Raw genomic sequence first — 61815 nt, forward strand, 5'->3', positions numbered from 1 at the left:
CTCATAAACATCATATATTTCTGTGAAGATAGACTCAAACATCATGACTCTTGAGACTTAATACAATTTCCACAATTTATTTTCCAATGGGCCAAGAAGTCAGTCAACCCACAAATTATTTAATATAGGAGCATGACGTGGAAGAAAGGTAAGAAAAACCAATCATTACGGCTCAAAGAAATTAATTTCATGAATGCAAATATGTAACACATTAATCACTTTTTGGTTGTTAGTTTAAGAGGAGAATGACAATTTCCCGCCTAAGGTTAGGTTTCAGAAAAACAATTTCCCACCCTTCGTTAAAATTCGTTTGTTAACTTTAACTGAAGAAGAACAAAATGGTAAATTAAAATGAATTAGTTGATATTCTTTTTACGATTTTGATCTTAAGTTAAACTTGTCAAACTCAATCCTCGAAGCTCAAGTGTCTAATGTTATTAAAGGTTCATTTCTTCCACTTAAATATGCAACCAGTTTATATACAATAAGCTTATGATTTCTTTTTTGTTTAATCATAACTACAAAATTGAAATCTCAAACCTACTTATTTTATATAGTCTTCAAATCTTAATGAGCTTTTAATTAATAGCGTGAATTGAACAATATCTGATTTTTTTTGGTGTAATTTATTAATATATATTCACATTTCAACATTTAAAAACCCTTCGATTATGTAGGGTTGAAAACAAATTATTTCTTTTGTCCATACAAGATATATGTTGTTAAAATATGTATTAACATATCGTTCCCTTTCTTTCTTTGTCTCTTAATAAAAACTTAACTATATATAAAAATTTTCATAATTTAAACGACAAATTTGCAAGATCTGATATTTCTTTATTTAATTTGTCAAGACATATTTTCTTGTAATCAAACTCCAATAATATGACCAAAATTATGAAAGCTGATGAGTGAATAATATGACCAAATTTTGGTCAGATAATTACATGAAACGCATAGGGATTAAGGAAAATTTCCCTTTTTATTAAAAAATTAGAGTAAGAAAAATTGTTGGCCATTAAGAAAAATTGTTGACCATTCATTTAATTCCATTATTTGATTGAAATTGTCATGACCAAAATTATGAAATTTGACGACGGAATAATGTGAAAGTCTTTATCTAAGCTTTCAAATTCATGGTCAACTGAAAGAACAAAAATGGTTGGCCCATCAATTGACTGAGATTGTTAAAACCAAAATAGTAATTGACTTGTGATTTTAAATATTAATTAATTATATAAATATAATGGATTAAAAGATTATCAGAATTCTCTTATGATATATAAATTTAATGTTTTAATGTCAAGTAATTAATGTCCCGCATGTGTGTGAGTGATGGGTGTGTATATATATATATATATAATATTATATATTTGCAAATAATTGATTTAAATCAATATGAGTAAAAAATATGAGGCATTGACTCAAGTCAATTTTCTTTTTTTCTTACTCTCCACAAAATTTCCGAGAAATGCCATGAAAAAACGAAGGCATTAAGTCAAGTCAATTTAAAATTTTCCCACTTCACTTTCCCTACACCCACCAACCCAAATAAACATAAATTCCTATATCTACAATAATTTAACATCACTTCGATAATATTATCATAAACTACTCTAAAATTATCGAAACTATCACTCAGTATATGACTAAGAGAAAAATACATATCTTGGCAAAGATATAAGAAACTTGGGATACTCCTTGAAATTGATCCATTTTTAATTCTTATTTTATTTTTTGTACTTTCTTGCAACTATCATTTACAAACATGATTTGTTCACACTGGTCTTCCTCTAAACAAAAGGGATTTAGAGTTTGATGTTTTCTTGTCGAAGTCATGCCTAGAAATAATCAGTTCTTTCTTAAACACACTTCACTCTCTAGGAAATTGTCAAATCGGAGGCTTTTGGACCATCCCACTCACAGAGACTCTTACTATATGTTTATTTATATTTTTTTAAAACAAGTATGCCACTAAATTGTTAATGCAAAGTAAGGAAATCACAAAACTCATACATCACTCATGTAATTAGTCAAACTTCAAAACCACGTGAAGTATGCCAATCATCATCCCTAATCCTTTTTTATATAAAAGATTACCAATAATCAAACTAAAATTGATATATCAGCCCGTCCAATGTAATTAAATTTTCTTGGATCAAAGCAATAAGGTAGACTCAATCAATATAAATTAAGAAATAGAGTGTGTGTTAAGGAAATTTCATCATTAATTAAAAATAGGTTATGAAAACAAAACAAGATCATAAGGATTAACTACTACTGTTCTAATTCCAATCCAATCCACTTAAAGTCAATAATCATGATATAAAAATATAGGGTTTTTCTCATTATCTGTGTGATTTAATCAAACTTAAATTGGATAAAGTTAACAGAATAGACAAATCATACAACCATAATGTACATGTTAATTAATTTTTTTTTTTTAATTATAGACATAATAAGTTTTTAAATATAAATCATAATGTACATGTTAATTAATTTTTTTTTTAATTATAGACATAATAAGTTTTTAAATATAAATGATAAAATAAACGCTAATTGTTTAATAATTTAACAAATATAAAACCATATCATGCATCATATGCATATATATGAGTAATATGTATCTTGAATTACATCGGTTTTAATAGTTAAAATAAGATAAAATGATTATGTTAAAACCTATTCTTATTTTGGATTTGCTATCATGAAATTGATGTCTTTGAGACGTGATAATTGGGTTTTCCAACATTTTTTCCACAACTTGGCCCTACATTAAAGGGTTTTTGTGTTAACTTCTTGCCCCATTGGAAAGCTGAGTGTGAAAATTGTATTAAGTTTCAAGAGTCGTGATGTTTGAGTCAGTGTGTATGAAATAGTGATAATTAGTTTTCCACAACTTCAACATTTTTTCCACAACTTGGTCCTACAAGAATAAAAAGCCATTAAGAAATTGAAAATTGCGAGAGCCAATACCCACAAGAATAAAAAGCAATAAAATTAAGCAAGAGAGGATAAGATAATTTGCGCTTACTTCGTACACAATGGAAACAATGATATGTGTATATATATATGTTTTTTAAATATAAATGATAAAATAAACGTTAATTGTTTAATAATTTAACAAATATAAAACCATATTATGCATTATATGCATATATATGAGTAATATAAATCTTGAATTACATCGGTTTTAATAGTTAAAATAAGATAAAATGATTATGTTAAAGCCTATTCTTGTTTTGGATTTGCTTTCATGAAATTGATGTCTTTAAGACGTGATAATTGGGTTTTCCAACCTTTCTTCCACAACTTGGCCCTACAACAAATAGTTTTTGTGTTCACTTCTCTCCCCACTGGAAAGCTAAGTATGGAACTTGTATTAAATTTCAAGAGTCATGATGTTTGAGTCAGTGTGTATGAAATAGATGTTTATGAGTCCTGACAATTGGTTTTCTACAACTTGGTCTTACAAGAATAAAAAACCATTTAGAAATTGAAAATTGTGAGAGCCAATACCCACAAGAATAAAAAGCAATAAAATTAAGCAAGAGAGGATAAGATAATTTGTGCTTACTTCGTACACAATGGAAACAATGATATGTATATATATATGTTTTTTAAATATAAATGATAAAATACAAGTTAATTGTTTAATAATTTAAAAAATATAAAACCATATTATGCATCATATGCATATATATGAGTACTATGTATCTTGAATTAGATCGGTTTTAATAGTTAAAATAAGATAAAATGATTATGTTAAAGCCTATTCTTGTTTTGGATTTGCTTCCATGAAATTGATGTCTTTGAGACATGATAATTGGGTTTTCCAACCTTTCTTCCACAACTTGGCCCTACAATAAATAGTTTTTGTGTTCACTTCTTGCCCCATTGGAAAGCTAAGTATGGAACTTGTATTAACTTTCAAGAGTCATGATGTTTGAGTCAGTGTATATGAAATAGGTGCTTATGAGTCCTGACAATTGGTTTTCCACAACTTGAACATTTTTTCAACAACTTGGTCCTACAAGAATAAAAAGCCATTTAGAAATTGAAAATTGTGAGAGCCAATACCCACAAGAATAAAAAGCAATAAAATTAAGCAAGAGGGGATAAGATAATTTGTGCTTACTTCGTACACGATGGAAACAATGATATGTATATATATATATATGTGTGTGTGTGTGTGTGTGTGTGTGGTTTCTAAATATAAATGATAAAATAAACATTAACTGTTTAATAATTTAACAAATATAAAACCATATTATGCATCATATGCATATATATGAGTAATATGTATCTTTCATTTAAAATAAGATAAAATGATTATGTTAAAGACTATTCATGTTTTGGATTTGCTTTCATGAAATTGATGTCTTTGAGACATGATAATTGAGTTTTCCAACCTTTCTTCCACAACTTGGCCCTACAATAAATAGTTTTTGTGTTCACTTCTCTCCCCATTGGAAAGCTAAATATGGAACTTGTATTAAGTTTCAAGAGTCATGATGTTTTAGTCAGTGTATATGAAATAGATGTTTATGAGTCGTGACAATTGGTTTTCCACAACTTGAACATTTTTTCCACAACTTGGTCCTACAAGAATAAAAATCCATTTAGAAATTGAAAATTGTGAGAGCCAATACCCACAAGAATAAAAAGTAATACAATTAAGCAAGAGAGAATAAGATAATTTATGCTTACTTCATACACAATGGAAACAATGATATATATATATATATATATANAAAAAAAAAAAAAAAAAAAAAAAAAACCATAAATATAATTATACTTAACTTCCTAGAGCCCACCGCCACTGCCACTTTTCTCTTTCATCTTCCTTTTTAATCATCTTCTGTCTTCTCCTCCACTTTTCTCTTTCATTTTCCCTTTTCATCTTCTTTTTCTCCTCCATTTCTTCTTTTCACTTCTTTTCGTCGTTTTCTCCATCTCTTCTCCTTGGGTTTTCTCTTTCTTTTTCATCTTTTTCTCCATCTCTACTCCTTCAGTTTTATCTTTCTTTTTTGTCTTACCTTCTCTTCCTTTTCTTCTCTTCCATTTTTCTCTTTCTTTTTCGTCTTTTTCTCCAATCTTCAAGTTTATTTGAATTTGTGAAGATGTAAGAAATTTGGATGGCTTAATTTGACTTCTTTGGTGAAGAACAATAGTATGGGTAATGGGTAGTTTATCACTTTCGGCCTTTCAGGTGTATTTAATAGTTTATTATTTATATCAAAACTTTTAGGTGTATATTTAAATTTCTCCAACATTTGGCTAGAATTTGAGAGTAGAAGTTTTGGTGGCCAGTGGCCAAACTTTCTCAGTCAACAATCATTCTGATATTAAAAACCAGTTAACTAGTGAACTGAACCGTATATTTGGTTCGGTTCGTAACCAGTTTAATCATATAACCGGTTTGGTTTTGGTTCAAGTTTTTATTTAAACTAAAAAACCAGTTCGATTTATAAACTACCCTATCTGATTCGGTTAACCAGAATTTTCCACCCCTAATTAAACTCTTTGACCAACACAAAGAAGGTAGAGTAATTGAGTAGAAATGAGATTTGCCAAAAGGGATAAAACTTATTCATTTAGAAAGACAATATTGAAGCCCATGGGTATCTACAAATCATTAATGTTGGCTTAAGGAAAGTTGTTAATTGAATTAAAGTCTTCTTAAATACTTTTTTATTAGTTTTAACTCACTATGTTTTAACTCTTGCCAGAATTGGACTCTTTGAGCAACCTAGAGGAGTTGTACATGGGCGGAAATGAGATTAAAAAAATTGTGATTTCCCAAGGTACTTATTGATGATTAATAATATAGTAAACTTACATTTCTCATTGTTTACCAACATTGCTCTGCTTTATGAGAAGCACAATAGCACACATGTACTATATTTATCTAAAGAGGACATTTCAAATTTTAGAGTTGTATTTTTATTCTAATTTTCAGTTTGAAAAAGCATTGAAAAATATCTGTTTTTGAATATTTTTACAAACACACAGGTGAAACGAGTTTGAGGAATTTGTATGCATGTTATCTAAGCAATGTGAGTATTAGTGATGGAAGTAGTCTCTTACCGACATTGGGCTTATTCCCATACCTAAAGCATGTTGATTTCTACTATAACAACATTAGTGGAGCAGTGACTACTAATGGTAAGTTACAATAATATTAAAAGTAAGCACATTGATGCTGCTTAACAAAAAAGAAAAAAAAAAAAAAAAACATTCCTTTAAATTATTGTCATAATTACTCAATAACTTTGCTAAAATTTGTTCTGCCTTTTCAACAGAGTTGCATAAGTTTACCAAGGTTGAAGATTTCAGCTTCTATGTTTCTACTCTCCATATAAGTTTTCTTCGAAGCATTGGAGCATTTACGTCACTTGACAGTTTGTGGGGGTGTTTGTCTAAGCTTATAAGCTGGTCAAACTTGCTTATAAACTCTAAAATTAAGCTGACCTGTTTGTTTATAATTTTTTTGAGCTTATAAGCTAAAAAAAATAAGTTGGAGGGGAGGTACTTTTTTTTTTTTTTTGGCTTATAAGCACTTTGCTTATAAGCTAGTTTGACCAAGTATATTACTATATTATCCTTATTTAATTTTAAAATTCCATAGTATGCCATTGTTTAATGTAGTACCTTTTTTAATAATTTTATAATAAAATGTACTTATAAGCCACATTTTACCAAACACGTCAATTACTTATCAGTCACTTATAAGTACTTTAACCAAACACGTAATTGCTTAAAATTTCAAATGCTTATAACTTAATTTTAGCTTATAAGCAATTGTTACTTATAAGCTAATTTTCATAAGCTCAGACAAACACCCCCTGTATATGGTTGATTGTGAAGTCAATGACGTATTAACTGATCAAGGTAAATTATATAGAGGTTTTTCAAATCTTGCACTTCATTTCAATAGACCATGTTTAATTTATTATTGCTTAAAAAACGATCAAGAAAACTGAAAAAGTGGAATTAGAAGTCTAGTCTAATATGCATCATTTCAATAGACAAACTTTAGGATTCATTGATATTATTTAAAAATTCCACACAAAAAATGAAAAAAAAAATTTGAATATTGTTTTTTATTAAAGGATTTGGTGAGAAGTGACTCGTAGTATGAATTGAAAATTGATTTATAGATTTTTAAATCATTTATTCTTTGAAACACTAACCGTGTATTAATTAAAGTTATTTTTTAGTCTAACATTTTTTCTCTTTAAATGTACATTTTATTGTTTCTCATGTTTTCACACTTATTAAACTAAAAACAACTTTATTTATCTTTTTTCTTTATTAATGTAATTTTATTTTGTCAACATCAATATTTGTTATCTTTTAATTTAAGATTTCGTTTAACCTTGCTGAATATATTTTTTTCCAGTTTAGCCCTTATACCATATTGAATGTTCTTTTCAATGTTTTTCAATTTAGAATATTAAACTATTTGGTGTAGACTTTGCTAATAGGAAAGGAGATTATTAATTTAGGATCACTTATTTTAAAAACAACAAGAAAAAGATCACAAGGTATAAAACTCTATTTACAGGCTCCCTTAACAACTAAATTCAGTTAAAATAAACTTGCTTCAAGGGCATTTTGAAATTTCAACATTTTGACTATAAGTAACTGTTAAAAAAAAAAAAAAAAAAAAAAACAGTTAATTTTAATAGAATCTAAGTGTTAAGTGCCATTTTTAATCAAGTTTTATAACTTACGGTTTTTTCCTTATTGTTTTTTAAATAAGTGGTCCTAAATTGATAATCTTCCTAGTAACTTTTGTGCTTTTGTAGAGTTGCCGTCGGTCAAGAATTTGATAAGTTTAGATATCCATGGCACTATTTTTCACAACAACTTTCTTCAAATGATTGGGGCTATGACTTCCCTTAAGCATATTTACATTACAAGTAGTGACATCAACGAGACTCTACTTAACCAAGGTTAGTAACTTTTCCCTCTCCCTACAAGTTAAATTAATTTTATGTATTTTTAAGTAGTTTTAAAATAATTTTGGAATCCTTTTATCAAATAAATGCTAAATTAAAAAATTATAAATATATCTTTTAAGAGTAGATAGTATATTGTATACACACTATATAAGAAATTTTAAAAGTGAAACTAAATATTTGTTTTTCAATTATAAACTTGAAGGTCAATATTAAGAAAACCAACTCTAAATCAAAAGACTAAAACTTGTTTATGATATTAATTCAGACTAATTAATTGTTAAATATTTTTTCGTTGTAGTGTTGAGTAACTATTATTTAGTATAAATAATTTGAATCAAGAGTTTAAGGTTATTATAGCCTATCCTATATTCATAATAATATAAATTTATTATATTTAGAATACTAGACCTTTAGTTGGAGGCATTCAATAAAGTTTCTCATGGGCAACTATCTGATTAATTTTGGGACAATAAATTAAATTAAATGTTAGTAATTAACAATGAGCTTTTCAATATTGAATGTTTTTTTTCAATGTTTTTCAATTTAGAATATTAAAATAATTAGTGTAGATTATTGAACAATATTTTTAAGGTGATGTGATCTATGTTAGTAGGAAAGGAGATTATCCTTTCTCCTATACCAAATGTTCTTTTCAATATTTTAAATATTAAAATAATTTTTTTTAAAGGAAAAGAAAAATATTATTTGATAGTTATTATTAATTTATGGCAAAATAAGGGTATCTTTTTTTTGTCAGGGTTATGTTAGTCTTTTTATGTTTTTGATAGTCATTAAATTTTAATGAGGGTATTATAGTAAATGTCATTAAAACGGTTAATTTTAACAAACTTTAGGTGTTAAATGGCCTTTCTAATCAAGTTTTCCTTATTGATTTTTAAATAAGCGGTCCTAAATTCATAATCTTCCTAGTTACTTTTTTATATTTAAGATTTTATTTTAACCCTGCTGAATTTTTTTTCCAATTTAGGCCCTATACCATATTGAATGTTCTTTTCAATGTTTTTCAATTTAGAATATTAAAATATTTGGTGTAGATTATTGAACAATATTTTCAAGATGATGTGATCTATGCTCTCAATTAATTACGACTTTAGTCATGGCTAGGGACATTAAAGTAGGTAGGTGTAGCGACATCCATGCAAAAGACTATAAAAAATTAATTCTTTTCTTTTTTGAATTTTCTACCTCTTTTAAAATATTTTAGTTTGTTTTCTTATAATAAAACTATTATAATTTTTTTAGAGGAAAAGAAAAATATTATTTTTCAGTTATTATTAATTTACGACAAAATAAGAGTATCCATTCTTGTCAGAGTATGTTAAGTCTTTTAATGTTTTTATATGTCACTAAGTTTTAATAAGGGTATTACAATAAATGTCAATAAAACAGTTAATTTTAGCAAAATTTAGGTGTTAAGTGCCCTTTTTAATCAAGTTTTATAACTTACCGTCTTTTCCTTATTGTTTTTAAAATAAGCGGTCATAAATTGATCATCTTCCTAATTAACGAGAAAAAGTAACAACCTTCTCATAAGAAGTAGCCATCTAATTAACGAGGGCCAAAGTCCAAAACTTTTCTTACTAACTTAAAAGTATAATCTGAGCACATATTATAAACAGAAAAAAATGAATATGCAATGTCGGATTAACTCTAGTCTTTTAGATCATTAATTATCTGGGTTATCCCATCTATATTATTAATAAGAAATTAAAAATATTTAATTGGAACATGTATTATTAATTAAAGACAATCAAATTTCCATATGAGATAATTATTATAAATATAAGAAAATACCAAATTAAAAATCTACTAGTCTTATAGATTAGTGATATACAACATTTTAGTTGTCTAAAAAAATATAAACCTGCACCTAATTTGATAACTTCTACAACTACTTTGCTTCTAGAAAATAACTTTCCCATCTAATATGACATAAAAATAATCATAGAAAAAGATAGTCTATATTAAATTAGCTAGAAGCACGAAATCCTAAAGATTAGTATCCTAGTTGGCAGTTGAGATAAGAACATTGAGTTTACATCCTATTTAGAGTATGTGAAATTTAATATTGTTCGTAGATTTGCCTAGTTTCAAGCATTTAAAACTTTTGGAGATTGATGAAACTGCCCTCAACAATAATTTGTGAACTATTGTGATGAAATCATAAGCATTAATCTAAAAAATTAATGGATGAAACATTAAAAGGGTCCGTTTGTTTTGTTATTTTGGATAGGATTTTGGGAATAATATTTGATAGTTGAATAGGGTGAGATTACGAGATAAAATTTAAAAACTCACCAAAAAACCCCTTAGGTTTGCTAATTTAACTAAACACCCCAATATATAAAAATTTTGTAAAATGACAAAAACACCCACACCCACCCACAGTGCCAGATTCCGGCCACCACCACCGAAATTTGACCGAAAAATGGCGTTACAATGTAGACCGATCGGATCTAACCGGTCGTGCGTCGATATGGCCTTTTCCGACCAGATCCACCACTGATCTAGTCGGAAAAGGTCAGATCTACGACCAGATCTGGCCTTCGACAGCCACAAAAGGCCAGATTTGGCATGGCCGTCGCTAACGGCCAGATCCAATGTGGATATGATCCGAAAAGGCCAGATCGGAAAAGGCCAAATCGGTGAATTACCAGCCATTTTCGGTTATTTCTACGTCGTTGTGACAGGTTCCGGCAACCACTAACAGTGGTTGCCGGAATCTGGTAACTATGGGTGGGTGGGGGTATTTTTGTTAATTTTTAAACTTTTTTTTCTAGAGGGTGTTTAATTAAATTAATAAACTTAAAGGGTTTAAAAGTAATTAAAAAATAGAATGGTATTTCTCAAATAATTAAACAAACAAGAGCTCCGTTTGGTTCACAATTTTGTATTTTTGGGAAAAGTTTTTTGAAAAAAGTTGAATTGGGCGGGTATTACGATGTAGAATTTACAAATTAATAAAATACCCCCTATGTTTGTTTATTTACAAAACACCCTCTATAATAAAACATTAAAAGTTAACAAAAACACCCCCAACCTACCCTCAAATACGAACACCCGACCACCACCGTCGTCAACAGCCAGATCTAGCCGTATTTGCTCGTCAACAACGGCCAACAAACGGTCGTCGTTGATGGTCAACGACAACCGTTTGTTGGCCATCGTTACCGACTGTTATGGCTAGATCTTTGGCTTTAGATTTGGCCTTTTCCGGCCAGATCCACCGTGGATCTAGCCAAAAAAGGCTAGATCGACGCACTACCGATCAGATTCAGCCGGTAGTACGTCATCCTACCAAATTCTGGCCATTTTCCGGTAGTGGTGGCCGGAATCTGGTAAATGTGAATTACTGGGGTGTTTTTGTAATTTTAAAATATATATTTAGGGGTATTTAATTAAATTAATAAATTTAAGGGGTTTAAAAAAAGTTGAATAATATTGAGAGTAGTATTCCAAAAAATCAGAGTTTTTGAGTATTTTACTGTTTAACTTTTTTGGGAATACTAAAAATAGTATTCCCAAAATGCAACCAAACAAAGCCAAGTATTTTGGGAATATGATTGAGAATATGGATAGGAATAACAAAACAAACGGAGCCTATTTGTGGATTTTTGACTCTTATCTTTTTCAATATTAAAAAGCAAACTGAAAAATTAAAGTCTCAAATAAACAATTATTCTATATCAAAAAGTTTACATGATTTAATAATATTTTCAATTTCATTATCTTCTTAAATTTATTTAATTCCACAATAGTTATGCAGAGATTTCTTGAATCAATAGCCCATAGGGATATAAAATCTTTACAGTAAAACTCATATGTACTTACGAGTAAAATGCTAGGCAAAACTTTTTAAATTTTTTAAATATATATATATATAACTCTATTAAAAAGGAAAACAACATAAAAATAAATACTGCACATGGCTAGTATATTTATTAAATTTGTTCACATTCTAATGGAAACTGGAGCATATCTATCAGTGTTACATTCTTTCAACATTTCTAGAAATGCTTTTGAAAGTAGTATTTCATCTTCATTTGGTCATGACATGAAGTCATTGGAGGTTTTGGATTTGTCTAACAATTTGTTGACTGGTAGTATTCCCTCTTCATTTGGTGACATGAAGTCGTTATGGTATTTGGATATGTCTAACAATTTGTTGACCGGAGGAATACCTAAGGAATTGGCCACGGGTTGCGTCTTATTAAATCACCTAGCATTGTCAAATAATAGTTTGCAAGGTCAGATATTCATGTAATGTTAAATTCATTCACATTTTTTTTTTTGTTTGGAATCAATAGATTTAGCTGTATTTTATGTTATTGCTCTCCTTGTGTACAAATGTTAAGGATAATAATGAAAGTGAGCCATTGGTCCGGTTTCTTATTCTTTCATTTAGTTGACTATGTGCAACACGAGCAATCAATTAAAACATTCCTTTCTTAACTAGTTAAGCAATAAAATATAATATAATTAAACTCTTATAAGTAATTTTGTATTAGGATTCTAAACTATATATATATAAACACATATTAAGGATGGGCTACTTTTGTGGACTTTTGTAACATTTACTTTTCGATTGTTACCAAACTATTGCTGTAATTTCCTAATTTTTGACAATGCTTAAAAGATTACTAACAACACATAAATAGTGGAATGCATACAAAACTTCATAATCATATTACACCAAAATGCAAATAAAGTACATTAAAATTATATTATTTCACTAAAAATTATAATAAAGAAAATAAATTTCAAATTAAATAAATAGCATTACAAATTATTATAATATCTAATAAAAAATAAAAGAAAAGCTTTCATCCATGCTTTCATCACCATGTTATCCCTGCCTAAAAACAGTAACAAGATAATGTTAGGATGAGGATTGCTATGGACCATTGTTTGTGAAGTCGCAAGATCAATCGGATCACTCTCCTTCTAACACGTATACCTCTCCCCATTTAGACTGAATTAGAGTAAGCAAAAGCCTATTGTGTTAACTTTAATTACAAATATGTCAATTACCTTTTATCTTGAGGTTGGGTCGAATCCAAAAAACCCTATGTGATACTTGTAATTACTCTTAACCTCCCTGTGGTACTGATAATGACTCAGACTCCTGTTGTTGGTATCTTTTTGTTACTTTTAACCACAGAAAAGGTAAATGTCCTTAATGCCCTCACCTGCTTTGCCTATTAATTGCAACCCATCCCCTTTACTATCACTTTATCTCTCTTACCTCCAAAACCCATGAATATTACAACTTTTAGTAAGAAAATAGAAAAGAATCTTGTTGGAGTCTCACACCAACTAAGCACGCTCAAGCCTACTAGTTTATAAGAGGAGATAATCCTCCCATTCAACAAGGCCTTATTGGGTGAGGAGTCAGACTCACCTCAAATTCTATCATGGTATCAGAATCCAGGTTTAGTTGAGCTGAGTGCTTGACCGGCGGGTGAGAAGTTAGAGTCGACAACTACCTCCAATAATAGGCATGACCCAACATATGGGCTTGACCGTGAGGGGGGAGTATTGGAGTCCCATACCGACTAGGCACACTCATGCCTACTGGTTTATAAAATGGGGTAATCCTCCCATTAAACAAATAAAAAAAATCTAAAAAAACAAAAAATGAGATTTTTTTTTGAATAAATGAAAAGAATAAGAAATATATGATAATAATTAGAAATAAAATTATCTAAAAATTGAAAAACCTACTTTGTAAAAAGTTAAAAAAAAATAATAATAATCTGAAAAAAAAAAAATTGAACTTGGCAAATATTTTTAGATTTTAGCTTTTTTTTTTTTTTTNATTAAAAGAATTATTTTTGAATAAAATAATATATTTGATTAAATAATAATATAATATAATATTTAGTTATTTACTTCAATTATCAAGTTCTAAGTATATCTATAATTAATTAATTATATATGATAAATTGATAAATATTAATACGTTACTAATTAAATGACTACTTAATGAATTATAAGTTTATAACATTACATTAGTAATTTAATACATTACTTAATTAAATAATTAGGGGAGAACGATAATTTCCCACCCAAGATTTGGCGAAATGACACTTTCCCACCATTCGTTAGGTTCTGTTATGTTTTCCATTAATATTTTATTAAAAAGATGAAAATACCCTTAAATATTTGACTTTATAAATTTTTTATTATTTTTAAATGATCTTGATATTTATTTATAATGTCATTAATATCTCATCACTGTTATTCAATAATCTACTAAATTTATAGGCTCCGTTTGGTTCACAATTTTGTGTTTTTGGGAAAAGTTTTTTGAAAAAAGTTAAAAAAAAAGTTGAATTGGGCGGGTATTACGATGTAGGATTTACAAATTCATAAAATACCCCTATGTTTGTTTTTTTACAAAACACCCCTTACAATAAAATATTAAAAGTTAACAAAAACACCCCCAATCCACCCTCAAACACGGACAGCCGGCCACCACCGCTGGAGGGTGGCCGGAGTTGCCGTAACAAAAATATTAAAAATATTTAGGGGTATTTAATTGAATTAACAAATTTAGAGGGTTTAAAAAATGTTGAATAAAGTTGAATAATATTGTGAGTTTTTGGGTATTTTACTGTTTAACTTTTTTGGGAATACTAAAAGTAGTATTCCCAAAATTCAACCAAACGAAGCCAGAGAAATCTTTCCTGCCAGGATTTAATAACTATCATGAAACTCTCAGCCACTTCCCCTTGGGTTTATAGTATCCTCAACCACCTCCCCTCATCACCGTTATCTAACGCCTAGACATTAAAATGATTGGTTATATTGGTCTTTTGACATTATACAATAAAACTCAAAAATTAGAAAATATATGAAGGAAAAACAATCCCTCCCCAAGAAGAAACCCAACATCAATCCCCTACAGAAACCCACACCTGTTGTTGGAAAATTCACGACCTTGTTCAATTTTAACAGAGGTATTGGATTCCCCCGAAATAACCCTATTTTATCTTCAGTTTTGTATCTAATTTTACCTGGGCCATAACATTTAAACAACTCTAATGAAAATATGGCTTCGTTTGGCATATTATTTCTACTCATATTCTCAATCCTATTCCCAAAATATTGTTTGTTTTATTATTTGAGAAATATGAGTATTTTTTCAATTACTTTTAGACCCTTTAAGTTTATTAATTTCATAAATACCCCCAGAAAAAAAATTTTAAAATTAACAAAAACACTCCCCACCCACCTATACTTGCCAAATGCCGACAACCATCGTCGGTGGTAGCTGGAATCTTTCACAACGACCTACAAACGACCAGAGCTGACCCGTAATTCACCGAGCTGACGGTCAAATCTTGGCCATCGTTGATCGACAACGACGGCCATATCTTTGGCTATCGCTAACGGCCAGATCTGGACTTTTCTAACAGTAAATCTGGTCTTTTCCGACCAGATTCGTGGTGGATCTAGCCAGAAAAGGCCATATCGACACCCTACCCGCCAGATCTGACCAGTCTGAGTCGTAACGTCATTTTTCGACTAGATTTCGGCGGCGGTGGCCGAAATCTGGCACTGTGGGTGGGTGGAGGTGTTTTTGTCATTTTACAAAAAATTTATATATTGGGGTATTTAGTTAAATTAGCAAACCTATGAGGTTTTTTTTATAAATTTTTAAATTTTACCTCGTAATACTCCCCTATTCAACTATCCAATATTATTCCCAAAATTCCATCCAAAATAATAAAACAAATGGACCCATAGATATTCGAGGATTCTAATTCATGTATAAGACCAAGAGCTTGCCTGCACCCATATGTGATAGCGTCCAATCCAAGAGGACATAGATTTCAACAGCGATTCACAAGTAGTTTCACCAAATTATTGTAGTTTAATCCAATAGATTCTCATCCTGCTAGATATGATTCATGTATGAGACCAAGAGTTGTCTGCATTCGTCTCTAATAGCGTCAAGTCTACAAGGACATAGATTTCGACAACGATTCACAAGCAATTTCATCAAATTATTGTAGTTTAATCCAATAGATTCCCATTCTGGAAAATATGATTCATGTATAAGACTAAGAGTCGTCTGCACCCGTCTCTAATAGCGTCCAGTCCACGAGGACATATATTTCGACAGCGATTCACATGCAGTTTCACCAAATTATTGCACTTTAATCCAATAGATTCCTATCCTGAAATACTTTCATTAAAATTTGGTTATTAAATTTTGGAGGTTATTAAGTCTCTAAACACTTTTCGACAACGGTGAAAGTCTCTAGGAAGTTTGGTCCATTCTATCTGTAAAAGCCCTTGGAAACCTTTGAAATGCTTTAACTGCAAAGAACTGGGGCATGTCAAGTGCCCGAAGAATACCCAAACCCTTACTCAACCTCTGAAGAAGAAGAAGATGGGCAAAGTTGTAATATAATACAGAAAATATGGTTTTAAAATAAGATCAAGAGTAAAGATGGATCCGTGTCAACTCAATTACATTGAAGAGACAATGAGAGAGGGAGTGAAAGGCTGAAGGCTCAATAATTTTGCTTCGTTTAACATGCCCTCGGTGTCTGGATAATTACGTGTGAACCCTACAGGTTTCAGATAAATACATTTTATCCCACTCTCATTTTCCGGTGAGATTGTATTATTTAAATGTAAAACCCACAAAAGACTAAGCCAGTTGGAAGTTGAACCTAGATAATCCACAAACAGCGCTACTCAAATGGCCTCCAAAACCTTGCTTCGTCGTTGTTCTTCTTCTTCTGAAACGGTTACGAAAACCAAAATCTCATCTTTGTTCACAAAACCAGGTAAAGTGACTACAACTAAACCACCAGATTCAGTACATAACGTTGAAGAGTTAGCGAGGCTTGATAAATTTCTTCAAAAGGATTGTAAAGAAGGTAATATAACTCTTGACGAAGCACGCTATTTCTTTTGTTTAATGATTCATATGCAACCCAAACCACCAATTTCATCATTCAACCGGTTGTTTGGAGCTCTTGCTAAGAAGAAGTTTTATAAAGACGTCATTTTGCGCAAAAATTACAAGCGAGTGGGTTCAATGGGGTTGTTGCCGGATCTTTACTTTGAAATTTTGATTAATTGCTTTTGTAATGTGGGTCGAGTTTGTGATGGTGTTGTGTTTTGGGAGGATTTGAGGTGGTTTTTACCAGATGCTGGGACTTTTAATCTTTTGATTAAAGGTTGTGTTTGGAGAATAGGAGTTTGGACGCTACGAGGTTGTTCAAAAAATGGGTGTGTTGGGGTTAGGCCTAATATTGTTTCTATGGTAGTATATCGATGGTGTTGCAAAGATGGGTTGGTTGATAGGGCCAAAGAAGTTTTTTTGGAAATGAGAGTAGAGGAATTAAGCCAAATGTGGTTTGTGTACCTCTCTAATTTACGGTTTCTGTTTTGTGGGAAATTTGGAGGAGGCTGTGAGTTTGTTTATTGAGATGGCGGATCAAGGTTTGCAGCCTAATGTGCTAACATATAATACAATTATAAGTGGGTTTGCAAGGAGGGAAAGATAGAGGAAGCTAATGGATTGTTAGAATTGATGATCCAAAGAGGTTGCAACCAGACTATTTATTTATAGTACTTTGATGGATGGTTATTGCTTGCTGCATAGATTGAGTGATGCAAGGGAGCTGCTAATCTCTATGGAGAGTAAGGGCTGTAAGCCTAATGTTGTCAGTTATAATATTTGATCAATGCCTATGGCAAGAATAGGAAATTAGAGTGAATGAGTCTTTTCAGGGAAATGATTTCAAAGGGAATAGACCAACAGTATTTACATACAACGCTTGTTGACTAGTCTTTTTCTATCAAATAAGGTTGGAGCTGCACAGAAACTATTTTCTGGATGAAACTTATAATGTCGCACCTGATCACTTTACATATGGTATTTTGATTGATGGGCTATGCAAGAATTGCCCTGTTCTGGAGGCAGCAAAATGGTTTCGTACTTTGGAGTACTATGAGTTTAAACTTAGTATTGAAATCTATAGCAGCCTCATTGATGGGTTGTGTAAAAATGGAATGATCGAAATTGCTTGGGAGATATTTCACAAGTTGCCTCAAAAAGGCCTAATGCCAGACGTTATGCATATACCATCTTAATCCGTGGGTTTGTAAAGAGGGAAAACTACGAAGGCATATGATTTGTTATTTGATATGGAAAAAAAAGGGTTGTGCTCCAAAGTTTTTTTCTTTCAATACTCTTATGCAAGGTTTTTACAAAATAATGAGGCAGCTAAAGTGGTTGAACTTCTCACAAAATGAAGGACAGAATGTGATACCGGATGATAACACATTTTCCATAGTTGTGGATTTACTGTCAAAGGATAAAGAACTTGAAGTTGCTTCCTCAATTTCCTCCGCAAAAGTCAACAAGAGGCTTACATAAAAATATTGCTGTATTGACTATAAAAACCATCTTCTATGCTGTGAATGTCTGTAAATTTATGCTACAGTGATAGTGATTTTCTCTTTCTATTTTCTATAAGATCCTTTGATCATAAATCTTACGTATTTAATCCTTTTTATTTGTAATTTTTGCTTATTTCAATTGTTGTTTCTCACCTGAATTCTGCTTCCTCTAGTTATTTTAAACTCTTTGCAGTTAGTTCTGGATATATGAGAGTATACTGTCATGAGGCAAAGATGACACTTGATAGTTAGGATTATTTATGATTAGATGAACTTTTATATTTTGTACCCAATTTTGTACTAGGAACTTAATAAGAATATTTTGTGGAAACTAATTAAAGTTGAAAATTGAATTTCATCTAATCTTAATTAGGTTGGATTAATAAAAATTTATCTAACAATGTTGTTCTTGGATTCAATCTATTGAACCATATGTGGTAAAATTTCTATCTTTTCTCAACCCCATTGATATTTTGATCTTGTTTATTATTGGACGAAAAATTCTGATTTGGGTACATGTTAGATTGTTTATGGATTGTAAACCCTCTGACAATTTTTTTCATTAGCGATTTTTCATCCAAGGGTGCGGTTTTAACTATGCCAAAGTTTTGGGGATGTCATGAAATTTGGAGATACGTTATGTTGGTAATTGTAAGGATAAAGTTATAAATATGCACTTTGTTTTTGTGAGATGATAAGCAACTTTGGTTCTTGAGATTTTATAGATTTTTTTTTCATTTTTTTTTTTTGGGAGTTCAGGTTCTTTTTCATCTGCATTCTGCCTATGATGAATATGGTGTTATCAGAATGGTGCAGCACCTTTTTTGGGTGCATTGTGGTCGGGTCGCAAATCGAATCAAAGTGGGTAATATTACTGTAGATGGGAACGAGTGCACTTGCCAATCAACAAGCAGCCGAACAGTCTCCATGGTATGATTTTGCTTGAGTCGCAGGGTTAGATTTTCATTTTCTAATTGATTGTGCGAGAATCTGTGTTTTAGGTCAGTCCCTATCAAAACGTTTGTAGTCCAGTAAAGCTTGTTGTTGATCTTGAGTGGATTGTGCTAGGTTTTCACTATCAATCCATCCTTTATCAGCCTTTATGTCCATTCTGCAAGTGCACGTTTTCATTAGCATCAAACCCAATAATAAATAACAAGTGTTATGATGTATATATATAAAACAATTAGACTACTGGAACAGATAAGGAGATGTGATTGGCCTCATTAGGATAATGCCACACTCTCCTCTTAACCACTTGAGAGAACTCTCGCAGCCAGCCTTTTCTGAAGCTTAACACACCATTTTAATTTTAATTTGACCAAAGCACTTCCTGGTAACAGGTTTGTTTCTTGAGTGAAGAACTGAATAAAAAATGCTGCTAGTGATGTTGCTTGTGGTGTTGGTGTCTGTGAAGTTGAATTGAGTTGTTGCTGCTGATTAATTAATTAGTTTAAAGGAATTATGTGAAGTAATGTTGATGTGTAGTGATGATTTTATGGTGCAAGTGATGTTGATGTTGATTTTGTTTAGGTGAAGTATTGTTGGTGCTGATGAAGGCTGACTCTGAGTAATTGTTGTGGGGTTGATTAATATGTAGTGCAGAATGATGAGAAGTGATGTTAATGTTGTAGTGTTGATATTGATTTAGTGTTGGTGTTATTGAAGTAATAGTCTGTATTAAAAGAATATGATCATAAAAAGAACAGAGTTCTTGTAGTATGACAAAGGCAGAGAGCAGAGCAAAGTTTGTTAATTGAAGACATGTTTTGTTTTAAGGGGAAATATTGAACATATAAGCTACTTGGGTTTCACTGTAAGAATTAGAAAGACTTGTAAAATAACCTATATAATATGCATACATTAACTTATGGTACAGTCGATTGTACCGTAGACTCCTTTCTACTATTCTGATACATATTTTTACCTTATATACCATATCAGTAATACTACACCAATAATCTTCTCTCACAAACTTTCTTTCACAACCTTGACGTAACAGCTCGTAATTGGTCAGTTTATAATTAATTAGTAAGATCTATGCGAGACTTATGTGGGACCTGTTGTGAACTGACCAATTAAAAGTTGTTATGTCAGGGTTGTGAGAGAAAGTTTGTGAGAGAGAGTTGTTGATGACTTGGTGTATTATTATTCATATCATACATGAGTAATTTTATATTTACGAATTAAGGATTCTAGTTTGGATGTCGATTGATTTGATTGTTTATATATTCTCGTATCATCATCGTTGTCAACAACCACGATAAGTAGAATTCAAAATTTAAAGATATATTACGTCAATAATTTTGTTTGTATGGTCAAATGATCAATTATGAATCTCCATTCCATATTGACAAAAGGTTGGAGAGCATAACTAACACTGTCTAGATATATAAATATATTCCTATAGATTGATAAAATGTATGTTAATTTCTCCTTGTGTTTTAATTTAAATTTTAGGAGTAATATCAAGTACCTCCCCCGAGGTTTCAGGTATTATTAATTCCCACCAACTGTTCCAGAAACTCTCAATCACTTCCCCTCAGCACCTGTTAACCAACGCCTAGACATTAAAATGATTGGTTATATTGGTCTTTTGACATTATACAATAAAACTGAAAAATTAGAAAATATATAAAGGAAAAACAATCCCTCCCCAAGAAGAAACCCAACATCAATGCCCTACAGAATCCCATCACCCCTGTTGCTGGAAAATTCCCCACCCTGTTCAATTTTAACAAAGGTATTGAATTCCCTCGAAGTAACCCTATGTTTTGTATGTGATTTTACCTGGGCCATAACGTTTAAACAACTCTATTGAAAATATAGGGTGTGTTTGGATCATTATTTTGGATAGAATTTTAGGAATAATATTGGATAGTTGAGTAGGGTTATGATTACGAGAATAAGATTTATAAAATATGTGTTTAGTAGAGTATTTTGACCTTGATATTTTTGTTGAATATTTTATTGATATATTTTTTTATAAATGATTTATTAATATAATATTTTGTTGTATTTTGTTAAAATAATATATTATTATATATATAACATATCCAGTTACATTTTAATAATATTAAACAGTTTATTGGTAATTTTGTCACCCGTAAATATTAAAAAACAAAAACCCATATTAATTTTAAGTACTAATCCAACTATTTAAAACACATCACATTAATGCATATATGACAAAAGTACTAATTATCAACCCTTACAATCATTCTTACACGTTTACTCTATTAACAACTACGACATGGTCTACTCTGCTGCCCACAGTGCATTCGTTATGTTATCCCGTATAGTCGTCATGTTGTCTATAATACCTTGTTGCGGTTGACTCGGTCCTTCTCTATTTCGGCCATATTCTGTCTCGTTTTAACAATCACAATATACTTGCTCATTACCCGTACTATTATTGGTTTGTTCGAAGATACGATCGTCTATATTGTATATTCTGATAAAATTATGAAGTATACAACATGTCATAACAATCTTTCCTTGTTTGTTCAACGGGTAATTGTTCATTCCTTTCAGAATACGGAACTGAGAAAGTGAAATGGTGAAGTGAGAAAGTGGGAAATGTCAGTGAAGAATAATGAAGCAAACTGAGAAAAATAAAAGCCAACGCAATAAAAAAAAAAAAAAAAGTCAAAAAAGCTGTTAGAAAAAATATCATGAAGATTGGATTGTGCAAATAATAAACCAAACATTATTTAAAAAATCTGGTCCAGAATATGGAAAATAATACTGAACCAAATGCAGTGATAGATATTTGAGGATTTTGATTCATGGATAAGACCAAGAGTTTATCTGCACCCGTATGTAATAGCGTCCAGTCCACAAGGACATAGATTTTGACAGCGATTCACAAGCAATTTCATCAAATTATTGCACTTTAATCCAATAGATTCCCATCCTGAGATACTTTCATTAAAATTTGGTTATTGAATTTTGGAGGTTATTAAGTCTCTAAACACTTTTCGACAAGGGTGAAAGTCTCTAGGAAGTTTGGTCCATTCTATCTATAAAAGCCCTTGGAAACCTTTGAAATGCTTTAACTGTAAAGAATTGCGGCATGTCAAGTGCCCGAAGAATACCCAAACCCTTACTCAACCTCTGAAGAAGAAGAAGATGGGCAAAGTTGTAATATAATACAGAAAATATGGTTTTAAAATAAGATCAAGAGTTAAGATGGATCCGTGTCAACTCAATTACATTGAAGAGACAGTGAGAGAGGGAGTGAAAGGCTGAAGGCTCAATAATTTTGCTGCGTTTAACATGCCCTCGGTGTCTGGATAATTACATGTGAACCCTACAGGTTTCAGATAAATACATTTTTTCCCACTCTCATTTCCGGTGAGATTGTATTATTTAAATGTAAAACCCACAAAAGACTAAGCCAGTTGGAAGTTGAACCTAGATAATCCACAAACAGCGCTACTCAAATGGCCTCCAAAACCTTGCTTCGTCGTTGTTCTTCTTCTTCTGAAACGGTTACGAAAACCAAAATCTCATCTTTGTTCACAAAACCAGGTAAAGTGACTACAACTAAACCACCAGATTCAGTACATAACGTTGAAGAGTTAGCGAGGCTTGATAAATTTCTTCAAAAGGATTGTAAAGAAGGTAATATAACTCTTGACGAAGCACGCTATTTCTTTTGTTTAATGATTCATATGCAACCCAAACCACCAATTTCATCATTCAACCGGTTGTTTGGAGCTCTTGCTAAGAAGAAGTTTTATAAAGACGTCATTTTGCATTACAAGCGAGTGGGTTCAATGGGGTTGTTGCCGGATCTTTTTACTTTGAATATTTTGATTAATTGCTTTTGTAATGTGGGTCGAGTTTGTGATGGTTTTGTTGTTTTTGGGAGGATTTTGAGGTGGGGTTTTTACCCAGATGCTGGGACTTTTAATCTTTTGATTAAAGGTTTGTGTTTGGAGAATAGGAGTTTGGACGCTACGAGGTTGTTCAAAAAAATGGCTGTGTTTGGGGTTAGGCCTAATATTGTTTCTTATGGTAGTATTATCGATGGTGTTTGCAAAGATGGGTTGGTTGATAGGGCCAAAGAAGTTTTTTTGGAAATGAAGAGTAGAGGAATTAAGCCAAATGTGGTTGTTTGTACCTCTCTAATTTACGGTTTGTGTTTTGTGGGAAATTTGGAGGAGGCTGTGAGTTTGTTTATTGAGATGGCGGATCAAGGTTTGCAGCCTAATGTGCTAACATATAATACAATTATAAGTGGGTTTTGCAAGGAGGGAAAGATAGAGGAAGCTAATGGATTGTTAGAATTGATGATCCAAAGAGGTTTGCAACCAGACATATTTATTTATAGTACTTTGATGGATGGTTATTGCTTGCTGCATAGATTTGATGATGCAAGGGAGCTGCTAATCTCTATGGAGAGTAAGGGCTGTAAGCCTAATGTTGTCAGTTATAATATTTTGATCAATGCCTATGGCAAGAATAGGAAATTAGAGAATGCTATGAGTCTTTTCAGGGAAATGATTTCAAAGGGAATTAGACCAACAGTATTTACATACAACGCTTTGTTGACTAGTCTTTTTCTATCAAATAAGGTTGGAGCTGCACAGAAACTATTTGCTGAGATGAAACTTTATAATGTCGCACCTGATTCATTTACATATGGTATTTTGATTGATGGGCTATGCAAGAATGGCTGTGTTCTGGATGCAGCAAAATGGTTTCGTACATTGGAGTACTATGAGTTTAAAATTGATATTGAAATCTTTAACTGCCTCGTTGACGGGTTGTGTAAAAATGGAATGCTTGAAATTGTTTTAGAGTTATTTCACAAGTTGCCTCAAAAAGGCCTAATGCCAGACATTGTGACGTATTCCATCTTAATCCGTGGGTTTTGTAAAGAAGGGAAACTAGAAAAGGCATATGACTTGTTATCAGATATGGAAAGCAATGGTTGCACTCCAAATGTTGTTTCTTTCAATACTCTTATGCAAGGTTTTTTACAAAATAATGAGGCAGCTAAAGTGGTTGAACTTCTTCACAAAATGAAGGACAGAAATGTGATACCGGATGATACCACATTTTCCATAGTTGTGGATTTACTGTCAAAGGATAAAGAACTTTTGAAGTTGCTTCCTCAATTTCCTCCGCAAAAGTCAAAAAGAGGCTAACATAATAAATATTGCTGTACTTGACTATAAAAACCATCTTCTATGCTGTGAATGTCTGTAAATTTATGCTACAAGTGATAGTATTTTCTCTTTCTATTTTCTATATAGCATCCTTTGATCATAAATCTTCACGTATTTAATCCTTTATATTATTTGTAAGTTTTTTGCTTATTTCAATTTGTTGTTTCTCACCTGAATTCTGCTTCCTCTAGTTATTTTAAACTCTTTGCAGTTAGTTCTGGATATTATGAGAGTATACTGTCATGAGGCAAAGTTGACACTTGATAGTTTAGGATTATTTTGAATTATTTATGATTAGATGAACTTTTTATAGTTTTGTATCCCAATTTTGTACTAGGAACTTAATAAGAGTATCATGTGGAAACTAATTAAAGTTGAATATTGAATTTCATCTAATCCTTAATTAGGTTGGATTGCATATAATACAATTTATCTAACAATGTTGTTCTTGGATTCAATTCTATTGAACCATATGTGGTAAAATTTCTATCTTTTCTCAATCCCATTTGATATTTTGTCATCTTTTTTATGATTGGATGAAAATTCTGATTCTGGGTGCATTGTTAGATTGTTTATGGATTGTAAACCTCTTGACAATTTTTTTCATTATGCGATTTTTCCATCCAAGGGTGTGGTTTTAACTATGCCAAAGTTTTGGGGATGTCCATAAAATTTGGAGATTTGTTCATGTTGGTAATTGTAAGGAAAAAGTTATAATATATATGCACTTTATTTTTGTGAGATGAATAAGCAATTTTAGTTCTTGAGATTTTATAGATTTTTTTTAATTTTTAATTTTTTTGGGAGTTCAATTTCTTGTTTCATCTGCATTCTGCCTATGATGAATTATGGTGTTATCAGAATGGTGCAGCACCTTTTTTTGTTTAATGATTCATATGCAACCCAAACCACCAATTTCATCATTCAACCGGTTGTTTGGAGCTCTTGCTAAGAAGAAGTTTTATAAAGACGTTGGATAGAATTTTAGGAAAATATTGGATAGTTGAGTAGGGTTATGATTACGAGAATAAGATTTATAAAATATGGTGTTAGTAGAGTATTTTGACCTGATATTTTGTTGAATATTTTATTGATATATTTTTATAAATGATTTATTAATATAATATTTTGTTGTATTTGTTAAAATAATATTATATATTATATATAACATATCCAGTTACATTTAATAATATTAAACAGTTTATTGGGATATTTGTCACCCGTAAATATTAAAAACAAAAACCCATATTAATTTTAAGTACTAATCCAACTATTAAAACACACACATTAATGCATATATGACAAAAGTACTATTATCAACCCTTACAATCATTCTTACAGTTTACTCTATAACAACTACGACATGGTCTACTCTGCTGCCCACAGTGCATTCGTTATGTTATCCCGTATAGTCGTCATGTGTGTCTATAATACCTTGTTGCGGTTGACTCGGTCCTTCTCTATTTCGGCCATATTCTGTCTCGTTTTAACAATCACAATATACTTGCTCATTACCCGTACTTATTATGGTTTGTTCGAAGATACGATCGTCTAATTGTATATTCTGATAAAATTATGAAGTATACAAACAGTCATAACAATCTTTCCTGTTTGTTCAACGGGTAATTGTTCATTCCTTTCAGAATACGGAACTGAGAAAGTGAAATGGTGAAGTGAGAAAGTGGAAATGTCAGTGAAGAATAATGAAGCAAACTGAGAAAAATAAAAGCCAACGCAATAAAAAAAAAAAAAGTAAACAAAAAAGCTGTTAGAAAAATATCATGAAGATTGGATTTGTGCAAATAATAAACCAAACATATTTAAAAAATCTGGTCCAGAATATGGAAAATAATACTGAACCAAATGCAGTCATGATAGATATTTGAGGATTTTGATTCATGGATAAAGACCAAGAGTTTATCTGCACCCGTATGTAATAGCGTCCAGTCACAAGGACATAGATTTGACAGCGATTCACAAGCAATTCATCAAATTATTGCACTTTAATCCAATAGATTCCCATCCTGAGATACTTTCATTAAAATTTGGTTATTGAATTTTGGAGGTATTAGTCCTAAACACTTTTCGACAAGGGTGAAAGTCTCTAGGAAGTTTGGTCCATTCTATCTATAAAAGCCCTGGAAACCTTTGAAATGCTTTAACTGAAAGAATTGGCGGATGTCAAGTGCCCGAAGAATACCCAAACCCTTACTCAACCTCTGAAGAAGAAGAAGATGGGCAAAGTTGGATATAATACAGAAAAATATGGGTTAAATAAGATCAAGAGTAAGATGGATCCGTGTCAACTCATACATTGAAGAGACAGTGAGAGAGGGAGTGAAAGGCTGAAGGCTCAATAATTGTGTCGTTTAACATGCCCTCGGTGTCTGGATATTACATGTGAACCCTACAGGTTTCAGATAAATACATTTTTTCCCACTCTCATTTCCGGTGAGATTGTATTATTTAAATGTAAAACCCACAAAAGACTAAGCCAGTTGGAAGTTGACCTAGATAATCCACAAACAGCGCTACTCAAATGGCCTCCAAACCTTGCTCGTCGGTGTTCTTCTTCTTCTGAAACGGTTACGAAAACCAAAATCTCATCTTTGTTCACAAAAAAGGTAAAGTGACTACAACTAAACCACCAGATTCGTACATAACGTTGAAGAGTTAGCGAGGCTTGATAAATTTCTCAAAGGATTGGTAATAGAATTTGGTAATTTGGAGTTGTTCTCAACTTCTTGACGAATCCCATGCATTCCCGCGGGATTGTAAACCCTTTGACAATTTTTTTTCATTATGCGATTTTTCCATCCAAGGGTGCGGTTTTAACTATGCCAAAGTTTTGGGTATGTCCATGAAATTTGGAGATACGTTCATGTTGGTAATTGTAAGGATAAAAGTTATAATATATATGCACTTTGTTTTTGTGAGATGAATAAGCAACTTTGGTTCTTGAGATTTTATAGATTTTTTTTTCATTTTTTATTTTTTTGGGAGTTCAAGTTCTTGTTTCATCTGCATTCTGCCTATGATGAATTATGGTGTTAGCTGGACTACAACAGAATGGTGCAGCACCTTCTTTTGGGTGCATTGTGGGTCGGGTCGCAAATCGAATCAAAGTGGGTAAATTTACTGTAGATGGGACCGAGTGCACTTTGCCAATCAACAACTACAAGCAGCCGAACAGTCTCCATGGTATGATTTTGCTTGAGTTGTAGTGTTAGATTTTTCATTTTCTAATTGATTGTGCGAGAATCTCGTGTTGTTTTAGGTCAGTCCCTATCAAAACTGTTGTAGTCCAGCTAAAGCTTTGTTGTTGATCTTGAGTGGATTGTGCTAGGCTTTTTCACTATCAATCCATCCTTTACCAGCCAGCCTTCTTATGTCCATTCCTGCAAGTGCACGTTTTCATTTAGCATCAAACCTAAAATATAACAAGTGTTATGATGTATATATAAAACAATTAAGACTTACTGGAAACAGATAAGGAGATGTGATTGGTCTCATTAGGATAATGCCACACTCTCCCGTTACCACACTTGAGAGAACTCTTGCAGCCAGCCTTTTCTGAAGCTTTAAACACACCATTTTTAATTTTAATTTGACCAAAGCACTTCCTGGTAACAGGTTTGTTTTCTTGAGTGAAGAACTGAATGTCACTGCTGAGTTACCCGAATAAATAATTGCTACTATTGATGTTGCTTATGTGGTTTTGGTGCTAGTGAAGTTGATTCTGAGTTGTTGCTGCTGATTAATTAGTTAGTTTAAAGGAATTATGTGAAGTAATGTTGATGTTGTAGTGCTGATTTTTATGTGAAGTGATGTTGATGTTGATTTTGTTTAGGTGAAGTATTGTTGGTGCTGATGAAGGCTGACTCTGAGTAATTGTTGTGGGGTTGATTAATATGTAGTGCAGAATGATGAGAAGTGATGTTAATGTTGTAGTGTTGATATTGATTTAGTGTTGGTGTTATTGAAGTAATAGTCTGTATTAAAAGAATATGATCATAAAAAGAACAGAGTTCTTGTAGTATGACAAAGGCAGAGAGCAGAGCAAAGTTTGTTAATTGAAGACATGTTTTGTTTTAAGGGGAAATATTGAACATATAAGCTACTTGGGTTTCACTGTAAGAATTAGAAAGACTTGTAAAATAACCTATATAATATGCATACATTAACTTATGGTACTATCGATTGTACCGTAGACTCCTTTCTACTATTCTGATACATATTTTTACCTTATATACCATATCAGTAATACTACACCAATAATCTTCTCTCACAAACTTTCTTTCACAATCTTGACGTAACAGTTCGTAATTGGTCAGTTTATATTTAATTAGTAAGATCTATGCGAGACTTATGCAGGATCTGTTGTAAACTGACTAATTACGAGTTGTTATGTCAGGGTTGTAAAAGAAAGTTTATCAGGGAGAGTTGTTGATGACTTGGTGTATTATTATTCATATTATACATGAGTAATTTTATATTTACGAATTAAAGATTCTAATTTTGGATGTCGATTGATTTGATTGTTTATATATTCTCATGTCATCATCATTGTCAACAACCACGATAAGTAGAATTCAAAATTTAAAGATATATTATGTCAATAATTTTGTTTGTATAGGCAAATGATCAATTATGAATCTCCCATTCCATATTGGCAAAAGGTTGGAGAGCATAACTAACAATGTCTAGATATATAAATATATTCCTATAGATTGATAAAATGTATGTTAATTTCTCCTTGTGTTTTAATTTAAATTTTAGGAGTATTATCAAGTACCTCCCCCGAGGTTTCAGGTATTATTAAATTCCCACCAACTGATCCAGAAACTCTCAACTACTTCCCCTCAGCACCTGTTCTCCAACGCCTAGACATTAAAATGATTGGTTATATTGGTCTTTTGACATTATACAATAAAACTAAAAATTAGAAAATATATGAAGGAAAAACAATCCCTCCCCAAGAAGAAACCCAACATCAATCCCCTACAGAAACCCATCACCACTGTTGCCGGAAAATTCCCCACCCTGTCCAATTTTAACAAAGGTATTGAATTCCCTCGGAGTAACCCTATTTTATCTTTAGTTTTGTATCTGATTTTACCTGGGCCATAACATTTAAACAACTCTAATGAAAATATAGGCTCTGTTTGACACATTATTTCTACCCATATTCTCAATCCTATTCCCAAAATATTGTTTGTTTTACTATTTAAGAAATATTAATGTATTTTTTAATTACTTTTAGACCTCTTAAGTTTGTTAATTTCATAAATACCCCTAGAAAAAAGTTTAAAAATTAACAAAAATACCCCCACCCACCCATACTTGCCAGATTCCGATAACCACCGTCAGTGGTAGCCAGAATCTGTCACAACGGCCTACAAACGACTGGAACTGACCGGCAATTCACCAATCTGGCCGTCGAATCTTGGCCATCGTTGACCAACAACGACAGCCAGATCTAGACTTTTTTGGTCGTCGACGGCCATATCTGGACATAGATATCCGGCCTTTTCCGGCCAGATCTGGCCGAAAAAGGCCATATCGACGTCCTACTCACCAGATCCAACGGTCTGTGTCGTAACGCCATTTTCCAGCCAGATTCCGACGGTGGTGGCCGGAAACTGGCACTGTGAGTGGGTGGGTGTGTTTTTGTCATTTTATAAAAAATTTATATATTGAGGTGTTTAGTTAAATTAGCAAACCTAAGGGTTTTTTTTTTTTTTAATTTTTTAATTTTACATCATAATACTTCTCTATTCAACTACCCAATATTATTTTCAAAATCCTATCCAAAATAATAAAACAAACGGCCCCATCGATATTCAAGGATTCTGATTCATGTATAAGACCAAGAGCTTGCTTGCACCCATATGTAATAGCGTCCAGTCCACGAGGACATAGATTTCGACAGTGATTCACATGCAATTTCACCAAATTATTGCACTTTAATCCAATAGATTCCCATCCTGAAATACTTTCATTAAAATTTGGTTATTGAATTTTGGAGGTTATTAAGTCTCTAAATACTTTTCGACAAGGGTGAAAGTCTCTAGGAAGTTTGGTCCATTCTATCTATAAAAGCCCTTAGAAACCTTTAAAATGCTTTTAACTGCAAAGAATTGGGGCATGTCAAGTGTCCAAAGAATACCCAAACCCTTACTCAACCTCTGAAGAAGAAGAAGATGGGAAAAGTTGTAATATAATACAAAAAATATGGTTGAAGATGAATAGTAAAGATGGATCCGTGTCAATTACATTAAGAAAAATAATACAGCCACCAACTGTAATGCATCGAATGACGTGACAAAATCTTAACCGTTGATTAATTTTAACTTAATATTAATCAACGATCAGGATTTTGTCACGTTATTCGGTATACAAATTCGATGCACTACTGTCGGTGGCTATAGTATTACTATTACATTAAAGAGACAATGAGAGAGGGAGTGAAAGGCTGAAGGCTCAATAATTTTGCTTCGTTTAACATGCCCTCGGTTTCTGGATAATTACATGTGAACCCTACAGGTTTCAGATAAATACATTTGATCCCACTCTCATTTCCGGCGAGATTGTATTATTTAAATGTAAAACCCACAAAACTAAGCCAGTTTGAAGTTGAACCTAGATAATCCACAAACAGCGCTACTCAAATGGCCTCCAAAACCTTGCTTCGTCGTTGTTCTTCTTCTTCTGAAACGGTTACGAAAACCAAAATCTCATCTTTGTTCACAAAACCAGGTAAAGTGACTACAACTAAACCACCAGATTCAGTTCATAACGTTGAAGAGTTAGCGAGGCTTGATAAATTTCTTCAAAAGGATTGTAAAGAAGGTAATATAACTCTTGATGAAGCACGCTATTTCTTTTGTTTAATGATTCATATGCAACCCAAACCACCAATTTCATCATTCAACCGGTTGTTTGGAGCTCTTGCTAAGAAGAAGTTTTATAAAGACGTCATTTTGCATTACAAGCGAGTGGGTTCAATGGGGTTGTTGCCGGATCTTTTTACTTTGAATATTTTGATTAATTGCTTTTGTAATGTGGGTCGAGTTTGTGATGGTTTTGTTGTTTTTGGGAGGATTTTGAGGTGGGGTTTTTACCCAGATGCTGGGACTTTTAATCTTTTGATTAAAGGTTTGTGTTTGGAGAATAGGAGTTTGGACGCTATGAGTTGTCCCCCCCCCCCCCCCCCAAAAAAATGGCTGTGTTGGGGTTAGGCCTAATATTGTTTTTATGGTAGTATTATCGATGGTGTTTGCAAAGATGGGTTGGTTGATAGGGCCAAAGAAGTTTTTTTGGAAATGAAGAGTAGAGGAATTAAGCCAAATGTGGTTGTTGTACCTCTCAATTTCGGTTTGTGTTTTGTTGGAAATTTGGAGGAGGCTGTGAATTTGTTTATTGAGATGGCGGGATCAAGGTTTGCAGCCTAATGTGCTAACTTATAATACAATTATAAGTGGGTTTTGCAAGGAGGGGAAGATAGAGGAAGCTAATGGTTGTTAGAATTGATGATCCAAAGAGGTTTGCAACCAGACATATTTATTTATAGTACTTTGATGGATGGTTATTGCTTGCTGCATAGATTGATGATGCAAGGGAGCTGCTAATCTCTATGGAGAGTAAGGGCTGTAAGCCTAATGTTGTCAGTTATAATATTTGATCAATGCCTATGGCAAGAATAGGAAATTAGAGAATGCTATGAGTCTTTCAGGGAAATGATTTCAAAGGGAATTAGACCAACAGTATTTACATACAACGCTTTGTTGACTAGTCTTTTCTATCAAATAAGGTTGGAGCTGCACAGAAACTATTTGCTGAGATGAAACTTTATAATGTCGCACCTGATTCATTCATATAGTATTTTGATTGATGGGGCTATGCAAGAAGGCTGTGTTCTGGAGAGCAGCAAAATGGTTTCGTACATTGGAGTACTATGAGTTAAACTTAGTATTGAAATCTTAACAGCCTCGTTGATGGGTTGTAAAAATGGAATGCTTGAAATTGTTTTAGAGTTATTTCACAAGTTGCCTCAAAAAGGCCTAATGCCAGACGTTGTGACGTATTCCATCTTAATCCGTGGGTTTTGTAAAGAAGGGAAACTAGAAAAGGCATATGACTTGTTATCAGATATGGAAAGCAATGGTTGCACTCCAAATGTTGGTTCTTTCATACTCTTATGCGAGGTTTTTTACAAAATAATGAGGCAGCTAAAGTGGTTGAACCTTTCACAAAATGAAGGACAGAAATGGGATACCGGATGATACCCATTTCCATAGTTGGGATTTACTGTCAAAGGATAAAGAACTTTTGAAGTTGCTCCTCAATTTCCTCCGCACAAAGTCAACAAGAGGGACATGATAAATATTGCTGTACTTGACTATAAAAAACCATCTTCTATGCTGTGAATGTCTGTAAATTTATGCTACAGTGATAGTATTTTCTCTTCTATTTCTATATAGCATCCTTTGATCATAAATCTTCACGTATTTAATCCTTTATATATTTGTAAGTTTTTTGCTTATTTCAATTTGTTGTTTCTCACTGAATTCTGCTTCCTCGTTATTTTAAACTCTTGCAGTTAGTTCTCGATATTATGAGAGTATACTGTCATGAGGCAAAGATGACACTTGATAGTTTAGGATTATGAATATTATGATTAGATGAACTTTTTATAGTTTTGTATCCCAATTTTGTACTAGGAACTTAATAAGAGTATCGTGTGGAAACTAATTAAGTTGAATATGAATTTCATCAATCCTTAATTAGGTTGGATTGCATATATACAATTTATTAACAATGTTGTTCTGGATTCAATTCTATTGAACCATATGTGGTAAAATTCTATCTTTTCTCGACCCCATTTGATATTTTGTCATCTTTTTTTGATTGGATGAAAATTCTGGTCTGGGTGCATTGTTAGATTGTTTATGGATTGTAAACCCCTGACAATTTTTTTCATTATGCGATTTTTCCATCCAAGGGTGTGGTTTAACTATGCCAAAGTTTGGGGATGTCCATAAAATTTGGAGATTTGTTCATGTTGGTAATTGTAAGGAAAAAGTTATAATATATATGCACTTTGTTTCGTGAGATGAATAAGCAATTTTGGCTCTTGAGATTTTATAGATTTTTTTTAATTTTAATTTTTTTGGGAGTTCAAGTTCTTGTTCATCTGCATTCTGCCTATGAGAATTAGGTGTATCAGAATGGTGCAGCACCTTTTTTTGTTTAATGATATCATGCAACCCAAAACCACCATTTCATCATTCAACCGGTTGTTTGGAGCTCTTGCTAAGAAGAAGTTTTATAAAGACAGTCATTTTGCATTACAAGCGAGGGGGGTCAATGGGGTTTTGCCGGATCTTTTACTTTGAATATTTTGATTATTGCTTTTGTAATGCAGGTCGAGTTTGTGATGGTTTGTTGTTTTTGGGAGGATTTTGAGGTGGGGTTTAACCCAGATGCTGTGACTTTTACTTCTTTGATTAAAGGTTTGCTTTGGAGAATATGGATACGGAGGCTACGAGGTTGTGCAAGAAAATGGCTATGTTGGGCTAGGCTTGACGTGATTATGTATGTGACTCTTCATTCAAGGATTTGTCGCACAAGCAACACGAGCGGTGCGCTTTGATTGTTGAGGAAATGGTTGTTGGGGGTGTTAATTGTAAACCTAGTATTGTTGTTATGATAGTATTATCCATGGTCTTTGTAGAGATGGGTGGTAGATAAGGCGAAATAATTTTTTTTTTGAATGAAAAGTAGAGGATTAAGCCAAATGTGGTTTTGTAACTCTCTAATTTACGGATGGTGTTTTGTGGGAAATTTGGAGGCGGCTAAAGGCTTGTTTAGTGAGATGGCGGATCAAGGTTTGCAGCCTGATTTACTGGCATATAACACAATGATAAGGGGGTTTGCAAGTAGAGGAAGCCAACTGGTTGTTGGAATTGATGAGAGCAATTTTTACAAACTAAATTTATTGAGTTTTCTTTGTCATAAATGATGATGAAAAATTGTATTAGTTCTATTGAGAGCCTATAATTGAGTAAAGATTAAATATATACTATAGTATTAATGTATTTAATAAGGAATACCTGAAATAAACACAAGCTCACACTGTATACTGAATCGATAATGTTATTGACTCAATATAATCTTAGAAATTGAGTTTTTGATAGTTGTTTTCCGACATTATAAACAAAAATAGTTATTTGTCACTTAAAATATGCCTAAATAATATAGTTTACTAAATGATATCATTATATATATAAGTCAATACAACATAAATGACTAATTTCTCTCTTATCTATCTTGATAATTATGTAATTGAAGAAATTTAAACTAAAAACAACCTATAAATATGCATACATTAAATTATGGTATTGTCAATTATATCGTAGATTTTCTATTATCTGATACATTTCTTACCTTATGTACCATATATGAGTAATTTATATGAGTAATACTACATATACAAACAAATCGGGAGAACGACATTTCCCACCCAAGGTTGATGAAACCACACTTTTCCACTCGTCAAGTTTCAAATGACACTTCTCACCTGCAAGTTTCAAAATGACACTTTCCCACCCTTTCGTTAGGTCTGTTAGTGTTTTCAGTATATTTGATTGAAAAGACAAAAATACCCTAAATAGTTTATTCTTATTAGTTTATTATAAATTAAAATTAGTTAATTCAAAGTCTTTATCGATTATTTATTAGTCCAAGTATAAAGATACATTTTTTTCTTTATTATTTAATTATTAGGAATATTGATTTTTTATGTTAATTAGTAAAAATGAAAAACATTATAAATAACAGGATGTAATATTGATAACATATAAATAAATATTAAGATTATTTAACTTTAAACAATTTTATAGATTACTCCTAACTTTTAGGTGAGTTAACATTTTTTTTTTTTTTTTTTTTTTGAATTTTAATATTGACTTTTGGCTAATTAAAAAATAATATAAAAAATTATAAAGAAAATATTTAAGGGTATTTTAGTCTTTTCAGTAAAATATTAACGAAAACATAACAGAACCTAACGAAGGGTGGGAAAAGTGTCATTTTGAAACTTGATGGGTGGGAAAGTGTCGTTTCGCCAAACCTTGGGTGGGAACATGTGTTCTCCCAAACAAATCTTACAAATATGTATAAACTGAGGTGGCACAAAATGAATGGACGAAGGAATATGATGAGTTTGACTTTTGTATTAACTTTCCATTCATTTTGTGTTACATCACACAAATTTTTGTAAGATTTATTTGTACATCTAATATTTATTGATTATATATACGTAATAAGGGTTCAAATTTCTAGATTATAAATATATCCTCTATCTTATAGCTGCAAGGGCAGATATATTCTTTCATATCTTGCAAATAGATTGATAATTATATTAGTTTTCCCTGTGTTTTATTTTAAATTTTACTAGTATTATCTATCAAGTACTGTACCTCCATGAGGTTTTCACTGTCATAAACTCCCTCCCACTGTTCCAGAAATTCTCAACTACGTCCCCCCACAGGTTTCCACTTTCCTCAACCACCTCCTCTAGGCATCGTTTTCTACCGGCGTATTCTAACTATAAAGGTGAAAAGTCAATAATGCCCAAAGTGATAAAATCTATTTGGTTGTTATGGTTTTTGTTAACTAAATTTTGATAATGGGTAAATGTTATTTAATTGTACATATTTTAATATTTTTTCCGAGTTTTTACGGATTCATTTGTTAATTAATATTGAGTTTTATCTCAATAATTTAAATAAATTAGATTAGGATATGGATAAGTTTATTTTATTTTATCTTTTACAAATTGATTTATTATAATTAGTGACAATTGGAATAAGGAAAAAGGAGAATTATCAAAGGAAAATATAGTGTCTCTTTTAACGGAGGTCTTGGGTTCTCAAAGTAGCCCTATTTTATCTTGAGTTGTATCTGATTCTACCTAGGGCCAACATTCATGCTGGCGGATCGTGGATTGAACAGGGTGGGGAATTTTTGTCGGCAACAGGGATGATGGGTTTCTGTAGAGGAAGGGAGTGTTTTTCCTTTATATATTTTCTAATTTTTGAGTTTTATTGTATAATGTCAAAAGACCAATATACCCAATCATTTTAATGTCTAGGCGTTAGATAACGGTGTTGAGGGGAGGTGGTTTACAGTTTCTGGAACAGTTGGTGGTAGTTTGGTAATACCTGAAACCTCAGAGGAGGTACTTGATAATAGCCCTGAATTTTAGCTATAAAACAAAGTTAGGTGAGGGAGTGAATAGAATAAAATCCCAAAAAACATCAACAGCTCGTTACCATCTTCAATCATAAGTTTGGTGACCACGTCCTTATTTGATTTTGCTCCATCCCTCAGGACCCTCACCATGTGCTCATCCTGAAAAAATTAATTCCACCATTTAAACTATTCATCAATAAGACAAACTTATATGTACATAATCATAGGTTAATTACAATAAACGCTCACAAAATTAATTAATTAAAGATATATAATTATCTCTGGGTAGTCGAGTGATTCGATAAAGACTCTCGGATGTATTACTCAAGAGGTCTTGAGTTTGAATCCCTTCTCGGTTGTTAATAAGAGTACCCACATGAGCTATTACCTGACTGGTAGTTTCAGGGTCTTGAGAGATTAATTAAGGTACGCGTAAGATAGCCGAAACACCCACAGTTATCAAAAAAAAAAAAAAAAATTATAATCAGTGATGTAAAAGTTAGTTTGTGTGACGGGTTTGTACGTGTAAATAAGTAATGTTTCTCATATTCGATACCGATAAGAAATTATCGTAAATAGACTAAACCAAGAGATTTTTGTTGTAATTACCCTGAATTATTTATATGGATTTTGTCTTATTAAGTAATTAATCTCAACTAACTTTTAATCCGATAATATTTTAATTCTTAAGAAACAAAGCCTCCTTCACATAAATTCATTCATCTTCAAGCCCTTTTAAATATGGTCTTTTCTTCTTCTTACATGATTTTCTGCAAAAACAAGACTCTCAGCGCTGAAGCCTCCAAATGGGAAATGCAACATCTTGTGGACCTTCAATAATCTGCAGCAACAATGGAGTTATAAAGGTCTTAATATTCTCCAACGGAGATTTACAAATCTTCACAAAACCAGTCAAAGCAGTGGAGCTGATGCTGGAGAATCCAGGCCATTTTTTGTGCGACTCTGAGAGTTTAAAAGTTGGGCAAAGAATCGAGGGATTGTCGGCTGATAAAGAGTTGGAAGTTTCCAAATTTTACTTTTTACTCCCCATGGGGCTGCTCTACTCAGTGCTGACTGAGGATGAAATTGCGAGTTTTACAAGTAAGGCTGCCATGGCTTTGAAGCAGAAGCAGGCAAATTATTCGAAACATTTTGGAAAAATATTTCCTGTTGTTCTGATTGAGTTTTGTTTGTTTCCATCATCAGAAGCAAAAACAAAAACATTTGATTGTTTTTCACATGAAATTGTTGCAGCCGATGATCATCCTGTGGAGAGTTTCTCTAAACAGAGATCATGGAAGCCTGCCCTGGATACCATTTTTGAAATTCCAACCAGCTAGGATTTTCATGTGTATAGTTTTGTGATTTTTCCTTTTCCCTTTATTCATCTCGATTGTTTTTTTTTTTTCTTAGGTGTATAAAGGGAGTTATATTTGGTATAAAACTCAAGATTTTTTTATTTTTCTGATTTTATTATGAGTTTATTTATAAAAAAACTTACCGTGAAATCCTATTATTTTATTATTACTCTGATTGATTTGAGAGTTATAGTCTTCAAGAAATATATCATAAATTATTTCATTATTATTTTAATTAACTTGAGCGTTAAAGAGTTTTCAAAAGATAAACTAAAAATGTTGACGATCTTGGAGCATTTCCGATGCAAATAGAGTTAACCTCTTCAACTATTAGCCAAATTTCATTTGGTCCATTTTCAGATAGACAGTTTATTACTAGAAGGAAGGTTATGTTTCAATCGTATTTCACTTCACTATCTTAGAAATTTTGTCCCTAAGCAATCTAAGACTTAAACAACTAGAGTCTAATAGAAGTCTAATATGTATAAACCTAAGAATTAAGCAAAATCAGGAGTAACTCTTTTTTACGACTATCTTACATACAACTGATTAACTGTGAGGTGTTCCATCAACACTCAAAAGATTAACGTATATCATATTAGTTGATTACATATACAACCGTTTACAAGGATTTTTGAAATTTTCAAACTTCAGAGTTTGGACTCATTTGAGATGAAACTTACGTGGTCCAACGGCTTCAAAATTTGACTCATATGGGTCAAGCTTATCACTTATGTAGGCCTAGATTACACAAAAATACATCCAACTTTACATCTAATAGACAACCAAAAAGAGCCCCCACATTGATGAAGCAAAAATGTCCATGTGGATGTGGGGAACTTTGAAGTAAAAGAAAACAACTATAAAAAAGAGGAATGAAAAAAGGAAAAAAAGGGGAGGGGAAACAAGAAGAACAAATCTCCTCTAACTCTTCTTCAAGATTCATATAATAAATCAAATTAATTATAAAAAAACATATCTTCAAGCTAGCAGAATAAAAACACAAAATTAACAAGACAAACATTTGAAATGAAAAACTCGAGATAAAAGTTAGACTTTAAATATTACTTTATAAAATTATTATTCCGAGTTGAAAAATGTTCTTAACTAAGACATTTTGAGCTAACTCTTTTAAAATGTGGGCTCTAGTTATTATTGCTATATAGTTAGGGTAACGTTATTGTTTACTATTATTTATTTATTATTATTATTTTTTTTTTTTTGTAACCAAAGTATCTAGACCAGGTTACTCGCACCTTAACTTATTGTTGGGAGATACTAACACAACAACCCATCGTCATGACTCATGACCATCTTCTTAAATCACGGATGCTCAAATAGGGAATTGAATCTGAGACTGTACGCCTATCTACGAATGGATCGTCTATATATATATATATATATATATTTTACAAATTTAGGTTTTGGGTGAAAGATGTCAATTTCAAAGACTTGATTAGGAGATAATACTAAGTAGGTTACTAGGCACAAATTAAAGCAAAAGGGAGGAATTTATTTAGCTTTAATAGAAATTGTTTGTTGATGGGTCTATGTCAAAGCCAACAATTTTCTCCATTAGTTGGAAAATCTAATCCCACTTTTTGTTCTAATAAAAGCTTCCAACTCAGCTAAATGCCCTTTTTATGATCCATGATTCCTTGACACCTGTTAATATCAACATTAAAAAAAATATTACATTCTTTAAAAGTTTAAAGTTAATTTTAGGCACCCTAGAGTTGATTTTAACATTATAGCATTATTATTTGGGGCAGCCTAGGGATTTGACAAACATTACTGGGCATTTTACATGTTTTAAAGACCATTAAAGGAAAAAAAAAAAAAATATATATATATATATATAATGAATAAATGATCTATTTTATCTTTTCTTTTATGTGATCAAGTGTATGGATCAATTTAATCCTCGAAAGAAATTAGTATAATAATCCGAAATTAGTATAATAATCCACTATCACGATGCTCCACTTATTTTATCTCAATCAAGCAACAAAATGTGTTTGACAAATTTGAATAAATTTTGTACCAAAAATTTTAAACTCCAATCTAGATGAAAATTATACAATTAGTAGTAATAGACTAAGAGATAATTATAATTAGGCCAGAAACTTAATGATCTAACATAAATTGGGATTAAAATTGTAATGGAATTTTTTTTTTTTTAATTACACAAAATAGTGATGAAAATAAAAAAAATAAAAAAAACCAATAGTTATTATCTACAAATTCCGGTAATTGAAACAGGAAATCTACAAAGAATCCCAGACGTTGAAGAAGTTTCATCCGCATCATCATTAGCCGCCGGCGGCAAAACCCTCCCATCTGCGAACAGAACCCTCCCATTATTACCATTACGCCCTCCGCTTTCACTAGCCACCACACTCTCTAGTTCCGCCGCCGCGCTGTAAAACGCAGTGTCACCGAATCTCCTCTCCACCTCCAGAAACTCACCAAGTGACGCGGGCTTGGCGTCGCCGTCTCCGCAAAGCCGCCACCACCTTCTCCGAGCCACCGCGGAGGCAGAAATATTCGTCAAAGCCCGCTTCTTCTTCCTTGCCGCAACCGCCGGAACGGTAGCAACGGCGGCATTCACATGGATGTCACGGTGCTGCGACGGCGCTCGAAATGTTATCGCCGGAAAAGTTACTCCCATCAATGTGCCTAACGTCGTGCTCCTGTCGTGAAAAAATGAACCTGTAGACTGAATACCTAAATTAGTTTATTCTTAATTATTATAAATTAAAATTGTAATTCAAAGTCTTTATTCGATTATTTATTAGTCCAAGTATAAAGATACATTTTTTTCTTTATTTATTTAATTAATTAGGAATATTGATTTTTTTTGTTAATTAGTAAAAATGAAAAACATTATAAATAACAGTGATGTAATATGTGAACATTATAAATAAATATTAAGATTATTTAACTTAAACAATTTTATGCATTACTCCTAACTTTTTAGGTGAGGTAACTATTTTTTTTTTTTTTTTTTTTGAATTTTTAATAGTTGACTTTTGGCTAATTAAAAAATAATAAAAAATTATAAGTAAAATATTTAAGGGTATTTTAGTTTTCAGTAAAATATTAACGAAACATAACAGAACCTAACGAAGGGTGGAAAAGTGTCATTTTGAAACTTGAGGGTGGGAAAGTGTCGTTTCGCCAAACCTTGGGTGGGAACATGTCGTTCTCCCAAACAAATCTTACAAAATATGTATAAACTGAGGTGGCAAAAAATGAATGGACGAAGGAATATGATGAGTTTGACTTTTTGTATTAACTCTTCCATTCATTTTGTGTTACATCACACAAATTTTTGTAAGATTTATTTGTACATCTAATATTATTGATTATATAACGAATAAGGGTTCAAATTTCTAGATATATAATATATTCCTTCAATCTTATAGCTGCAATGGGCAGATATATTCTTTCATATCTTGCAAATAGATTGATAAAATTATATTTCTCCCTGTGTTTTATTTTAAATTTTACTAGGATTATCTATCAAGTACCTGTACCTCCATGAGGTTTTCACTGTCATAAACTCCCTCCCACTGTTCCAGAAATTCTCAACTACGTCCCCCACAGGTTTCCACTTTCCTCACCCACCTCCTAGGCATCGTTTTACCGGCGTATTCTAATAAAGGTGAAAAGTCAATAATGCCCAAAGTGATAAAATCTATTTGGTTGTTATGGTTTTGTTAACTAAATTTTGATATGGGTAAATGTTATTTAAATTGTACATATTTTAATATTTTTCCGAGTTTTCTTACGGATTCATTTGTTAATTAATATTGAGTTTATCTCAATAATTTAAAAATTAGATTAGGATATGGATAAGTTTATTTTATTTTTATCTTTTACAAATTGTATTTATTATAATAGTGACAATTGAATAAAGGAAAAAGGAGAATTATCAGGAAAATATAGTGTCTCTTTTAACGGAGGTCTTGGGTTCCCTCAAAGTACCCTATTTTATCTTGAGTTAGTATCTGATTCACCTAGGGAATACATTCATGCTGGCGATCGTGGATTGAACAGGGTGGGGAATTTTCGGCAACAGGGATGATGGGTTTCTGTAGAGGAGGATTGTTTTTCCTTTATATATTTTCTAATTTTTGGTTTTATTGTATAATGTCAAAAGACCAATTACCCATCATTTTAAGTCTAGGCGTTAGAGTAACGGTGTGAGGGGAGGTGGTTTACAGTTTCTGGAACAGTTGGTGGTAGTTTGGCAATACCTGAAAACTCAGAGGAGGTACTTGATAATAGCCCGAATTTTAGCTATAAAAAAAGGTTGGTGACCATGTCCTTATTAGATTTTGCTCCATCCTCACCATGTGCTCATCCCTGAAAAAATTAATTCCACCATTTAAACTATTCATCAATAAGAAAACTTATATGAAATAATATAGGTTAATTACAATAACGCTCACAAAATTAATTAATTAAAGATACATAATTATCTCGGGTAGTCGAGTGATTCGATAAGACTCTTGGATGTTTACTCAAGAGGTCTTGAGTTTGAATCTCTTCTTGTTGTTAATAGAGTACCCCCATGAGCTATTACCTGACTGGTAGTTTCAGGGTCTGAGAGATTAATTGAGTGGTCGTAAGTAGCCGAAACACCCCCGGTTATCAAAAAAAAAAAAAAAATTATAATCGTGATGTAAAGTTAGTTTGTGTGACGGGTTTGTACGTGTAAATAAGTAGTTCTCATATCGATACCGATAAGAAATTATCGTAAATAGACTAAACCAAGAGATTTTGTGTGTAATTACCCTGAATTATTATATGGTTTTGTCTTATTAAGATTAATCTCAACTAACTTTTAATCCGATAATATTTTAATTCTTAAGAAACAAAGCCTCCTTCACATAAATTCATTCATCTTCAAGCCCTTTAAATATGGTCTTTTCTTCTTCTTACATGATTTTCTGCAAAAACAAGACTCTCAGTCTGAAGCCTCCAAATGGGAAATGCAACATCTTGTGGACCTTCAATAATCTGCAGCAACAATGGAGTTATAAAGGTCTTAATATTCTCCAAGGAGTTTACAAATCTTCACAAAACCAGTCAAAGCAGTGGAGCTGATGCTGGAGAATCCAGGCCATTTTTATGCGACTCTGAGAGTTAAAAGTTGGGCAAAGAATCGAGGGATTGTCGGCTGATAAAGAGTTGGAAGTTTCCAAATTTTACTTTTTACTCCCCATGGGGTGCTCTACTCAGTGTGACTGAGGATGAAATTGCGAGTTTTACAAGTAAGGCTGCCATGGCTTTGAAGCAGAAGCAGGCAAATTATTCGAAACATTTGGAAAATATTTCCTGTTGTTCTGAGTGAGTTTTGTTTGTTTCCATCATCAGAAGCAAAAACAAAAACATTTGATTGTTCACATGAAATTGTTGCAGCCGATGATCACCTGTGGAGAGGTTTCAAAACAGAGATCATGGAAGCCTGCCCTGGATACCATTTTTGAAATTCCAACCAGCTGGATTGTTCTCTGTTTTTTTTTTTCTTAGGTGTATAAAGGGAGTTATATTTGGTATAAAAATCAAGATTTTTTTTATTTTTCTGATTTATTATGATTTATTTATAAAAAACTTACCGTGAAATCCTATTTTATTACTCTGATTGATTTGAGAGTTATATATCAATTATCATTGAATTTCATCTAATCCTTAATTAGGTTGGATTGCATATAATACAATTTATCTAACAATGTTGTTCTTGGATTCAATTCTATTGAACCATATGTGGTAAAATTTCTATCTTTTCTCGACCCCATTTGATATTTTGTCATCTTTTTTATGATTGGATGAAAATTCTGATTCTGGGTGCATTTTTAGATTGTTTATGGATTGTAAACCCCTTGACAATTTTTTTCATTATGCGATTTTTCCATCCAAGGGTGCGGTTTTAACTATGCCAAAGTTTTGGGGATGTCCATAAAATTTGGAGATTTGTTCATGTTGGTAATTGTAAGGAAAAAGTTATAATATATATGCACTTTGTTTTCGTGAGATGAATAAGCAATTTTGGCTCTTGAGATTTTATAGATTTTTTTTAATTTTTAATTTTTTTGGGAGTTCAAGTTCTTGTTTCATCTGCATTCTGCCTATGATGAATTATGGTGTTATCAGAATGGTGCAGCACCTTTTTTTGTTTAATGATTCATATGCAACCCAAACCACCAATTTCATCATTCAACCGGTTGTTTGGAGCTCTTGCTAAGAAGAAGTTTTATAAAGACGTCATTTTGCATTACAAGCGAGTGGGTTCAATGGGGTTGTTACCAGATCTTTTTACTTTGAATATTTTGATTAATTGCTTTTGTAATGCAGGTCAAGTTTGTGATGGTTTTGTTGTTTTTGGGAGGATTTTGAGGTGGGGTTTTAACCCAGATGCTGTGACTTTTACTTCTTTGATTAAAGGTTTGCTTTTGGAGAATATGGATACGGAGGCTACGAGGTTGTGCAAGAAAATGGCTATGTTTGGGCTAAGGCTTGACGTGATTACGTATGTGACTTTCATTCAAGGATTTTGTCGCACAAGCAACACGAGCGGTGCGCTTTGATTGTTTGAGGAAATGGTTGCTGGTGGTGTTAATTGTAAACCTAGTATTGTTTGTTATGATAGTATTATCCATGGTCTTTGTAGAGATGGGTTGGTAGATAAGGCGAAATAATTTTTTTTGGAAATGAAAAGTAGAGGAATTAAGCCAAATGTGGTTGTTTGTAACTCTCTAATTTACGGATGGTGTTTTGTGGGAAATTTGGAGGAGGCTAAAGGCTTGTTTAGTGAGATGGCGGATCAAGGTTTGCAGCCTGATTTACTGACATATAACACAATGATAAGTGGGTTTTGCAAGTAGAGGAAGCCAACTGGTTGTTGGAATTGATGAGAGCAATTTTTACAAACTAAATTTATTGAGTTTTCTTTGTCATAAACTGATGATGAAAAACTGTATTATGTTCTATTGAGAGCCTATAATTGAGTAAAGATTAAATATATACTATAGTATTAATGTTATTTAATAAGGAATACCTGAAATATAACCACAAGCTCACACTGTATTACTGAATCGATAATGTTATTGACTCAATATAATCTTAGAAATTGAGTTTTCGATAGTTGTTTCTCATGACATTATAAACAAAATATAGTTATTTGTTCACTTAAAATATGCCTAAATAATATAGTTTTACTAAATGATACTTCATTATATATATAAGTCAATACATACATAAATGACTAATTTTCTCTCTTATCTATCTTGATAATTCATGTAATTGAAGAAATTTAAACTAAAAACAACCTATATAATATGCATACATTAACTTATGGTATTGTCAATTATATCGTAGACTTTTTCTATTATCCTGATACATATTCTTACCTTATGTACCATATATGAGTAATTTTATATGAGTAATACTACATATACAAACAAATCGGGAGAACGACATTTTCCCACCCAAGGTTTGATGAAACCACACTTTTCCACTCGTCAAGTTTCAAAATGACACTTTCTCACCTGCCAAGTTTCAAAATGACACTTTCCCACCCTTTCGTTAGGTTCTGTTAGTGTTTTCAGTTAATATTTGATTGAAAAGACAAAAATACCCTAAATAGTTTTTCTTATTAGTTTATTATAAATTAAAATTAGTTAATTCAAAGTCTTTATCGATATTTATTAGTCCAAGTATAAAGTACATTTTTTTCTTTATTATTTAATTATTAGAATATTGATTTTTATGTTAATTAGTAAAAATGAAAAACATTATAAATAACAGGATGTAATATTGATAACATATAAATAAATATTAAGATTATTTAACTTTAAACAATTTATAGATTACTCCTAACTTTTTAGGTGAGTTAACATTTTTTTTTTTTTTTTTTTTTTTGAATTTTAATATTGATTTTGGCTAATTAAAAATATATAAAAAATTATAAAGAAAATATTTAAGGGTTTTTAGTCTTTTCAGTAAAATATTAACGAAAACATAACAGAACCTAACGAAGGGTGGGAAAGTGTCATTTTGAAACTTGATGGTGGGAAAGTGTCGTTTCGCCAAACCTTGGGTGGGAACATGTGTTCTCCCAAACAAATCTTACAAATATGTATAAACTGAGGTGGCACAAAATGAATGGACGAAGGAATATGATGAGTTTGACTTTTGTATTAACTTTCCATTCATTTTGTGTTACATCACACAAATTTTTGTAAGATTTATTTGTACATCTAATATTATTGATTATATATACGTAATAAGGGTTCAAATTTCTAGATTATAAATATATCCTCATATCTTATAGCTGCAATGGGCAGATATATTCTTTCATATCTTGCAAATAGATTGATAATTATATTAGTTTTCCCTGTGTTTTATTTTAAATTTTACTAGTATTATCTATCAAGTACTGTACCTCCATGAGGTTTTCACCTGTCATAAACTCCCTCCCACTGTTCCAGAAATTCTCAACTACGTCCCCCCACAGGTTTCCACTTTCCTCAACCACCTCCTCTAGGCACGTTTTCTACCGGCGTATTCTAACTATAAAGGTGAAAAGTCAATAATGCCCAAAGTGATAAAATCTATTTGGTTGTTATGGTTTTTGTTAACTAAATTTTGATAATGGGTAAATGTTATTTAATTGTACATATTTTAATATTTTTTCCGAGTTTTTACGGATTCATTTGTTAATTAATATTGAGTTTTATCTCAATAATTTAAATAAATTAGATTAGGATATGGATAAGTTTATTTTATTTTATCTTTTACAAATTGGATTTATTATAATTAGTGACAATTGGAATAAGGAAAAAGGAGAATTATCAAAGGAAATATAGTCTCTTTTAACGGAGGTCTTGGGTTCTCAAAGTACCCTATTTTATCTTGAGTTGTATCTGATTCTACTAGGGCCATTACATTCATGCTGGCGGATGTGGATTGAACAGGGTGGGGAATTTTTCGGCAACAGGGATGATGGGTTTCTGTAGAGGAAGGATTGTTTTCCTATATATTTCTAATTTTGAGTTTATTGTATAATGTCAAAAGACCAATATACCCAATCATTTTAATGTTAGGCGTTAGATAACGGTGTTGAGGGAGGTGGTTTACAGTTTTGGAAACGTTGGTGGTAGTTTGGAATACATGAAACCTCAGAGGAGGTACTTGATAATAGCCCTAATTTTAGCTATAAAAAAAGGGTTGGTGACCATGTCCTTATTAGATTTTGCTCCATCCCTCACCATGTGTCATCCTGAAAAAATTAATTCCACCATTTAAACTATTCATCAATAGACAAACTTATATGTACATAATCATAGGTTAATTACAATAAACGCCACAAAATTAATTAATTAAAGATAAATAATTATCTCTGGGTAGTCGAGTGATTCGATAAAGACTCTTGATGTATTACTCAAGAGGTCTGAGTTTGAATCTCTTCTCGTTGTTAATAAGAGTACCACATGAGCTATTACCTGAGGTAGTTTCAGGGTCTGAGAGATTAATTAGGTCGTGTAAGTAGCCGAAACACCCCCGTTATCAAAAAAAAAAAAAAAATTATAATCGTGATGTAAAATAGTTTTGTGTGACGGGTTTGTACGTGTAAATAAGTAATGTTTTCATATTCGATACCGATAAGAAATTATCAAATAGACTAAACCAAGAGATTTTTGTGTAATTACCCTGATTATTATATGGATTTGTCTTATAAGTAATTAATCTCAACTAACTTTTAACATAATATTTTAATTCTTAAGAAACAAAGCCTCTTCACATAAATTCATTCATCTTCAAGCCCTTTTAAATATGGTCTTTCTTCTCTTACATGATTTTCTGCAAAAACAAGACTCTCAGCCTGAAGCCTCCAAATGGGAAATGCAACATCTTGTGGACCTTCAATAATCTGCAGCAACAATGGAGGTATAATAAGTATTCTCCAAGGAGATTTACAAATCTTCACAAAACCAGTCAAAGCAGTGGAGCTGATGCTGGAGAATCCAGGCCATTTTTTTGCGACTCTAGAGTTAAAAGGGGCAAAGAATCGAGGGATTGTCGGCTGATGAAAGAGTTGGAAGTTTCCAAATTTTCTTTACTCCCCATGGGGCTCTCTACTCAGTGCTGACTGAGGATGAAATTGCGAGTTTACAAGTAAGGCTGCCATGGCTTTGAAGCAGAAGCAGGCAAATTATTCGAAACATTTTGGAAAAATATTTCCTGTTGTTCTGAGTGAGTTTTGTTTGTTCCATCATCAGAAGCAAAAACAAAAACATTTGATTGTTTTCACATGAAATGTTTGCAGCCGATGATCACTGTGGAGAGGTCTCAAAAACGAGATCATGGAAGCTGCCCTGGATACATTTTTGAAATTCCAACCAGCTAGATTTTCATTGTTTTTTTTTTTTCTTAGGTGGATAAAGGGAGTTATATTGGTAAAAATCAAGATTTTTTTTTCTGATTTTATATGAGTTTATTTATAAAAGAATTACCGTGAAATCTATTATTTTATTAACTCTGATTGTTTGAGAGAGTTAGATCATAAATTATTTCATTATTATTTTAATTACTTGAACATAAGAGTTTCAAAAGTAAACTAAAAATTTGAGATCTTGCGATTTCCGATGCAAATAGAGTTACCTCTTCAACTATTAGCCAAATATTTGGTCCATTTTCACATAGACAGTTTATACTAGAAGGAAGGTTATGTTTCAATCGTATTTCACTTCACTATCTTAAAATTTTGTCCCTAAACAATCTAAGCATTAAACACTAGAGTCTAATAGAAGTCTAATATGTATAAACCTAAGAATTTTCAAAATCAGGAGTAACTCTTCTTACGACTATCTACATACAACTAATTAACTTGAGGTGTTCCATAACACTAAAGATATTCATATTAGTTGTTACATATACAACCGTTTACAAGAATTTTCGAAATTTTCAAACTTCAGAGTTTGGACTCATTTGAGATGAAACTTACGTGGTCCAACGGCTCAAAATTTGACTCATATGGTCAAGCTTATCACTTATGTAGGCCTAGATTACACAAAAATACATCCCACTTACATCTAATATGACAACAAAAAGAGCCCCCACATGGATGAAGAAAAATGTCCATGTTGGGGGAACTTGAAGTAGAAAGAAAACAACTATAAAAAAGAGGAATGAAAAAGGAAAAAAAGGGGAGGGGAAACAAGAAGAACAAATCTCCTCACTCTTCTTCAAGATTCATAAATAAATCAAAATAATTATAAAAAACAATCTTCAGCTAGCAGAATAAAAACACAAAATAACAAGACAACATTTGAAATGAAAAACTTGAGATAAAATGACTTTAAATATTACTTTATAATATATATTCCAGTTAAAAATGTTCTTAATAAGAATTTTGAGCTAACTCTTTTAAAAGTGGGCTCAATACTCTTTAAATTAGTTAGTTATTATTGCTATAATGGGTAACGTTATTGTTTCTATTGTTTTTTTTTTTTTTTTTTTTTTTTTTGTAACCAAAGTATCTAGACCAGTTATCGCACCTACTTATTGGGAGAGACTAAAACAGCAAACCCTCGACATGATATCTTCTTAAATCGGATACTCAAATAGGGAAGTTATATTGAGACCATAAATATATAATATATCAAATTTAGGTTTGGGTGAAAGATGTCAATTTCAAAGACTGATTAGGAGATAATACTAAGTAGGTTACTAGACACAAATTAAAGCAAAAGGGAGGAATTTATTTAGGTTTAATAGAATTGTTTGTTGTTGGGTCATGTCAAAGCAACAATTTCTCCATTAGTTGGAAATCTAATCCCACTTTTTGTTCTAATAAAGCTTCCAACTCAGCTAAATGCCCTTTTTATGATCCATGATTCCTTGACACTGTTAATATCAACATTAAAAAAATATACATTCTTTAAAGTAAAGTTAATTTAGGCACCCTAGAGTTGATTTTAACATTATAGCATTATTATTTGGGGGGCCTAGGGATTTGACAAACAATAGGGCATTTTACATGTTTTAAAGACCATTAAAGGAAAAAAAAAAAAATATATAATATATATTAAATGAATAAATGATCTATTTTATCTTTCTTTTAGTGATCAAGTGTATGGATCAATTTAATCCTCGAAAGAAAATTAGTATAATAATCCGAAATTAGTATATAATCACTATACGATGCTATTATTTTATCTCAATCAAGCAACAAAATGTGTTGACAAATTTGAATAAATTTTGTACCAAAAATTTTAAACTCCAATTGATGAAAATTATACAATGTAGTAAATAGACTAAGAGATAATTATAATTAGGCCAGAAACTTAATGATCTAACATAAATTGGGATTTAAATTGTAATGGAATTTTTTTTTTTAATTCACAAAATGTGATGAAAATAAAAAAAAAAAAAAACCAATAGTTATTATCTACAAATTCCGGTAATTGAAACAGGAAATCTACAAAGAATCCCAGACGTTGAAGAAGTTTCATCACGTCATCATTAGGTGCCGGCGGCAAAACCCTCCCATCTGCGAACAGAAACCCTCCCTTATTACCATTACGCCCTCCGCTTTCACTAGCCACCACACTCCTAGTTCCGCCGCCGCGCTGTAAAACGCAGTGTCACCGAATCTCCTCTCCACCTCCAGAAACTCACAAGTGACGCGGGCTTGGCGTCGCCGTCTCCGCAAAGCCGCCACCACCTTCTCCGAGCCACGCGGGAGGCAGAAATATTCGTCAAAGCCCGCTTCTTCTTCCTTGCCGCAACCGCCGAACGGTAGCAACGGCGGCATTCACTGGAGTCCGGTGCTGCGACGGCGCTCGAAATGTTATCGCCGGAAAAGTATATCCCATCAATGTGCCTAACGTCGTGCTCCTGTCGTGAAAAAATGAACCGTAGACTGAAAAAATAAAAACAAAAATTAAAATTTCAAAAGTAAATGAAAATGTTTTAAAAAGATTAAGAGAGTGATGACCTCGGTGTCGAGATCGGAGGAGGAGACGAGGAGAGGAGATGGTGGGAGGCGGTGGGAGGGAGCAAATCGGTGGCGGGATCTAGCATTTTTTTTTTTTTTCTGTTTTGTTTTTGTGTTTTTTGAAAGAGGAAGGAGATGAATGGGTTTTGGTTTTTGTGGTTAAACAGAAGGAATTAAGGTGTGTTGTCATGATTGTTGTTTGTGTTTGAACAATCAAAAAAACACTTTTTTTTTTTTTCAAAAGTGCTTCCCTGTTGAGTATCTTTTTCTTGCTTAATTATTTTTATTTATTTACCTTCACTTGCATATTTGATTTGAAATTACAAATTCAACATTTAAATTAAATTAATTATTAATAATTATAATCACAAAATGACCATTTCTTTCTTTTTAAACAATGTGTTGGATAAAGGTGTGGATCAATTTACGCGCACATGATTAACAATCAGAAAGATATAAAATGACCCTTATATGTTGAGTCATTTATTTTATTTATTTATGTTTAAATTTCACCCACCAAGCTTATTATAAGAGTCCAATATAAAATAGCCAAAAATTGTATATATTGCAAGTAGTTTACATGTATATAATGAGAATATTGGTACATAAGGACTAAGGCATCATCAAAAATAAATATGCTTTTTTGCACTATAATATCATCATTTTAAAATTATTTAAAATAAAATATATTTTTACATCGAGGATAAATCACAATATAACTTATAACCATTGTTTTAAAACCGGATCGGAGGGCAACTGTTTTGCTGCGGGTCACAAGTCAACCAGTCCAACGGTTCGACCGATACGTCAGCAACAATTTTATTTTAAAAAAATTATATATAATCCCTTAAATTTTAATATATTACAAAAATTGCCCAAAAGTTAATTAGTCCCTAAAATTTTTATTTATTTCAAAAATGCACCAAAAAATTATCACTTAATCCCTAAACTTTTGACATATCTTCAAAAAAACCCCTATAAAATTCCATTAACCCTTATAATTTAAAATATTACAAAACCCCCTAGACCTGAACGAACCAGAGAAGCTGCCGGGTCCCGGTCCATCTGGTTCGGTCCGATTTTTAAAACAGAGCCTAAACATAACATATCATGTTATTTATATATTTTTACTAAAAATCTTCCCTACAAAGATACTCGACGATGTAGACACTTGGCGAATGTATTTTCACTCGCATTAACATGACACTCATGATTGGATGGTTGTACTTGTGCCAACATTCCACCTAGGAAGAAGATTTCTCTATTCTTAGTTTGAGTTGATAACATAACTCTTGAGTTTTGGGCTGATGACAAAAACCACCCTAAACTTATGAAATAACAAAAACATTAGTGAATAACTTCCATTGCACCAGTCAGGTTAAAACCCTATGAAATGGTTGCTTATAAACACATGCTTACAACCATGCCAGTACAAACATTCAGTGAAAAAGACAAAAAAAAAAAAAAAAAAAATGATTTACCAATATATTTCTCTTTCTATAGACCAAAAGACAATGTACATTATCAAGATCAAGACCAAAATCACAAGTTCCTGTAGTTGTAAGATCTTGAAAGATTACACACCTAGCCTGAATGTAACCACAATGAATCGATCTACATGGACGACAAATGGCGTAGGTAGTCTTCCCACATATCAGATGCAACGCAGTCCCGAAACTGTGATGCAAGTTCTAGTTCTTCGGTTTGGAAACCGATATCCAGAGCCTGCATGTCAACATGGGTCATTGGCTGTTCCGCCTCTAATGGTGGCAACGACTCTTCCATTTGCATTACAGTGTCTTGTTCATACATTCTGAAAAGCCAGTCATCAGGCTTCTCCCTGCGGATGTAATTGTGTAATGCACAGGCTGCGACTACCAACTTCACCTGTGTTTGTAATGGATATGGTGGAGCCGACATCAAAATTGGAAAACGCTCCTTTAAGGCCCCAAAAATACGATCAGTGGCATTTCTTAAAATTGAATGCCGTTCATTAAATAGCTCCTTCGCATCTTGTGGATGATAACCACTAGGAAATTGATTCGAGTGATAAGGGACACCTTGATATGGGGCAATGAAACCTGGCATATTTGCGTACTTGTTATCCACGAGGTAATACTTTCCTGCATCATCAAAAATTATTATCCAACAAGAACTTAAAAAGGTGAAAAATCAAACACATATTAAGTTGATTCCAGTTTCTTATAAACATTAAATGATGGCACGTATCTTAATTTTACCCTAGATCTTCTCAATTCCACGTTTATATTCAAGTGATTTTTCCAAACAACTTTTTAGCAATTCATAATGTAACAATGCATTGATACCTTCAGGGACCTGCAATTTGTTACGCCTTGTGAGCGCTGAGTTTAGAACTCGCAAATCTGATGCTGAACCTTCCCAACCAGCTAGAACATAATGGAACTTCAGATCAAGTGAACAAGCTGCCAGAACATTTTGTGAAAGTAAGCCATTCTTGTTACGGAAAGGTCCTTGCTCATCTACACCTACCATCACTGGAATGTGTATACCATCAACTGCTCCAACACAATCCTAGCAGAAAATTATAAATGTTTAAAAACATGGTGAGACCCAATTCACCTAACTAGAGATGAGTTTTCGCTTAACACCAAAGAGACACTGATCAAACTTGATAAGTGTTGTACTACAGGAATACCTTAAAATACGGATGAAATCTAGGATCCTCTAAGATTTCTGGTGGAACATCGGACCCTGGAGGCTGAAAAAAATCTAATGAGATTGCCATAATTGCATTCAAAACATTGTTGAAATGACGACTAATCGTTTCTCCAGAATATCGAAATAACTCTTGAACAGCACGAGTCCGAAGATTATGACCAATAATGAACATAAATATAGCTAACTGCTCTTCAATCTTGATTCGATTTGTGTGACGCAGTAAGCCTTTGGATTGCAGGATATCACACAACTTGTAAAATACCTGCTTATCCATGCGAAAATTTTCTAAACAACGTTCACTTTGACCATTTAGTACCTCATCTACAAATTTTGTACCATTGGATGTGAAATGATGACTCAATTCTTTGGGTACATAATTCCCATAGACTCCATCCTTCTCATCCTCAGAGCTCTCCATGACAAAGCTAACCTATGCATTCAACAATAAATAAATCTTATATCATTTGTCAAAAAAACAATCACAATTGTTTGTTGGAAATGTGGATAAACTAAGCATGCACAGATAAAAACCTAAAACCATAGCTATAGAAACAGAATACAAGAATGCAAATGTATGTAAATATGTAACCCACCCAAGGGTTACACAAGAAGCAAAATCTGGCAAATAGAATATGCCTGATAGCTTGAAAAGCAACATGGAAACTGGAAAGAGGAGGATGTCTCAATTAAATTATATGTTCCCATGTCATTCAATGGCATTTGCCAGCTTCATAAGTTGAACAGCAACATTTACAGGCCAACAACTAAAAACCAAAAGAAGAATAGCCGTCTTACCTATCGCCATTGTTTGGTATTAGTCAACAAAACCATCTTTTAAATACGTCTAAGCAATAAGAAATCCAGAAGGATCCTAACAAGATCATACTTCCACGAGAAACAAACTTCAAAAATTGTTGCCCAAACCAACATAACAATGGTTAAAAAAGTAGAAACTATGAAAAACATTATGACAAAATGAACAAGTTATGAGGGCCAAAAGGGGAGAATTGATCATATTTTCCAACAAAAACACTCAAAAGATGTCACCCCAATTAGAAGATTACGATAATCAAAAGCAACAAGTAGGACTCTGAATGGCATTTGACAAATGAAAAAAGTTACCAGTAATGATATAGGCATTATGCATTAGTTGCCAACAAAACTAGCTCAATACGAAATTATAAACAAAACAAACACTGATTCACGCACAGAAATCTTGGACAAAATCCAAATTTTAAGGCAAATATGAGGGGACAAAAAAAGAAGGAAGGGGGCTTAAGAGAAACTCAAATGTAGTAGTTCTATCATAACAAGTATATTTACCCACTCACGCTGTTTTACATTAGTCTCTCCTAAAAAAAAGGTCCTGAAAAAAATAATAATGGGGCCTGATAATATACTAACCATTTGTTTGCATCCCTAGAAAATATTGATCAGACTCTATGCTCATGTCTAAGATACCTTAATATCATCATTGAAGTCTTATACAACACAAAACAACTGCAGGTGTTAATGTGTATGCACCTTGTGAGCAGGGGAGATAGAGAGGGAAAGAAATTTACCTTCTCAATACGCTAAGATAATTTGAAAAGAGAGTTCAGTGGTATCATTTGACAATAAACAAAAATGCCCTTTAGTTGTCCTTGATTCACACACTAAACTGCAATATTAAAAGATTGGTTTTCAACAGTTTAGTAAATACACTCATTACATCAATGAACTTCAATTCTAAGTCTAAAATAAATAAAGACAGCATTCAACCATGTTGAGTGACTCATTAGACTCACATAAAAAAAAACCTGAAAAATCTCAACAAAAGCCTGCCAAAATTTTTAGCAATGAAACAAAGTTACAATAATTTGAATGTCACTGAAGCATTACAGTATCTTACACATAAACAGATTCACCACATGCAATCACATTTCTCATTATATAACCAAGAAGAGAGTCCAAAAACCTTAACATATTCAACAAACTGACTCATCAAACTCACATAAAACAACCCGAGAAAAAGCACGTTTCTACATTCTATACATAAATTTGCCAAATAAAATTTGAATGCCAATGGAGAATTACAAATATTACAAATAAAATATTATAAACACAAAATGATAAAATTGTAAAAACAAACCCACTTGCGAACTCAATCTACCATGTTGAGAGAGTCATTAAACTGACATAAGACACTATGAAAAAACACACTAACTGCAACTGAAAAATTCTAACGGATTAAGCATACCTAGAGCTGTTGCTTCACTATTGAAACGGCGACGTATTTCATTGAAAAAGGACCATTGAAATTAGGGTTGTCTGATCAGAAAATGGGGAAAGAGTGGAGAAGAGTAACGTTCTCTTTAACGATGAACTGAGATTTTCAACACGCGTTGATCAGAGTCTGGAGGGTTTTGTTTTGGTTTATTCATCAGCTCTGTTTCTATCTCTCTCTCTCTGTTAATGCAACTTAATGTCAAAGAGTTGGGGATCTCCTTTCAAATAGGCCCATTAGAAAAAGGAAAAGCCCATTCTGACCCTTCAACGGCCCATTTATTTTGTGATCCAAAAATATTTTCCAAAACAAATATCATTAAAAAACTGTTTTTTGATTAGAAGTTACATAAAACTAAGAAAATAAGGTGACGTTCAAAAGTAAATTTTTGACATTTTTGTTTTCAAAAATAAAAATCGAGAATAAAAATAATAAATTTGATTTTGTATTTTCAAATTTTGAAAATGCATTTATTATCATTTTCTAAAAATAGTATTTGAAAATGAAAACAGTAAAATGCGTTTGTTATTGCTTTTTTATGATCGATGTGAGACACTGTAGTTTAGTAAAAAATGAACACATAGGAAACAATTCTTTTTTTTTTTTTTTATGTGTTTTCAATTTTTAGTTATTTATAAGATTTTCTATTTTTCATGTTTTCTGTTATATCTTAATATGTTTAATATCTTAAACGATGTTCCAAAAAACATTCAAAAACAATTTCTAAGTTAAAAGTTGTAGATGACTAAAAAAACGACATATTTTTATCATTTTTTTTTTAGTTTTACGTTAGTTTCTTATTGTATTTAAAAATTGTTTTGCAACTCATTTTAACTAAATATATTTTCTGATGATTTCATGTATTTCTTGTTTTCGATAATGAGAAACTGTATATATATATCTAATATGACTTAGATTTTTATGTACACAAATTATTTCTGTTTTATAAAATTAAATTACAAAAAGAATAATTAAAATTTACGAATTTCATCATTTACATTTTGTTATACTCATAAGAGAACTTGAAAACTATAAAATTGCTATATACAATTAATATAACACAATGGGAAGTTTCTAAAATAGGATAAAAAAAAATTTATGGAGAATTTATTGTATATTTCTTATTATGGAAATATTTTATATATTTTTCCCAAATATAAATTTATTTCCATATGTGTATTTGTCAAAAAAGGTTTTAATTCATTACCAAATAATATTGAAAATAAATTAATATGGCATAAAACGCTTGCAAAATAAAATTATTTTCTCAATAACCCAAAATTGGGCTTTTCCCTTAGTGGGCCTAGTTGGGAAAAAAAACTCCAACCCTCAGGCTATTTTGAAAAAAACTTTATACTATAAAAATTGTGTCAAAATCCCCAAAACCTTTGATAAAATCAAATTAAAAGCTCTGTTTTTAAACTCGGACCAGACTGACCGGTCAGACCACTCTGAATGGGACTCAGAAGCCTCTCTAGTCCAATTCAGGTTCCAAGGGTTTCTGCTATACTTCAAACTTGTAGGGACTACTTTATACTTTTTTAGGGTTTTTTTTTCAATTTTCAAAATTTTAGGAACTAATTTATATTTTTTGGGCATTTTTGAAATAAATTAACATTTAAGGGACTAATTTAAAATTTTAGGGGTATTTTTATAATATACAAAAATTTAAGGGACTACTTTATAATTTTTTTAAAAATACTTTTGTTGTTGACGTCACTCCAATTGGTTGTATCGATAGACCCTTGACCTAGTCACATTTTCAGATCTCAAAACGGGTCGGGTTTTAAAACAATAATTAAAAAATGATCATTGGTCCATGTTGATGGGCAATAAGGAAAAAGAGTGATTGACAAAGTGACAAGAAGAACACAACAAAAATAAGAAGGCAAGACATAAGGATTGAGAAAGAGTTTTTGTTTTGCTAGGAGGGCTAAGATTACCCTCTAAATGGCCCATCTTAATAATCATGATCTTTGTGCAAGTAATGTTATCCCGATATTATATCAGTAAAAGAGAATATTCCAGATTTATGTAAAACGACGTTACCCCAATAATGTATTAGTACGAGATAGCATTCTAATCCAGATGGGGATAACATTAGCTTTATGTTGTATTGATAAGAGTGTATTAGTATGTAGTAGCGTCGTAGTTTAGGTATGAATAATTACTTTATTGAGATATTTTATTAAGATAATGGAATAACATTTCATTATCTAAATAGTAGTAACAATACATTTATATTATGTTTAGAATAAAGATAGGTTGACAAATACTTCTCACAACTTTCTTTTACAAATGCTGACATGACAGTTCGCAATTGATCAATTCGTATTTGGTTAGGCGAAAGTCATTGTGAGCTGATCAATTACGAACTGGCACGTCGCGTTTGTGAAAGAAAGTTAGTGAGTGTAGTATTACTATTATATTTATATTTATACAGTATGGTCCAAGTATGGTCCACGTGGGGTAACAATACCTCAAATATTGAATCGGTATCGTATCGTTCAGGTGGGATAAGTAACGTTAATTGAATACGGAATTGGTACCCTCCAGCTAACTGCCATTTTACAAGTGGGGTTGGAGATGGACAAAATGTTGACGTGGATTGGACTTATAATGCGTGACAGCACTACTCAAAAGCATCAAGACTAGAGCCAACCGCACATGCATGCCCCTAAGCCACGCCCACCAACCCACCAACCCATTCGCCCACGCTTAAGGAGTAAACAGCAAAGACACAGGACCACTAGGTTGAAAATAAATTTTTATTTTTACTTTTATTTTTTTAACATTTCCTCGACAGTTCTTTATTCTATTATTTTTTATTTTTGTATTATGCAATAGGTATAATAATACTACATATCTAAAACATTGTCCCAAAAAAGTGATACATAATGTAACAATATCAAATAACATGATATATTATTTGATATTCAAGGTCTGTTTGGTAAATTAAATGAAATATGATATTCTATAAAACTATTCAAAATAAGATTAGATAGGATTAAATCAAATNGATCATTGGTCCATGTTGATGGGCAATAAGGAAAAAGAGTGATTGACAAAGTGACAAGAAGAACACAAACAAAAATAAGAAGGCAAGACATAAGGATTGAGAAAGAGTTTTTGTTTTGCTAGGAGGGCTAAGATTACCCTCTAAATGGCCCATCTTAATAATCATGGTCTTTGTGCAGGTAACGTTATCCCGATATTATATCAATAAAAGAGAATATTCCAGATTCATGTAAAATGACGTTACCCCAATAATGTATTAGTACGAGGTAGCAATCTAATCCAGATGGGGATAACATTAGCTTTATGTTGTATTGATAAGAGTGTATTAGTATGTAGTAGCGTCGTAGTTTAGGTATGAATAATTACTTTATTGAGATATTTTATTAAGATAATGGAATAACATTTCATTATCTAAATAGTAGTAACAATACATTTATATTGTGTTTAGAATAAAGATAGGTTGACAAACACTTCTCACAACTTTCTTTTACAAATGCTGACATGACAGTTCGCAATTGATCAATTCGTATTTGGTTAGGCGAAAGTCATTGTGAGCTGATCAATTACGAACTGGCACGTCGCGTTTGTGAAAGAAAGTTAGTGAGTGTAGTATTACTATTATATTTATATTTATACAGTATGGTCCAAGTATGGTCCACGTGGGGTAACAATACCTCAAATATTGAATCGGTATCGTATCGTTCAGGTGGGATAAGTAACGTTAATTGAATACGGAATTGGTACCCTCCAGCTAACTGCCATTTTACAAGTGGGGTTGGAGATGGACAAAATGTTGACGTGGATTGGACTTATAATGCGTGACAGCACTACTCAAAAGCATCAAGACTAGAGCCAACCGCACATGCATGCCCCTAAGCCACGCCCACCAACCCACCAACCCATTCGCCCACGCTTAAGGAGTAAACAGCAAAGACACAGGACCACTAGGTTGAAAATAAATTTTTATTTTTACTTTTATTTTTTTAACATTTCCTCGACAGTTCTTTATTCTATTATTTTTTATTTTTGTATTATGCAATAGGTATAATAATACTACATATCTAAAACATTGTCCCAAAAAAGTGATACATAATGTAACAATATCAAATAAGATGATATATTATTTGATATTCAAGGTCTGTTTGGTAAATTAAATGAAATATGATATTCTATAAAACTATTCAAAATAAGATTAGATAGGATTAAATCAAATATGATAGGATTCTGAGAATGTGTTTGGTATAATATTTGAAAATTATATCACATTTGGATAAAAATATAGAATAGTTATTTGGTACATTTTTGAAAAACATTTTCGGATTTAGATTATTTTAACCCCTATATTTGTTAATTTAGCTAACACCCCCCTCCCCTCACAACAAAAGTTTATAAATTAATAAAAACACCCCCACCCACCCAACCGACTGTCGACAACCAACCACCACCGCTGGACAGTGGCCGAAAGTCGTCGGAATGATATACGACCGGCTGGATCTGGTTGATTATGCGCTGATCTAGCCATACTATGACCAGATTACTGGTTCTTGGCTGTAGATCTGGCTATTTTCGACCATATCTATGGTGGATCTGGCAAAAAATGATCGGATCAGTGCACAATCAGGTAGATCTGATCGATCATGCATCATCCAGTATTGATGACCGACGATGATTACTGTTGCTAATAATGGCTTGGGTAGGTGGGGTTGTGTTTGTTAATTTATAAACTTTTATTATGAATGTTTTGAGTTGAATATTTTGAGTTGTTAAATATTTTGAGTTTAATAGGATATGATTGAAAAGTAGAAACAGGATTGGATTTTTCATTTTTAGCCTAAAATATGTCTTTGAATAGGATTAGATTTTGAATTCAATTTTATCAATATTAAAACAAACACGTTTTTACTGTTTATTTTAGGATATGATAACAAAATATAGTTTTAAAAAGTTAAACAAGCAGAGCATAGAGTTTTAAAAAGTTAAAGAAACAGGGGCGTATATATTGCAGAGTAATGTTACAGTCATCGAAATAGTACACCAAATTCATGCACCGAATAACGTGACAAAATCCTGACCGTTAATTAATTTTAACTTAATATTAATCAATGGTCAAGATTTTACCATGTTATTCGGTATATAACCTTCGGTGGTTGTATCTTTTCCGTATATTGTATTTCTATACCGGAAGATTTTTTATATAATCGATAATATTATCTAATTGATACTGCAATATTACCCCTTGAAAGTTACATGACATCAACTTTTTGCAACCACTTTACTTTAAAGTCAATATTTTAGAAATCTACGTTGAAATATTAGCCATAAAGTTAGAAACCAATAATTGAGTCCTATTAAACCTTGATAAATTAATAATTTTGGTTAAATAATGTTTTCGACCGTCTCAACTTAGAACGTTGGGTTAAATAATGTTTTCGACCGTCTCAACTTAGAATAATTCATTAAATTTATAATATAATATATTAAAAAAAAACACATAAATACCACTTGATTATAAATTAATAATCTCCCTATACATTAAAAAAATATATACATGATTTAATTACGAGACCTTTGTAAAATATGACTCTTATAGACTAATATATTTATATAC

At 32.0% G+C, this 61815-nt stretch overlaps 5 protein-coding genes and 1 pseudogene across 6 annotated transcripts; 3 read left to right on the forward strand and 3 right to left on the reverse strand.

Annotated features, from left to right (window-relative positions):
* The first annotated feature begins 22834 nt into the window (after positions 1 to 22834).
* LOC116140473 (pentatricopeptide repeat-containing protein At1g62720-like) lies at positions 22835 to 25487 on the forward strand. The gene is made up of 2 exons (XM_031426100.1): positions 22835 to 24651; positions 25460 to 25487. Exon 1 carries the CDS (start codon positions 22865 to 22867, stop codon positions 24575 to 24577), a length of 1713 nt encoding a protein of 570 aa, XP_031281960.1. The 5' UTR covers positions 22835 to 22864; the 3' UTR covers positions 24578 to 24651; positions 25460 to 25487.
* Positions 25488 to 31269: 5782 nt separating this feature from the next.
* Positions 31270 to 34253, forward strand: LOC116140527 (pentatricopeptide repeat-containing protein At3g04760, chloroplastic-like). Its single transcript, XM_031426152.1, has 3 exons — positions 31270 to 31450; positions 32588 to 32805; positions 34026 to 34253. Exons 1-3 carry the CDS (start codon positions 31270 to 31272, stop codon positions 34251 to 34253), a joined length of 627 nt encoding a protein of 208 aa, XP_031282012.1.
* A 3350-nt stretch (positions 34254 to 37603) lies between these two features.
* LOC116140477 lies at positions 37604 to 38256 on the forward strand. Its single transcript, XM_031426104.1, has one exon. It carries the CDS (start codon positions 37663 to 37665, stop codon positions 38194 to 38196), a length of 534 nt encoding a protein of 177 aa, XP_031281964.1. The 5' UTR covers positions 37604 to 37662; the 3' UTR covers positions 38197 to 38256.
* A 2191-nt stretch (positions 38257 to 40447) lies between these two features.
* On the reverse strand, positions 40448 to 40885 carry LOC116140528 (uncharacterized protein At3g17950-like). Its single transcript, XM_031426153.1, has one exon. It carries the CDS (start codon positions 40883 to 40885, stop codon positions 40448 to 40450), a length of 438 nt encoding a protein of 145 aa, XP_031282013.1.
* Positions 40886 to 50642: 9757 nt separating this feature from the next.
* Positions 50643 to 51353, reverse strand: LOC116140476 (annotated as a pseudogene).
* Positions 51354 to 52572: 1219 nt separating this feature from the next.
* On the reverse strand, positions 52573 to 56367 carry LOC116140474. Of its 2 annotated transcripts, XM_031426101.1 has the most exons (5): positions 56163 to 56367; positions 55486 to 55583; positions 53901 to 54353; positions 53551 to 53776; positions 52573 to 53346 (listed from the first exon to the last, which is right to left on the reverse strand). In XM_031426101.1, the coding sequence occupies exons 3-5, from the start codon at positions 54339 to 54341 to the stop codon at positions 52838 to 52840; spliced, it is 1176 nt and encodes a 391-aa protein (XP_031281961.1). In that variant the 5' UTR covers positions 54342 to 54353; positions 55486 to 55583; positions 56163 to 56367; the 3' UTR covers positions 52573 to 52837. The 2 variants fall into 2 exon arrangements, with proteins under 2 accessions (XP_031281961.1, XP_031281962.1); XM_031426102.1 differs by lacking the exon at positions 55486 to 55583.
* Between the last annotated feature and the right edge of the window lie 5448 nt (positions 56368 to 61815).

This window comes from Pistacia vera, unplaced genomic scaffold (genome assembly GCF_008641045.1).
Source record: "Pistacia vera cultivar Batoury unplaced genomic scaffold, PisVer_v2 Contig373, whole genome shotgun sequence".
In the NCBI taxonomy this organism is placed as follows: Eukaryota; Viridiplantae; Streptophyta; class Magnoliopsida; order Sapindales; family Anacardiaceae; genus Pistacia; species Pistacia vera.

Coding starts and splice junctions, on each gene's coding strand:
- LOC116140473 (XM_031426100.1), top strand. CDS start 22,865: ATGGCCTCCAAAACCTTGCTTCGTCGTTGTTCTTCTTCTTCTGAAACG.
- LOC116140527 (XM_031426152.1), top strand. CDS start 31,270: ATGGCCTCCAAAACCTTGCTTCGTCGTTGTTCTTCTTCTTCTGAAACG. Junction 31,451..32,587: donor TCAAAAGGATTGTAAAGAAG/GTAATATAACTC, acceptor AAATCTTAACAG/CCTCGTTGATGGGTTGTAAA. Junction 32,806..34,025: donor CTTTCATACTCTTATGCGAG/GTTTTTTACAAA, acceptor TTTGTAATGCAG/GTCGAGTTTGTGATGGTTTG.
- LOC116140477 (XM_031426104.1), top strand. CDS start 37,663: ATGGGAAATGCAACATCTTGTGGACCTTCAATAATCTGCAGCAACAAT.
- LOC116140528 (XM_031426153.1), bottom strand. CDS start 40,885: ATGGGAGTAACTTTTCCGGCGATAACATTTCGAGCGCCGTCGCAGCAC.
- LOC116140474 (XM_031426102.1), bottom strand. CDS start 54,341: ATGGAGAGCTCTGAGGATGAGAAGGATGGAGTCTATGGGAATTATGTA. Junction 53,777..53,900: donor GATTTCATCCGTATTTTAAG/GTATTCCTGTAG, acceptor ATTTTCTGCTAG/GATTGTGTTGGAGCAGTTGA. Junction 53,347..53,550: donor CAAATTGCAGGTCCCTGAAG/GTATCAATGCAT, acceptor TTGATGATGCAG/GAAAGTATTACCTCGTGGAT.